Source organism: Brassica napus, chromosome C4, assembly GCF_020379485.1.
Source record: "Brassica napus cultivar Da-Ae chromosome C4, Da-Ae, whole genome shotgun sequence".
NCBI lineage: Eukaryota > Viridiplantae > Streptophyta > Magnoliopsida > Brassicales > Brassicaceae > Brassica > Brassica napus.
The window spans coordinates 15,146,888-15,208,520 of NC_063447.1; the positions used below are offsets into that span (position 1 = coordinate 15,146,888).

The following is a 61,633-nucleotide window of genomic DNA, read 5'->3' on the forward strand; positions in this document are numbered from 1 at the left end:
AATCTCGTGGCCTGCGCTTCTTAAACTGGCTTCTACACACAAGTATCTTCCCATTGCTCCACACAATGGATCAAGTCTTCCTCTTGTCTTGGATAGGTGGTGAGCAAAGAACACTTCTTGTGAATCTGAAACACCACTCAAACTCGAGCAAAGATAAGACACAAGAGTATTGGGATCAATCCTTGATTAATCATCAAGTTGGATTCCCAATCTCACAAGCATTGCAACAGATTAAACAAGTTATTTTCAAGTTTTATCTTTGCAAGCAACCTCTCTAAGCACAAGCACTTTCTTTTCCAGATTTATGCAAGCTACTTAGGCAATTTTAAAGCTTCTTTACTCAGCAATTTAGACATGAATCTAATGCTTCAATGTAAGACAACCACAAGACTATATGCAACAACTTTCAATTCGGTTTCAATCCATGTATGCAAGCAGACTCAATCAATCACAAAAAGCATCATTATGAACCGGAGCTAAGCATATTAACAAATATAGTAATCCTAGTAATACTGATAAGTTACTAGACATTTTTTAAAAATGCTTACACTGCTGCTAGTAAGCCTAGTATAACTAGTAAGATTTTAGGATTACTAGGAAACCTGATGAACCATCAAGGACTGAGATTACTAGAAGCAAAGCTCTTTAAGCATCCTAGGACAGATTCTAAATTCATTTTATTTCATTCAGCAATCTTTTAAACAATCCTCAGTTTTTCAATCACATCACAACATCACAACCAGTCAACAACACAAGCTCATTATCAAGATGGTTTATAGAATCGCTTACAACAAGGAACCAGGTTGATTCCTTTTGCATTTTGTGAAACCAGCCCTGACTGTTGTTGGAACTGAGAGTCTGGATCATCACCCACCTCCTTCTCCTTCAGTTCATGGCCACCATCTTGTTTCTCATACTCAAAGGTCCCTCCTTGTTTCATGTCTTCTAGGCGCCCTCTTCTTGGACCCCATTTGGAGACCGGATGAGAGAACACTTCTTGAACAAGGCGATTTGAAGCAGGATTGCCACGCCTCTCCATACACCTTTGCTTCCAAGGAGAATCACCATCAGGAACGGACAGTAGAGACATAGAGACAAGGAGAACACTTCACGGCTTCACACTTCTTCTTCTTGAAGAATCTGAGCTCGGATGAACATGTCTTCTAGGCTTTGGTTTGAGCTGAGATGGGAGAAAGTGCTTTGCGGAAGCTACAGCTCAGGTTCTGACGAACCTGGCTCTGATACCATATGAGATTTGTAGAGTTCTCTTCTCTGGTTGTATGTGTGTGGGTATAAACTCCGATGGAGAAAGATGGGAGCTTGCTCTAGGTGATTTAGAAAGAGAGATTGATGAGAGTGTTTATGAGAGAATAAGAGACTTAGGAACATAGATTAAGAGACTGAGAGATTAGGAGAATAAGAGATTAGAGATTAGGGGTTCAGATTCAAGAACAAGTTTATTATTCATGAAGTGGAGAGGGGAACTCCCCCTTACTCCCTTAGGTGTTACAAAATGCCATCTAAGGCTTATATATGCCTTTACATGTCCTATGGACATAAATGCAAGATAGATTGGATGGCTAGGATGAGAGAAGGATGGTCTTTGATGTTCTGGTGCTAGCTGTAAAGGAGAGGCGTGTATGGACTTGATGGATGGCTGAGATGCTTCAGTTTGAATGAGCGGCCAAGATGGATCCGTGTGGGGATAAGGTTGTAAAGGTAAAGCACCTTTTCCTTTCCAGCATGTCTCTTGGACCACATTGATCCTAAGGTATATTCCTTTGCTTCCATCTCACTCCAACGGTCACATGATTTGAATCATGTCGCGCCCATTCTTCCTCTTTTGGCTAACCGGATGAATGGTCGATCTTCTGATGATGTACGGTCGATGTATGGCCAGGCTTGTTCGTACAGTCGCCCTAAGTGTGCACATCACCCATTCTTCTTCCTGAGTCGATCCATTCCTCTTCTTGGTTCTCCCTATCTTTGCACCTGAGGCCATCTTCTCTCTAACTCCTCCAAACACTTCACATGATCAGTCCAAGTCTCTCTTAGACTTGACTTCACAAGATAGATACTTCAGAACACTTCTGAAGCTTGATTGAACTCTTCTGGACATCTTCTAGAGCTTTCCCTATTAATGTACAAGCTCTATCTCCTCTTCAGTTCAACAAGAAGGAGCTAGGCATGTCTTACCTGATGGAGATGGCAAGAAGCCACAGGAGAAGGGAAGACTAAGGCCGGTCCAAAAGGAGAGATCCAAGAAGAGTTGGTGTTTCCATGTGGATGGTGCAATAGCCTAGTATGAGGGATTCAAGTGACAAACCAATCCAGTCACTCCTCACCAAAGAAAAAGGGAAGTTTTCCTAAATTCAATTCAATTCATCATTTTCAACATATCTAGTAATCTATCAGGAATACTAGTTTTACTAAAGACAGTCTATAAGCATCATCTGAATTTATTAGGAATACTAGTGTTACTAGACGGCAACATATCTAGTAATCTATCAGGAATACTAGTTTTACTAAAGACGGTCTATAAGCATCATTTGAATTTGAATTGATTGAGTTATGTTACTTGATAAGTACTGATGCACCTTTGGGATAATGTGTTAGGTACCTTTGCTTGAGCCTCACTGAAGATGTTACTGGTCATTTCCTAGCTTCTCTAAGGTGGCTATGAAGTCTATTGAGAGGGGGAGATCCAAACCAATTCTATGAAGAGGGCAAGCATAGTTTGAAGTCTTACTCAGCCTCACGGGTGTTTTGAAGATGATCCGGTCGCATCCTTGCCTTTCTAAGAAGGCTATGAAGATTGTTGAGAGGGGGAGTCCCAAACCGGTTCCATGAAGAGGTGAAGCTGAGGTGTTGTTGGGGTCAAAATCGGTTACGACGAAGTTAACATTCAAAACGTCCGAAGAAGAAAATGAGAAATTTCTTTGAAAAATACTTTTTCGAAATATATTCTTTCTTACGAAAAGCTTTGCGGAGGAAACACAAGACATCGGACAAGAGCTCGAAAAAGGTCGCTACGCAACGACCGAACGCGTATTCCGCTCGGTCGCTACGTAGCGACAGAGCTCAAGACAAGTTCGGTCGCTACGTAGCGATCGAGCGTCCATTCCGCTCGGTCGCTACGTAGCGACCGAGCGTCCGTCCCGCTCGGTCGCCACGTAGCGTCCGTCCCGCTCGGTCGCTACGTAGCTACCGAGCTCTTCCGAAACGTCGATACGACATTAGTCCATGCAATCTCGTCTACCCTTCGATGCTATCTCCCGAAGACCGTAGCAACCGAGCATGCACATAGCTCGGTCGCGACGTAGTGATCGAGCTCCAGCCAAGCTCGGTCGCTATGAGCACGCACACAGCTCGGTCGCTACGTAGCGACCAAGCTCAAGCCAACTCTCCACTCGCTACATTGCGACCTGTAAGGCCTAAAAAGGGTCCTCCTTTGCGTTCTCTTTTAAATCCTCGTTGTAACGCCTTTCGTTTCGTCTCAATCGGAGTTTCCGTTGAGATTTTACGACGAAAACAAGTAGGACTCTTCTTGGCTTGCTTCCACTCGCTACGTAGCGACCTGTCAGGCCTAAAAAGGGTCATCCTTTACGTTCTCTTTTGAATCCTCATCGTAACGCTTTTCGTTTCGTCTCAATCAGAGTTTCCGTTGAGATTTTACGACGAAAACAAGTAGGACTCTTCTTGGCTTGCTTCCACTCGCTACGTAGCGATCTGTCAGACCTTCACTCACTACATAGCGACTTTTCAGGCCTCAGAAAAGTCCTTCTTTGCGTTCTCTTTTGAATCCTCATCGAAACTTTTCGTTTCGTCTCAATCGGAGTTTCCGTTGAGATTTTAAGTCGAAAACAAGTAGGACTCTTCTTGGCTTACTTCTACTCGCTACATAGCGACCTGTCAGACCTCCAGGTCGCTACATAGCGACCTGTCAGGCCTAAAAAAGCTCCTCCTTTGTGTTCTTTTTTGAATCCCGATCGAAACGCTTTTCGTTTCATCTCAATCGGAGTTTCCGTTGAGATTTTACGACGAAAACAAGTAAGACTCGTCTAAACTTCTTTGCTTGCTCCTACTCGTCCTTACCTCCATCTTTGTGTTCTCCTTCAAAATCGATCAAAACGTCTCTTGTTTCGTCTCGATTGGAGTTACCATTGAAACTTTACGACAAAAAAAAAAACCCGCAAAGACTTGTTTTCTCGCATAGATTCAAAGTAATCGTATAAAACGGCAACGGTCAACTTAACACCTTAGCTGCCTCAAGTATACGATTACGTTGAACCTTTTTATAAAAATTGATGCCGAATCGAAGGAGAAGATAACAGTCAAGTTCAGAAGATAAATGTCAAGTTTCAAAGGATAAACACCAATATCAAAAATGGCGAACAAACACGAGAAGAGGAAGGGGAACTAAGCAAGCAAAACTGAGAAGAGACAAAACTGCATCTTCGAGAGAACTAAGGTATTTCCGACTTGAAATTTTTGAAATCAGACTTGGAATTTTCGTAGGAAATTACTAAGAAATAAAAACGCCTTTGAGACTGCCATAGAACTTTAGGAAACGTAAAACCTAGGTGGATAGTCTAGCGAACTAAGTCGTAGGCGATTTTTCCTGTCTCGATATATCGTTCCATAACTGTTCAGCCAGGTCTGGGAAGCCGATCTAAACTTTCCAAAAATCGAGAAACGATCGCCACGCATATCAAGCTCGCTTCCTAAAGAGATAAAAAAACTAGAGACATGAACGTCGTCTTAAAACCGATTTATTTCCAGCGATTTTCTCAAAACCGACATATCCCAAGTCGTCAACCTGGAAACAACCAAATCATAGTCCCAGCGCCGTCTTTAAATCGACCCGGATTGTCGATCATTCTAAACCTCGGAAGAAGAAACGTACACAACCCTTCAAAGTATCGGTTCAAACGTTTTCTTTCGTAAACAAGGGGGGGAGTAGGTACATATACTATACTCGTATACTCCCAAACTTCAAAAACTTTTGCCTTGTCATCAAGAAAACGCTTTCATCAAAGCAAACTCTCGCAACAATAGGCAGAAAAACATTTAGGCAATACGATGCCTCCATAAAATCGTCCCAAAAAGGCAAACGACAATTTAAAATTCGTCTAAACGTTAGCAACAGATCCAGACGATCATGAACATAATCTCGAAAACTATACAACATTTCTTGTCACAATCATGCGTATAGAAAACTTGTACCAATATCAAATTGAAACTCGACGATTAGGCAAAGTCTTGAAGCCCTTTCCGGCTTTATAAAGCCAGTTTCGTATATAAATTTCTACGGGAAATCTTCAAGCATCAAGGCATTTCAGTCAATTTCCGTTGAACCAAGTGAGTGACGGAAAACATCGAAAACATTTGCGACGAAGAAAACTCGAGAATAAATGTAGCATCTACCACATTAAAGGGAACACTTTCTTCCTGATTGTTGGCTAGATCTACCTCTTATCAATTCGTTCCAGAAACGAATGTGTCATGAGAATTCTCTCAAAAAGCCTATGAAAAACGTTCTGCAACTAGATTGTAGTGAAATAAACTTCGGTAACACTCCATGAGTAACTCCAAGCAACTTTCACCTAAAATCGAAATCACAGCATAAACATTTCTCATAAAACCCGCGGAAACAATGCTACTTTGACATGTGTATACATATCACCGATTTACAATCTTCGTAAAACCGGTCCCCATTACTTACACGAAAATCCTTCGTACAATTAGACCATGTCTTACGAAGAAACTTTTGAAAGTAAACATAACTGGTTTTACGAAGTAGTATATTTTGTATAGCAAACACAAAGCTGTAAAATCTGACTGACCAATCTAAAGAGAGAGATCTTTACATTACGATTTAACATATCTCGTATTTTAGCCATGCGGCTCACTGGCTTCTGCGTTTCGTTCCCCTCGGTCACATCCGAGCAGGCAATCGTCCCGCAACTGACTCCACACTGGTTATGTATCAAACCTCTTAGGCTACGTCTTCCTCAGACAAAAACTAATCAATTCTCATAAGACTATAGGTAACATTATACGAAACATTCATCGTATAACTGAAACCTAAAGCATAGAATCGTTTTCTACGACTATCGGCCATATTAGCACGGATAACTCTGGCAAACTTGGCCTATCAGTCTCGACAAGCGCTCTTTAGCCATCGGTCAATTACGCCTTCCAGTAAAGGTCCAAGCCAGAATTTCCCATCCCCATTAAGGACGATCGTAAACTAACATAACCATGGTCTAATCATCGACCTACAACATCCTTGGCTATCTGAGTAAACACATCCTTCACGCCAAGCCAAACTATTTGAGAAACCATCGCTCCATCACTTAACGACTAAACGACAATCTACGATTTGTCTAAAACATCGTGAGACTTTTAAGAGAATAATTATCGTACAACCCACGGTCGGAAATCATATGATAAATTCTTCGTAACGAAACTCAGTCCTAACAACCAAACGGTTAACGGAAAACCAAAACTTGTCGACAATCGACCAAGTTCGATACATTCTACAATTCACTTTAAGCCCGTAATGTTTTACCCATAATATGCGGCATTTAAGGAAAAATTCATAACAAAACTTCTGGAGCTATACGAAATATCCTCAAAAATGCACGAAATAGATCTCGGAAGGACAACACTTTACAAAGCACTATGAAGGAAAACGCTTCTTCCCATTGAAAAATTTACGCGACACCTCAGTCCTAATTCCTCGATCGCAAATCAAATTATTAGCATCCAAACAGGAACAACAATTTTGGCTGCGAACATCCGTAGTCAAACCAGAATGTTTCTCAAACGCAGGGCTAAGACTAAACCCTTGCAACATCGCGAAAAATCTTCAAGCCCGCGAACATTTCAAGCACGAAACGCGGCATACGAAAGAATAACAAATCTTCAGCATCGCGAGACGTCGCAGATGCCTGAAGATTCGTTCTTCGACGAAATTTCCTTCCTCGATAAAAACACTTTCTTGGAAGACCAGACAGTCATACGCACTAACATCTTCTCAAAACATATCCTTCGCGAAGACTCGAAACGGTAATTTTAACCATTAAGTTTGTTGCTGATCACAACAAACTCTTAACGTCCTAAACAGACTTAGCCATCTCGTAGAGATGACTCTCGTACATCCGACACAAGGATAATAGCGCTATAAAAGAAACCCAAAATTTTTGGTCAGCACTTCCAGGAGGCTTAAAAATTGTCCTTGGAGAGATGCTTGGTTCCAACCATATAAGCCGTATAAGCCGAGAACCTATCGCGGACTTTAAATCGGTATGGAATCAGGATGAAACTGAAACGGGATACGTAAGTCGAATTAGTCATCGCACCCTCTAAAACAAGGAGTAAACCTAGGTCTTGCCCTAAACCCAGCGCACTGGTCTCTAACATCTCTAGGCATAGTATCAAAAACCTTGATACGAGATCCCAAAATTTGTCTCTTTGCCAATATTCGAGCGTCTTCAGAAATCCCACAAGTTTACACACTGCGGAAAACTCTCGAAACAGATCACGGATATAGCAGTTCACACAGAGTTAGATTACGAGATGACAACTCGTAGTCTTCCTTCTGCACCCATATAAAATGCCATCGGCAGCAACACGCCTGATAACCTCTACATAAAAACTAGACCGTAAAGGTCTCGCTGAAAAACTAGTCATACGAACCTTAACTCCAAGACAAACTACGAAAGGCTTGATCCCTTCAACAAGGGTACGTAGGCAGCCGTCATAAGGCGCAGCCCCAATCTTATCGCGTTCTACTTTTAGAAGAGTGAGAAGACCACTTACCACGGACCTCTTCGACCATTAATTCCGCCTAACTCACCTAACTTGCCAAGCCACTCGCTGAAACCTCACGCTAGAAGCTCATGGTTCTAACGAGCTGGGGGGCTAACTGTTGGGGTCAAAATCGGTTACGACGAAGTTAACATTCAAAACCTCCGAAGAAGAAAATGAGAAATTTCTTCGACAAATACTTTTTCGAAATAGATTCTTTCTTACGAAAAGCTTTGCGGAGGAAACACGAGACATCGGACAAGAGCTCAAAAAAGGTCGCTACGCAACGACCAAACGCGTGTTCCGCTCGGTCGCAACGTAGCGACCGAGCTCGAGCAAAGCTCGGTCGCTACGTAGCGACCGAGCGTCCGTTCCGCTCGGTCGCTATGTAGCGACCGAGCTCTTCCGAAATGTCGATACGACATTAGTCCATGCATTCTCGTCTACCCTTCGATGCTATCTCCCGAAGACCGTAGTGAACCCATTTCATGTTTCCCGTCATTCTAAGTCATCGATCAAACTTTACGGTAAAAGCTGCGGAAAGTTTGTTCTTTATCGAAAGAAGCCGTAATAAACGCTTCGAGTCAGAAGACGGCCCAAAGGGACCTAAGACATGACTCGAGGCCCAACTTATGATTTCTTAGCCAACAGCCCGTAAGCCGCATGACGGTTTACGCTTGGTTCGCAAGGAACGATAAATTTCAAGTTTTCGCGGATAAATACGAAATTTTGAAGATAATTACGAAGATCGAAAAAATGGAATATCTCCACTTTTATGCTATGACGGCTTAAGGGCAGAAGAGGAAAAGCGTAAACCGACCTAGGAGCCAGTATATACGGAGTCCTAGGCGAGAGGCATGGGGATGGGCTTTTTTCGGAGCAAACTTAGCACTTAGAGCGATTTAGGCATATTTTCGTTTTTGTTATTTCGAGCTACGACTCAATTAGGTTTAGCCGTCTTAGGGTTGCTAGGACTAGGAATCTCGCCGACAGCTCTCGATCCCAGGCTTATACCTTGTTGTAACGCTCAAACACGGATTCGGAATAAGATCTATTTTGCTCTCTTTTTACGATTTTTGTACTTTGTCGTTGATATCTCGTGTTCTGACTGCTTAGCGTGTGGTATTAACGAATTTCGGTTCCCACAGGTGTGAAGTGTGTGCAAGCCTTGAAGTGTTGCTGCACCTGTTTAGGCCGTGATCCAGAGCTTCTTGTGTCCAACCACACTGGTTCTAAGGCACAAGAGCTCACTGGCCAATCCCTAGGCTTTGGAGATCTCTACTCTTTTTCCCTTGCAAGGTTTTGTCCCAATGGGTTTTCCTTGTAAGGTTTTTATTGAGGGAGACTCTTCAGAGTTCCAAGCTTGACTTAGGATCTCCTAAAGTCAAGCTTGAGGGGGAGCGTTGAACTGAAGAGGAGATAGAGCTTGTACATTAATAAGGCAAGCTCTAGAAGATGTCCAGAAGAGTTCAATCAAGCTTCAAAAGTGTTCTGAAGTATCTATCTTGTGAGGTCAAGTCTAGGAGAGACTTAGACTGATCATGTGAAGTGTTTGGAGGAGTTAGAGAGAATATGGCCTCAGGTGCAAAGATAGGGCGAACCAAGAAGAGGAATGGATCAACCAAAGAGGAAGGATAAGTGTTGTGCGTAGTTAGGGCGAGTGTACGGACCAGACAGGCCGTACATCGACCGTACAAGACCCGAGCCTCATCCATTCATCCGATTAGCCAAAAGAAGAAGAATGCAAGGTGTGGGCGCGGCAGGATTCAAATCATGTGACCGTTGGAATGAGATGGAAGCAAAGGAAGATACCTTAAGGATAAGAGTGGTCCAAGGGAGGCTGGAAAGGGAAAGGTGCTTTACCTTTACAGCCTTATCTTCACAAAGACCCATCCTGGCCGTTTAATTCAAACTGAGCCAATCTCCACCTTCCAATCAGTCCACACACACCAGCTTGCACCAGAACATCAAAGACCAGATTTCTCTCATCCTAGCCATCCATTATATCTTTTATTTACAGCCTTAGGATCTAGGTTTTTGATTAGCATCTTGTAAGAGCATATATAAGCCATGTAATGGCGATTTGTATATGCTAAGGGAGTAAGGGGGAGTTCCCCTCTCCACTTCATGAATGATAAACTTGTTCTTGAATCTGAAACCCTAATCTCTAATCTCTTATTCTCCTAATCTCTCAGTCTCTTAATCTCGGTTCCTAAGTCTCTTATTCTCTCATAAACACTCTCATCAATCTCTCTTTCTAAATCACCTAGAGCAAGCTCTCATCTTTCTCCATTGGAGTTTATACACACACACACACCCAGAGAAGAGAACTCTACAAATCTCACACTTCGTACCTTTCAGAAGTTTCCTGTCACAATGCGATCTCTTTGACATACAACACACTGGTAACTTTCTGTCTTGGAGAGGGAAACGTGGAACACATGTAGTCCATTGTAGATTGGATAGATCGATTGCAAACAGTGAATGGTCAGACATGTTCCCTCACAGCCGCAGCCACTACCTCCGCTATGAGATTTCGGATCATAGGCCCCTTCTCACCATCTTTGATCCTACGAAGAAAAAAGCAAGGAAAATTTTTAGATATGATCGAAGGTTACGCTCCAACCAGCAAGTCAAAGAGATTGTGGAAAAGGCTTGGAGTGAACACACTGGCTCTCAAGTTACCTCCGTACCCAGCACCATAACAGAAGGAAGATGATTGAGCACCTCCAAGACGCTCTAGACAAAGCTCCCTCGGCCCCCATTGCAGACGATGCAAACATATATGCCATAAATCTCTCTCTCCTCCAAGCATACAGATCAGAAGAGGAGTTCTGGAAACAGAGGAGCAGGCAGCTATGGCTCTCCCTCGGAGATAAGAACACGGGCTATTTTCACGCTGCAACAAAAGGGAGGAAAGCAAGAAACCGCTTATCAGTTATAGAAGATCAAAACGGTGATGTTCTCTATGAGGAGGAGCAGATTGTGGAATGTATAGGAAAGTATTTTACAGAAATCTTTACCTCCTCAAACAGAGACTGTACTTCTACTGTCAATCAAGCACTGACGCAAAAGATCACACCAGAGATGAATGAGCAGCTGATCAAACTCCCCACGGCCGCTGAGATAAAAGCGGAAATGTTCTCTATACATCCGGATAAAGCTCATGGCCCAGACGGTTTTTCTGCTAGCTTCTTCCAATCCAACTGGGAAACTATTGGACCTGCAATCACACATGAGATATAACACTTCTTCAGTACTGGTAATCTACCATCTACAATAAACTCGACATTCATAAGGCTTATACCAAAAATCAAAGCCCCAAAGCTAGTCTCGGATTACAGACCAATAGCTCTCTGTAATGTCTACTATAAGGTAATCTCAAAAATTATTTCTTTGAGATTGAAGCCAATTCTACAAGCAGTAATATCAGAGAATCAGTCCGCGTTTATACCTGGACGTGCTATCTCGGATAACGTGTTGATCACGCACGAAACACTCCACTATCTCAAGACCTCTGATGCAAAGAAACATTTCTCCATGGCAATGAAGACTGACATGAGCAAAGCATACGATAGGTTAGAGTGGAATTTCATCAGGACAGTGTTAATAAGATTGGGGTTTCACGAAAAATGGATCACATGGGTCATGGAGTTCATCTCATCAGTCTCCTACTCCTTCTTGATAAATGATTCAGCCCTCGGGAAGGTTGCCCCTCAACGCGGCATCAGACAGGGGGATCCTCTTTCCTCCTATATCTTCATTCTCTGCAGTGAGGTTTTATCAGGACTATGCAAAAAGGCTCAACAAGATGGAGTTTTAACAGGAGTCAAAGTAGCAACTAACTGCCCTAGAATCAACCATTTACTTTTCGCTGATGACACAATGTTCTTCATACGATCAGATGAGAGAAGCTGCTCCACCCTGCTCAAGATTCTAAACCTGAACGAAGAAGCATCTGGCCAAAGAATAAATTCAGATAAGTCATCAATTACTTTTGCCAAGAAAACCAAATTAGCTTCAAAGAACAGAGCAAAGCAGATCCTCAACATTACTAAAGAGGGTGGAGTAGGCAAGTACCTAGGTTTACCTTAACATTTTGGACGACGCAAGAAGGACCTCTTTGCCTCCATTGTTGATAAAATCCAGCAGCGTGCGATCTCCTGGTCGTCGAGGTACTTATCTACAGCAGGCAAGATGACCCTCCTTCAAGCAGTCCTCTCAGCAATACCCACCTTTCCTATGTCATGCTTTCAGTTACCAGTTAGTATATGCAAGAAAATACAATCAGTATTGACTCGTTTCTGGTGGAACTCAAATGATGAAAAGAAGAAGATGTGTTGGGTTTCTTGGGAAAAACTAACTAACCCTAAATGTATGGGAGGACTCGGGTTTAAAGATATCCAACGTTTCAACACAGCCTTGATAGCTAAAATACCCTGGAGAATGCTCAACAATCCTAACTGTCTACTATCTAGAGTATTGGTGGGCCAGTATTGTCAAAATGATAGTCTACTGAAGGTTAGCCTAACGAAAACAGCATCACATGGATGGAGAGGAATCCTAGCAGGAAGAGACTTACTTGTCGAGCACCTTGGGAAGGTCATTGGAGATGGATCAACCACCAAGATTTGGGGGGAACCATGGATATCACCATCCTCTGCCACACTCCCCTTTGGTCCTACAAAAGAAGATGAGAGTGATCTTTATGTCTCTGACTTGATCCTAAGAGGGAGCGGATCTTGGAATATCACAAGACTACAAGAGCTCTTACCTGAGCTTACTAAGGAGATCATGTCTCTCAGACCAAGTGTAACTGGCGCACAAGATTCTTATGTATGGTACCCTGTAGCATCGGGGTCTTATTCAGCAAAATCAGGATATGCAGCAGCATCAGCGAGCCTCTTCCCTACAATGAATCAACCGGTGGTCCCAACTACTTTCAATTGGCACACATCAGTGTGGAACGTGGAAAGCCCTCCAAAACTGAAACTCTTAATCTGGAAAATCCTCCATGAAGCGCTTCCAACTGGTTTAAATCTGCAAAAATGAGGAGTACTAAGTGATACAATGTGTATTCAAAGTGGGCAGGTTGAAACTATGGATCACCTATTCCTACATTGTACCTTTGCCTCCGAGGTTTGGAGTCTCGTCCCTTTGAGATCACCCTTCTGCTCCTCTGCGTGCCCATCAGTTATAAACGCAATTGAAGACTCTGGACGATGGGCTCGTCTTCCTCCAACAGGTGTCTCGACGAATATCCTCTTCTGGATCATGTGGGCTCTATGGACAACATGCAATCAGCTAGTGTTCGAATCGAGACACCAATCACCCTTAGCGGTAGTGTCGCGAGCAATTGCCGGTGCACAAGAATGGAAGCTAGCCCAATTTACTTCTGATCCTCCTAGAACCATACAAAAGGGAATAGCTCTCGCGCTGACACCAACGGTACCGCAAGGTACAATCCTCTGTAATAGTGATGCAGCTTGGAATCAGAACTCTGAATCGACGGGACTTGGATAGATCTTCACACCTCCAGGATCCCCAACTCTCCAGGGTTCACAATACCAGACTCATGTGCAATCGGCTCTCCTGGCTGAAGCCCTAGCGATCCGATCTGCTCTTCAACACGCCATCCAACTTGGCTACACTCAAATCTGGCTCCGATCAGACTCTCTTGTGCTCGTTCGAGCCATCACTTCGATCGCAAAACCAAAGATCCTCCACGGAGTTCTCTCGGATATCGAAACTCTATCATCTACGTTTTCTTTCTGCGTTTTTTCCTTTACCCCAAGAGAGCTTAATGGGCCAGCGGACCATTTAGCAAAAGCTACTCTTTGTAATGTGAACTCTTCTAGGGCCTAGCCCATTTAATTTTAAATGAAACTTGGTTGCTCGAAAAAAAAAAAAAGCTGTTTTCAGTGGAATCCACGTAACGTCATGTGGTTGATGTCTGTTACATTCTTCTTGCACCATTTTTCAGATTTTCAAAAAGTTGATCCAGATCGTTACTAAGTTGTAAACGAAGGATTGTTAGGAGAACCAAAACAATTACAAAGAGTATGGTCCAACGCAGCCTCAAGTGCATCACTTAACTGTTTGTGTGTGTGTTCAAGTGTGGGTTAGACCTTCTCCAATGTATTCTCCTATTTCTATCTATAAAATAAGATTACTCTGAAATAAAAATGTATTTTTCTTTAATGTATTCCTCTATTTTTATTCATTTTTAATTTTACAATAATTACTTTTTATTTATGAAAGTTGAAAATCAATCCTATTTAGTTTTAATTATTATAAGATTTTCATACAATTATAACTTTGTTTAAATTAAAGTTTTATTATAAGATTGTTAGGTAAGTAAAAAGTGTGATATTATGTTTATAAAATGTGTTTCCCTACAAAAATAATTTTTTTTGTTATAATTATAAAAGTTTAAAAGTTGAAGGACTGTTTTAAAAACAAAAAAAAGTATGCCTCTATAATAGAGGAATGCAAAAAAAATTTCTCTATAAATAGAGAAAAAATAGTAATCTCTATTTTAAAGATGGATATAGCAATGGATTGGAAAATTATTTTTTTTATTATAGCATTTGGAAATAAATATAGCAATGAGTTGAAGATGCTCTTAGTTTGGACTCGAAAAAGAAGTGGAGAGACCTCATAGCAGAGCCGGGCTTGGGCAAAGTCTCGCAATGTTATCCGTGTAGGGCCCCCACCTAATGGGGCCCCCATTTCATATTTTTCCTTTTGTAGACATGTAATGTTAATATATTAATTATATGTGCAAAGTCAAACTAAAAAATGAAGTTTTGGTTTGCACTGTACAAAATAAAAAATATAAGTTATTAACATTGGCGCAAGTAACTTACAATAAGTTATTCGACTTTCTGTACTTTATTTTTATTTAAATAATCGTAAATATTATAATAAATTTAAATAAGTAAAAAAACATCATTTTTAACTCACTAGAGGAAACTTACGAGAGATAATCTTTTCAACTTCTCCTCTTCTCTTTACTCTGTAAAAGCAAGCAAGTTCCTAAGAAAATGAGAGATTTTTTCTTGTTCTATAGTTTTTTCGATGTTGCTTTTTATTATCAAAGTTACGATAAGTTCATCTTTATTTCGAATAGGGCCCCGAAAATCTTAGGTCCGGCTCTGCCTCAGAGGTAAGTTTCTTTGGAGAACTTGGTATTCCTAATGTTATATATTAGTAACTTGCAAATACAAACATAATCTGAAAGTTACAACTTGTACAACATATTATCCCAAATTCAAATTTTAATAAACAATTTAACTGTATTATATCTAAATAATTTGAAAAGTTTTGAAAAAATAGAAAAGTTGGTTGTCTTATAATATAAAGAAATTTTGTATAACCTAATACTTGACAAAGATCAAAATTGATTTACTTATTTTCTTTCATTTCTATGTATTTTAAACTTTAGAGTTGTTTAAACTATCAGTGCATTTTTGTTAAATGTTTCAAGTTTCAACAAACTTTATACAGCTTGACTGAACAATTTTGTTTTACAAAGAAAATCAGTAAGTCAAAGTGTTTATCTTCGATTTCATATTTTTGTAATCTCTTAATTGACCAGTATTTAAAATAAAAAAAATAAGACAAAATTAAAATAATTCTTTTTTATATTTTTTGTACGCGTATAATATACTACTCTTTTTTTTATAATATTTGACGGTTTGAAAAACAAATTGTTTCAAATTCCATATAATGAAAAATTTATTAATTTTTTTATGTTAGACTTTATGTATTTTGCAACTGGTTTTTCTATTAGTCATATGATTTTAGAGAATAGAGTAGGTATTGAGAGATTAAAGGTAGATTAGAGAAGATTAATGGGAGATTTGTAGAGAGATTAGGTAGTAATTATGTTTAAGAGTATTTAAGAATCAAACAAGAGAGAGAGTCTAGAGAGATAATCTCAAACTTCTTAATTATTAATCTGATCAGAGTTTACAATATATATGAGGAGGCAACACTAGGATGAAGGTTTCATAAAGAGGCACTATTACAACAGATACGATTTGCTTTAATTCAAACCATCCAATGAGCTTCTTCCTTGTGCATAAAGCTCATTTTGCTTTATCCAGCTCTTCTCCAGCCTGTCACACACGCATCCTCTTCCCTTGCAACGGTCTGATGCCTTAGCAAAGGGAATAGGGCTTCTCTTCTTCATCCAAAGTTACCCGGGTAACTAGTATAACTAGTATACTAGGATAACTAGGGTAACTTTGGTTTAACCTTTGGAAGTTACTCGGGTAACTAGTATTACTACGCAATGTACGGCATCTTCATCATACTCAACTCCTCATGTCTTTCTCTTCCCATATATTGATCTCATCTCAACACTCCCCCTCAAGCTTAGCTTTGTGAAAGTCTAAGCTTGGATAGCCATGAGATCTTCCTCATTAAAAACCTCACCAAAGAAAACCCATTGGGACAAAACTTTGATGAGGGAAAAAGAGTAAAGACCTCATGACTTAGGGGATCAGCTCCTTCTCTTCCCAAGATCTATGAGTCCCAATCTGATGTGAATGGACTCCATAGTCTTTTGTCTTGCTGCCTTGGTGAACACATCTGCCAACTGATCTTCACTTCTTGTATAACATGGCAAGATCACTCCCAAGACTATCATCTGCCTCACCTTGTGGCAGTCTACTTCAATGTGCTTTGTCCTCTCATGAAACACTGAGTTTGTACCAATGTGAATAGCCGTCTGATTGTCATAATGCATAGTCATTGGTGTTGCTTGCTCAATCTCCAAGTGCCTAAGAATCCCTTTTATCCATACCAACTCGTTGGTAAGCTTTAACATAGCTCTATACTCAGCTTCAGCACTAGAGCATGATACAACCTTCTGCTTCTTACTCTTCCAAGTAACCATGTTTCCACCAATGAAAGTGCAATAGCCTGTTGTAGACCTTCTATCTGCTCTATCTCCAGCCCAATCAGCATCATAATAACCCACAACTTCAGTGCTCTTATTGACTCTCATCCATATACCAAGCCCTTGAGTTCCATTCAGGTACATGAGAACTCTCTCCACCATGCGCCAGTGATGCTCTCGTGGAGCTTGCATATGCTAGCTTACTTGGTTAACAGCAAAGCATATGTCTGGCCTGGTGATAGTCAAGTATATCAGCTTCCCCACAAGCTTCATATACAGCTTTGGATCATAGAACAGCTTGATGTCTTCAATCTCCCCCTCACGTGGAACCTTGTACCCATCTTCCATGGGCATCTTGGTTGTTCTTCCTCCATACGCACCAGCATCCTTCAAGAGATCCAATGCATACTTCCTTTGAGAAATGAATAACCCTTCCTTGGATCTGCACAGCTAAATCCCAAGAAAGTATTTCATCTCTCCCAAATCCTTTATATCAAATACTGATTTCAGAAACTCCTTGGTGGCTCGGATTCTTTCCTTATCACTGCCTGTTATGATGATGTCATCCACATACACAAGCAAAACAATGATGCCTGAGGGAGTATTGAGGGTAAAGAGGGTGTGATCAAGCTCAGACTTCCTGAAGCCTCTACCATTCAGTGTTGTGCTTAGCTTATTGTATCATGCTCTAGGTGATTGTTTCAATCCATAGATGGCTTTCTTCAGTCTAAAAACATTTCTTGGCTTCACCATTCCTTCAAGACCCGAAGGAGGTGGTAGCATATAGATTTCATCTTCTAGCTCTCCTTGGAGGAAAGCATTCTTCACATCCATTTACCAAAGATCCCACCCAAGGTTGGTTGCAACTGATAGGACAATCCTAATGGTATGGAGCTTTGCAATAGGTGAAAAAGTATCAATATAATTCTCTCCATAGGTTTGTGTGAAACCTCTTGCTACCAGCCTTGTCTTACGCCTATCAATCTTCCCATTAGGTAAATACTTGATGGTGAAGATCCACTTGCATGACACAGCTTTCTTCCCTTTAGGCAACTCACTCTCATACCATGTGATAGACCATGGATTTTACCCACTTTCAGCCATGGTCTATAAGTGTTTTAATATATGTTTACTACTATATAGAGTCTATTTAGAGTATTTACAGGTTCAGGTACGTTTTGGAGAAATATGGTGATTTTGGAGCCTTTTGAGGTGCAGAACTGTACAAACGCGTCAGATGTCTAGCTATGGATGGAGACCTTTCAACCGTTAGATTGATCTCATCGTTTGACACAGGATATAGATTTGAATTAGCTTTCCAATGCCACCGGTTTTAGGTCAATCAGCATCCAGTAGTAGAAGTTATTCCCATTCTACTGAGGAGTGGTCAGTCTGCCTCGTTAGAGGAAGCTGTCGAGAACAGGAACGTATGTCAATCGATGCAACACTCTTGACATCGATCGATATGGATGCCAGAACGTGGGCCGAGCATATTTTATGACTGACTGAAGCCCAGAAGAAACCCCAAGTTACCAGAATACCCTTGGACGACCAGAAACTCTATTTGTGTGTTTTCTAAGCCATTGTTGACGGCTACGCATTATTTTTATTCTTTGTTCTTAGTTAGGAGAGAAGAGAGGAATTCCTTGAGAGTCCTCTTAGAACTCCATTGGTTTTATCGTTGATTTCTATTATATTATTATTCAGACTATGATTTCTATTATTGCTTCCATGTCTGAGTAATTCTCTTGTTAGGTTTAGGGATTTCACGAGCTTAATGTCAAACTGATAATCAATTAGGATTGCAAGGTTATATATAGACCTCTACACCAGGGTGATTTGTAATACTAGGATCTGGAGTAGTTAGAAAAGCACGACAATGTGGCTAATTGCTTGAACCTAGAATCATAAGACAATTGAGAGGCACGAAAGTACCATCAATTAACGGAACCCGAGCTCTGCTGGATTAGATACCTAGGCGCATACGATAGTTGGTCTAGGAATCTAGTTGAACCTAATCGATTAGGTCGTTAATGCTTGTCTGAGGTAGTATCGATCAACGCTCAGACCATAGCATCGATCGATGCTCACTCCTTGTTCGCGTGCGACAGACGGGACAAAGACTTAGGCATCTGATTAGTAATTGCATGTGAAGGCTGGATTACTTGCTTATTAAAACCGAGTTCTATAATTGAATCTATAGACCTTTAGCATCCTTGAATTGTACTTTTGAATCTCTTGATTGATAAATCCCTAGATCTAGCTATTTCTCATTACTGTTAACAACTCTCTGCTAAGCGGAACAATTGTCTTGTTCATCTTGTTTATTGCTTTATTTACTTATTTATTTACTGCTTATTAGACTGTTTGCCTAGCTTAACCTTGATTTCTATAATCTAATTGGTTCCCTAGCTCCTTGTGGATTCAATCCGTAAGTACTACGATTGAACCTCTTATTTGAGAGAGTAAAGTCACTCTTTGGGGTAATTTGAGTGATATCACCATGTATCATTTCTAATCATGGCATCAGCCTCATCACTGACTGAATCCCTCCACTCTTGAATCAGCATTGCTTCTTCCTAGCTTCTTGGCACATAGCTTTCATCTAAGCTTACCATAAAGGAGTAGTGCTCTTCCGGAAACTCAGCAAATGAACACACAGCTTGGGAAGGATGCTCCATAGCCTGGGCATTGTAGTACATTCTCGTGTTTACCCAATTTCTCGTGTTTGCCCACTCGAAATCATCCCTTCTTACCCGTGTGCTTCTTCTCAAAGGAACTTCTACTTTTTCCTCAACAGCTTCTTCTTGTATCTGGATTTCTTCTCCAGCTTCTTGACCTTCATTCTGAACTTCTCTTACTGATTCATCTCCACTTTGGACAGGAGAATCTGAGCCTTGATCTTCTAGACCTCCAGCTTCTTCTGAGCCTTGATCTTTTAACCCTTCAGCTTCAGATTCACTTTCTCCCTCATGTTCAAAGTGGGATGGCTCTTCAGCGGCCACTTGAGTAGGCTCTTCACGCCTGCTCTGATCCTGGGACACGCCAATACCGAGTTCTTCTAGTATGTTTCTCAAACTAGCAGCTCTATCTGATGGTTGAGAAAGCTCTTCAAGCTCCTCCCAATTCTTCTCTTCATAATACCCTTTATCTTCCATGAACTTCACATCCCTAGACACCAAGACTCTTCTAGCAGTGGGATCAAAGCACTTGTATCCCTTTTGAGATGCGGAATATCCAATAAGCATAGCCTTGGTGCTCTTTGCTTCGAGTTTGTTTCTCATCTCTCCTGGCACCAGTACATAGCACACACACCCAAATGTCCTCAAGTGATCCAGAACTGGTCGACTCTTGTTGAGTACCTCAAATGGAGACTGATCCTCTAGGATTCTGGTTGGTATCCTGTTGATCAGATAGCAAGCAGTCATCACAGCATCACTCCAAAATCTCTTAGGGACACTCTTGTGGAACATCATTGAACGGGCCACTTCCATGAGGTGTATGTTCTTCCTTTCAGCAACTTCATTCTGTTGTGGAGTGTAAGGACAGCTAGTCTGATGTAGAATCCCATGTTGAGCTAGGTGATCTTTGAATGTGTGGCATATGTATTCCCCACCATTATCTGACCTGAAAATCTTAATCTTGACATGATAATGGTTAGTAACATAGCTTTGAAAAATTTTAAATGCATCAAGAACCCTATCTTTTGTTTTAATGAGTGTTAACCAGGTGTATTTGGATTTTTCATCATGAATGTAACATAATACTTATAATCATCCCTAGATAAACAAGGTGCAGTCCAAACATCAGAGTGAATCAAATCAAAGCAATTCTCATAAATAGTAGATGATCTTTGAAACACAGTCCTCCAATGTTTGCCCAAAATACATGCTTCACAATCATTATTTTTAAACATGACATCTGGTAACATAATGCTTAAAGCCCTAACATGTGGATGTCCAAGTCTAGCATGCCACAATGCATCTTTATTTAAGGAAGAAACAGAACTAAATGAGAACAAGAACTAGAGATGGGACTAAGATCTTCAAGCATATAAAGGTCTCCTTTGGTTGCTCCTTTCCCAATCAAATTACTGCTCTTAATATCCTCAAACTTAACATCATCAGGACTAAAGATAGCATTGCATTGAAGATCAGTGGTGCATCTTTTGACAGATAAAAGATTAGAAGTAAACTCAGGCATGAAAAATGCTTTAGAGTCCTTATTAAACAGTTTCAGTTTACCAATTCCTCTAATAGGAATTCTATCTCCATTAGCAATCATAACATGTCCATGAGCCGGTTCTATGTCTTTAATCAGGTTATTATCACTAATCATATGATGAGATGCACCAGAATCAATGATCAAAGGTTTATGCATGTTTCTAGTAATCTCAGTCCTTGATGGTTCATTTTGTTTTATCAGGTTTCCTAGTAATCCTAACATCTTACTAGTTATACTCGGCTCACTAGTAGTAGTGTAAGCGCTTTTAAACATGTCTAATAACTTATCAGTATTACTAGGATTACTAGCCGCAGTGTAAGAGCTTTTAAAAATGTCTAGTAACTTATCAGTAGTACTAGGCAATGTATGAGCAGCATATGAGTATCCAAGGGTGTTTCCGAGAGTGTTACCAGACTCCTTAAGAGCTTTGAAGAAGGCTTCAAGGTCAGCTCTCTTGAATACCTCCTGATCCATACCCTTTCCAATTAGTTGATGAGATGCCAAGGCTCTACCTTCACTTTCACCCACCTTAGCGCATGAGCTAGCTCCGGATGAACCAGCACCATTTGCTTCAGCAGAAAGATGAGCCTTTGCTTCCCTATCCCTGTTGAACCCGCGTGGCTTGAGGTGAGGATGTAGGATCCAACACTCACTCTTCTTGTGACCTGTCCTTTTGCAATGCTCACAGCTTCCCTCATACTTTTCATACTTCCTTCCTGAGCCTCTGTATGCAGCCTTGTTTGGTTGCATTCCTTCAGCTTGATGAGCCATAGTGAGCTCACCCTTGCCTCCAAACAGGCCAAGAGATCCCTCCTCCTTCTGAAGTTGCGCGCATACTTCCTCCATGGATGGTAGGTTAGGCGATCTCAAGATGAGTTTGATGACATCCTTGTAGCAAGGATCCAATGTCATCAACAACCCAAACACTTGATCTTGTTCTCTTCTTTCCATAAGAGCTGCTTGATCAGTGGTGTTAGGTCTTAGACTTTCAAGTTCAGACCATAATGATCCAAACTTTCCCATGTGTTTGGTGAGCTCTCCTCCATCTTGCTTCATGGAGTTAATGGCTCTCTTCAGCTCAAACACACGGCTGATGTTGGAGACGTTTCCAAACCTCTTTAAGAGGGTCTCCCACAAGTGTTTGGGAGTCTCACAATAGCTGTAAGCTTCAAGAAGAGGGACATCAAGAGATCTTTGCAGCACGGAGAGCACCATCAAGTCTTCTTGCACCCACTTCTTTGCTTCAGCTTTGGTGAGGGTCTTTTCCTCTTCACCTTCTTCAGTTTCTTTGGCCACTGGCTTCGGACCATCATCGGTGATGTGGCTCCACAGCCCTAGCCTTCCAATAGCAGTCTTCACCAATCGAGACCACAAGAGGTAGTTTGAACCACCTTTCAACGCAACCGGGACAGTAACTAGCTTGCTGAAGTTGTTTCCCTCCATCTTCTCTTGCTTGAACCAGAAATGACCAGAAAGCTTCAAACTTGCAACTCAGCTGAAGAACACACAGTACCAGACTTCAAGAACACACGAACTCAAAGCACAACACCACAGGACTCAACTTTATCACACAACTTCACGGAACACTTAAGAACACAAGAGCAAGAACACAAGAACACAAGAGCTAGAGAAAGAAAGAAATGGAACGAGGTTTCTCAATACCAAAGCCAACCTGGCTCTGATACCATGTGATTTTAGAGAATAGAGTAGGTATTTATAGATTAAAGGTAGATTAGAGAAGATTAATGGGAGATTTGTAGAGAGATTAGGTAGCAATCATGTTTAAGAGTATTTAAGAATCATCATGAACAAGAGAGAGAGTCTAGAGAGATAATCACAAACTTCTTAATTATTAATCTGATTAGAGTTTACAATATATACGAGGAGGCAACACTAGGATGAGAGTTTCATAAAGAGACACTATTACAAGAGATAAGGTTTGCTTTAATTCAAACCATCCAATGAGCTTTTTCTTTGTGCATAAAGCTCCTTTTGCTTTATCCAGCTCTTCTCCAGCCTATCACACGCGCCTCTTCTTCCCTTTGCTAAGGCATCCTCTTCCCTTGCAACGGTCTGATGCCTTAGCAAAGGGAATAGGGCATCGCTTCTTCATCCAAAGTTACCCGGGTAACTAGTATAACTAGTATACTAGGATAACTAGGGTAACTTTGGTTTAACCTTTGAAAGTTACTCGGGTAACTAGTTTTACTACGCCATGTACGGCCTCTTCATCATACTCAATTCCTCATATCTTTCCTTTCCCATATATTGATCTCATCTCAACAAGTCAGACTATTGTTAAGTATAATTATTATTGATATTTTTATTTAGAAAATTTACATATTAAAAATTGTTTTAGACTGTATATACAATCCTAAAAAGTCATCTAATAAAAACGAAAAGAATAATTCGCAAAACATGTGTGTGACAAAATTAGATTTAATAAATGTATAAATTAAATGAAAAATTATTAAATTAAGATAAAATAATTAATAAATATATATTTTTATTTAGCAAATCATTTAAATTTGGCTTTAAAAAATTAATTGGCGGCGCGAATGAGGGGGTTTGTTTCCTAGTATATATAAAAACAAAAAAAGAAAGCATTTGATTTGCTGATATGTGGATCTCCTGAAATCTGAGAAGAAATTCTGGATCTTCTTCACCGTATCTTGTTGAAACCAGAACACATAGACTGAAACTATTTTAAACATCTGGTGCCAATTATAAGAAAGAACCTGTGTGGAGACTACTCAATGCCAAGAAACGGCCCAGTTGTGAGGGGGTGACGTTTATCTCCGCTGAATGTGGTCATGTGTTTCCGATTTGAAACCATATTCTGACCTCTAAAACCTCCACCGTGTACCGAACGGAGAGAATGACGAATCTGTTCATCATTGGTCGCGAACCTCCGTGTTCACTGGATGTAGATGAGCTGGACGGACTCGAGAGTAAAATTATTATCTATGGACGTGGAGGAAACCACAGTACAGTTCTCGGCTAAAGAGGGATTCGATGGAATATCAACATTGTGTCTTCTAGAAGGTCGAGCGAGGGAATCAGACAATCACTTTACTGATCAAAAGATGAATCGTCGAAGAAGGAGAAAGCATATGCATTAGTGGAAAACAATTATAAAGCTGGTCTTATGAGCAACCATAAATGAGGTTGATCAAATGGGTTTTGGATGGGCTTGGAATGATTCTGAAAGCACAAACCCATTTTGTTTAAAAACTTCAAACAAATAAGAGTGTGACAAATATCATAAAATGCCCTATGGAGAGAGTGAACTCAACTTTTTATATATAGATGTTTCTAAGTTTGTTGAATGTTAGTTTGAAGTCAGAAGAAAGGGGTTTCATTTATCTGTCGCTATCGTCTAGAGATGGATTAAAACTCGTATCAGGATGAAGCCACATGCAAAAATATTGGGAGTTCCAGATAACACTGGTGATTTCGGCGGTTTATGGTGAGGCGTTGTTCTTTTGTTGAAGCTCCGTCCTGAAGTTGGTGGGATTATAATTGGGATTCTATGTTCAGTTTTAATATATGGTTTTAGTTTAATTGTCTCCCGGATCGCGGTCTATGTCTCTCCATTCTTGGGGCTTTGTCTCCGGAGATTTGTAATCTGCCGGTTTAGTGTTTTGAATCCGAGTATGATGCTTTGTTTTCTTAATGAAAGTTCAGTATTAAAAAAAAAATATTTTAAAACTATAGAATCACAATAATAAGAAGTCCTTCTCTTATTCAATCACAAAGTTCTCAATCACAAATCTTAATCACACATTATGCATCACACACTGCATCCATATATATAGGACTTAAATAAATCCTAAATCACTTAGCATTATCATATCTCCTAATCCTAAAGATAATCATAACTTCAAATAGGAAAAGGAAACTTTATCTCAAGCTTATCCAACAACATTTTCCCCCTTAAGCTTGAACTTGTCTTCACACACATTTTGAACTTCAATAAGATCTCTCATCTCCTTGAATCTAATTCTTCCAAGTGACTTAGTAAGAATATCCGCTTTCTGTTTGCTTCCTGGGATATGATCGACCTCAACCAACTCGTTTTCAACACACTCACGTATAAAGTGAAATCTCCGGTGAATATGCTTGCTTCGGCCATGGAACACGGGGTTTTTGCTAAGTGCTATGGCAGATTTTTTGTCCACTTTGATCACCACCCTTTTGCTTTCTTTTCCGACGGCTTCACTAAGAAGCTCTTGCAGCCATATCGCCTGTTTCGCCACTTCTGTCGCAGCCATGAACTCAGCTTCACACGATAATAACGCCACTATTTCTTGCTTAGTTGAGCACCACGTTATGGGACACTCACCCAAGTAAAATATGTGCCGGTCGTACTCTTACCATCATCAACATCAACATTATGAGAACTGTCGCTATAGCCCATCAGTTCAGTCCCTTTGTCGTGCGGGTAGTACAGCCCGAGAGAACAAGTTCCACGAAGATATCTTAGTACTTGCTTCAGAGCAGCACCATGGGACGTCCTAGGATCCTGCATATACTTGCTGAGAACACCAACTCTAAAAGATAGGTCTGGTCGCGTGTGTAATAAGTAACGGAGACATCCAATGGCGCGACGATACTCGCTTTCATCAATCTTTTCTTCATCAGACGACTTGGAGAAGGCTGCGTTCAACTCCATAGGTACATGAGTAGGTTTACAAGAACCCATCTTAGCTTCTTCTAGGATTCTCTGTGCGTATCTATCTTGCTTGAGCACGATCCCACAATTACCTTGCATAACTTCAATTTCCAAATAGTATGTTAACAGACCGAGATCGCTCATCTCAAACTTTGCTGCCATCTCTTGCTTAAACTCTAGTATAGAAGCCAACGAGGAACCAGTAACTAAAAGATCGTCTACATAGACCACAACAATAAGCAGCTCTTGGTTCCTTTCTTTGCGATAAAGTGACGGCTCCTTTGAACATCGCTTGAAGTTTAAGCCACGAAGTATCTGGTTAAGCTTTATATTCCAAGCTCTAGGAGCTTGTCGTAATCCATAGAGAGCCTTCCTCAACTTATACACCTTGTGTTCTTCCCTACCGACGACAAAACCTTCTGGTTGAGTGACAAACACGTCTTCCTTTAGCTCTCCGTGAAGGAACGCGGTCTTAACGTCAAGATGGTGTATCTCCCAACCATGTGATCCTGCCAAGGCGATAATCAATCTTATTGTCTCAATACGTGCCACTGGAGTGAACACTTCATCATAGTCCACGCCATGTCGCTGAACGTACCCTTTAGCTACTAGACGGGCTTTGTACTTGTTGATCGATCCATCAACATTGCGCTTAACCTTAAACACCCATTTCAAGCCAATTGGTTTAGCACCTCAAGGTAGCTCAACAAGATCCCACGTATTATTCTTTTCGATTGAAAAGATCTCATCTTTACACGCATCAATCCAAACCTTCAGCTTCTTAGCTTCATTGTAGTCTCAAGGTTCCTCATTAACTATCATTAGAAAACGTTCACCCTCTACTTCTGCCATAAGAACATAATCGTCAAGATATACAGGTCTTGTAGATGTTCTTGTTGATCGTCGTAGTGGAATAACATCATCGCTATCCTCATCTTCACCAACATCTTGTTCCCCACTTTCATCATCATCTTCATTCACATCATCATTGCCTTCGGCGTTTGTGGCGACATCACTCCAAGGCTTTTGGACGATGGTGAACTCACCAACTTCCTTGTCGACTGCTTCCTCTGTCCAGCACCATTGCTTGCCTTCATCAAACACAACGTCACGGCTCACAATGATGTGTTTGGTTTGAGGATCGAGAAGACGGTAAGCTTTAGATCCCGGTTCTGTTCCTAAGTGGACAAGAACTCTGGACCTGTCATCTAGTTTCTTCCTACCAGCCTTCTCTGTTCTTGAGTAGCAAACACACCCAAACACCTTTAAGTGTGACAAGTTTGGTTTCCGACTTCTAAATGCTTCGTATGGAGTCAGTCCTTCAAGTGATCTCGTTGCAACCCTACTGATCAAGTAAGTGGCATGTCTTATTGCTTCTCCCCAAAGATGGTTTGGCATGCTCATATGCTTTAAGATGCTTCTTGTCATCTCCAATAACGTCTGGTTCCGTCGCTCTACTACTCCGTTTTGTTGAGGAGAATAAGTTGCAGTCAAGTGACGACTGATCCCAAACTTGTCGCAGTAAGACTGAAACTCATGAGACACGAATTCACCTCCTCTATCTGTCTGTAGCGTCTTTAACTCTGTTTTTGTTTCTTGCTCAGCACGCAGCTTGAAGACTTTAAACTTCTCGAATGCTTCACTCTTTTCTTTGATCAGAATTGTCCACATGTATCGTGAGTAATCGTCGATAAGAACAAGAATGTATCTCTTGTGAGCTGGTGTTGGTGGTGTGATAGGTCCACAGAGGTCTGCGTGAATCAGTTCGAGAGGCTTTGATGCTCGAAAAGTAGTTGCTTGTGGGAAAGGCTTCCTGGTTTGTTTTCCCTTCAGACATGAAATGCAAGCTTCAGTATTGCTCTCGACTTCAGGCACGCCTGTTACAAGTTCTTTCTTAACCATTGACCTCATGGTCTCTTTGTTGATGTGACCCAACCGTGTGTGCCACAAAGTAGACTCCGCATACATCGTTACCTGCAAACACTCAATATGATCTGCTTGGAGTGTGGCCTTGTATAAGCGATTCTGAGCCCTTGTTGTTTTAACCATTAATAGTCCATGCTTGTCGACTAGCTTGAGCGTGTTATCCTTCATGTTTACCTCACAGCCTGCCTCTGTGGCTTGTCCTAAACTAATGATGTTGCTCCGTAACGCCGGTATATAGTAGACATCTTTCAAAATTTTCTTCCCTCCATTGACAATGAAACGAATTGAGCCTTTCCCCAATATATCGATCCGTGAATCATCTCCAAAACGTACCTTCCCAGTAACGGTATCGTCAAGTTCGAAGAAGAACATACGGTTTCCACTCATATGGTTGATGGCGCCATTATCTAAATACCATACATCCTTGGTATCTGATTCGGTATCAAAGGTTTTAGGGTTCACATTCTTCTCATTCAAGTAAACGACCTCGTTCATCATCAGAGCATCATCTTCTTGAGTGTCTTTGTCCTTCTTCTCATTCCCTTCGACGGTCTCTTGCAGTTTCAACATCTTGTCTGGACAGTCAGTAGCGTAATGTCCAAGTTTGTCACAATTGAAACACGTGATATGCGAAGCATCTCCTCCGCCTCGTCCTTGCCTATAGGCATCTCTTTGTTGTTGAAAGGATCCACGGCCACGACCTCGTCCTCTCCAATTCGATCTGCCACCGTGTCCTCGTCCACGGCTGTTGTAGTTCTCGTGATTTGAACCTGCATTGGCATACATCAGCTTCCATGTTTCATCATTGGTATCCTCTTCTTCTTCTTCGGTTATTCTTTCTTTGTACGCCTTTAATCTACAAACTATATCTTCATAGCTTGTGGTATTAAGATCCAGAACTTGCTCAAGGGAAAGCAACTATATGAATGTACTTCTTTCTTGGTAAGCTCTTCAAGAATTTTTTCACAAGCTTAGGTTCTTCTGGTGAAAGACCTGAGTATCGCGATAGAGAAGCTTCATAATTTTTAGATAGATATTTCTTTTCGGAAAAGCGAGCTTGAGATTAGTAAAGCTGCAAAGAAGAATCTTCACAACTTACAACATGCGCTTGAGTCAGGCTCAAAATGATGGTGATACTCATAGAAACAAGCTCAGTGCAAAGAAGAAAAAAGCCTTGAAGTTGCTTGAGAGACTAACAATGGTGGAAACTAATTTAAAAGACAGAGGTAACCAGATAAGGTCACTGAAAATAGAGGTTTTTCGCTGAAAAAAATATATTCCCAGAAGAAAGAAAATATCAAGGGAGAAATAGAAAAGCTTGTTTAAGAACGAAAGGCAACTTGGAGAACAACTTAGAGAGTTGGAATCACATATAAGGCTGGTCGATCACGGAAGAGAGAGAGCTGAAATAGAGGAGAACCAAGATGCTAAGAGTGGTGAGAGCTTAGAGCGATGTGCTAAAAGAAGAGAAGATGAAGGAAATGGAAAAGCATATGAAGGAGCTTCATATGGAGCTAGTGAAGCTAGGAAGACGGCTGAGTGAGCTTGGAGAAGAGGTGGAGAGGACGAGAGTAGCTGCACTGAAAGTGGCTGAGCAGAAAAGAGAGGCGACAAGACAGCTATGTGTATCTCTTGACTACTACAAAGATGGTAGGAGAGGCTTTGGAAGGTTGTTGCAGGACATAAGATAGGAATGATCTTAGCATCGTGAAGTTTGGTTATTTAAAAGCAGTTTAAGGACTATGCCTGGGCAAAATAACCGAAACCGAAGAACCGAACCGGAACCGAACCGAAATACCCGAAACCGGAACCGGACCAATACCCTCAAATATCCGAGTGGTTTTTATATTTTTATATCCAAAATAACCGAACCGAACCGGAAAAGAACCGAGAACCGAACGGGTACCCGAATATATAAAAATATTACTTATATACATATAACATAACTAAATATATATATTTTTAATTTAAATTTTTTTAAAAAATATCAGAAAATAGTTGAGGACAACTAAATTATTATAAAGTATCCGAAATACCCGGAAGTATCTGAAATTATCCGGATAGTTTTATCCGAAATATCCAAAGTAATCCGAAATATCCAAAAAATTTATCTAAATTATCCTAATTATTTGATATTTTACCCTAAATAACCGATATTTTATCCAAATTATCCGAACTACCCAAACTATCCGAGCCCGAACCGGATCCAAATGAAAACCAATTTTTTCTGGGTATTTTCCGGTTCCTACATTTACTATCCAAACCGAACCCGAAACTATCTGAACCGAACCGAACCAAAAATAGGTCAAGTAATAAATGGATCCTCTAGTCCCCTATCCAAACTACCCGAAATACCCGAACCGAACCGATACCCAAAATGCCCAGGCCTATTAAGGACATTGGCTATATGTTTTTCCTTTAATCCCACTAATGTGTTGTGTTCTCTTGGAATTTAAATGTTGTTTCAAAGTCTGTTAGCTGTTGTTGAACATAAACTGAAGATGAATAATGTATGTTTATAGAGGTAAATATAAATGTTAACTTTATCTCACATCTCAAAGTCATATTAGATGTAAATTGATTGATCAGGACAAATTTCTTTAACTACAATCAAACAAACATGGTGTGTGTACTATCCAACAATTGTGTTGTGGTTGTACAATTTTTCATTTTCATTTAATTCATCTAGCTCGAAAAATGATCTTATTCATTTTATTATTCAGCATCGGCTACACTTTCTTTTTGGTTCTCTCCTCTATCCTTAATTTTTGTTTCTGTCAATGATGACATTACGTGTTCATTATGTGAGATTTGATAGAATTATCTTATCTAATCTATTAAAATAGGAGTAAAAAATAAAAATACTCTTTAATTTTACAATTTATTTACACTATATTGCCACTGATATATTTAATGAATCTATCTTTATGTCAATTAACTTCACCAACTGGAAAATTATAATGTAAAATAAAAAATTGTTTATAAATACTATAATATGTATTTTACGCATATTTACATTATTGATTCTACTAGAAAAAAAAATATAACAAGACAAATATATATATATATATAATTGGCTAATATTATTGCTGCTGAAAACACAATAAAATTATTGTCGATCTCTCTTATCAAATTGTATGTATAAAAAGTACATATTAAAAAGTTATTTAATATTGGTAATTTTACTTTTTCAGCATTGGTAAGTTTTTAATATATATATATTATATTTAGGGCCTGACTGGTTCAACCGCAGCGGTTGCGGTTGCGGCTGCGGGAGTTTGCGGATGCGGGTGGTTGCGGTTTCTAGCGGTTTTAAGAGATTTATACGACTGGTTCTGCGGTTAAAAATTGGTGCGTTTGCGGGATACTTATGACTGGTTAACTACCAAACGCAACAGCGGTTAAATAATAAATTAACAATATTTACATTTATATCATTATAAAATATCAAAAATAATAATATTATAATAAATATAATATATATATTTAGAAATTTATAGTTTAAACTTTTTAAAAATTATAGAAAATATTTTCATTTTAAAGTTTTATAATATTAATTAAAATATAATAGATATATTTTAGTATTTTTATAATTCTAATTTAAATTTTTTATTGGATATTTTTATTTTTGTATTTAAATTGTTTTAGAAAAAGAAAAAAAAAAATTTGTCCTCCCGCAACCGCCTGCAACCGCAAACGCTAGCTGGAACCAGCTTTTGAATTTATGAGGTTTAGAGCGATTTGGAGCGGTTTGGAGCGGTTTGAGCGATTGTTGCAAAACGCCAACAACCGCTACCAACCGCAAAAGCTGCGTTTGCGGGTGGTAGCGGGAAAACCAGTCATACCCTTAATCTTATAAAATAAATTTTGGACAATATAAAAGCTGGAGGATTGTTTGCGGATGAAGTATAGTCTGGATTTATTCGCACTGGCAGCTTCTGGGGGTTTGAGGCTCACAACGTCGTCCCTGACATAGTAACATGGCAAAGGTAGAGTTGACTATGCTTCTGCAATCCTGCAAGAAGCAACATAAACTGATTTGTCTCCTTTTTTTTTAATTATATGTAAACAGAAAAGGAAAATTGCTAAAAATATCATTTTCAAAATACAACTTTTCATGTTTACATTAACCATTTTTATCATCATCTTTAACGAATGGTAAAAGACATTTATAAGCCTTTGATTAACTTTGACATAAAAAAACATATGGTTAACTAATCTAAACTTAAAACATCAACTCTAAACCCTAAACCATGAAACATCAACTCTAAACCCTAAACCCCGAATCATCAACTCTAAACCATAAACCTTCAAATCTAAACCCTAAAACATCAACTCTAAACCCTAAACATAAACCCTAATCTATAAATCTAAATTTAAAACATCAGCTTTAAACCCTAAATCATCAACTCTAAACCCTAAACCATGAAACATCAACTCTAAACCCTAAATCCCAAAAAATCAACTTAAAACCCTAAACCCTAAACCATCAAATCTAAACCCTAAAACATCAACCCTAAACCCTAATTATAAACCCTAAACCCTATATTTTTCAGAAAATCGAACCCTAAAACCCAAAACCTTCATATCTAAACCCTAAAACATCAACTCTAAACCCTAAACGTAAACTCTAAAATCCTAAACCTTCAAATTTAAACCCTAAAACATTCACTCTAGGGTTTTAGGGTTTAGGATTTAAGGTTTAGTGTTTAGAGTTGAAGGTTTCGGGTTTAGGGTTTAGAGTTGATGTTTTAGAGTTAATTTTTTAGGGTTTAGAATTTAAAGTTTACTTTTTAGGGTTTAGTGTTGATAGTTTAGGATTTAGTGTCTACCTACTGATAGGAATGGTAACCCGATGGATCTTAATGCTCGGCCCTTTGTGATGAACGTACAGAAAAACCTTCTTTGGGCCCTTTACATGTAAGACCGATTGCTCATGCTATTTGGGATCCTCATTTTGGTCGGCGGGTCTCCGAGATCCTTTCGACGACCTATGTTGTGTTGTGTTGAAGGGATATCTAGAGGTTTAGGGTTTAGGGTTTAGGGTTTAGAGTTGATATTTTAGGGTTTAAAGTTGAAGGTTTAGGGTTTAGAGTTGATGTTTCGGGGTTTAGGGTTTAGAGTTGATGTTTCAAGGTTTAGGGTTCGTATTTCGAAAAAATAGGTTTTAGGATTGATGGTTTAGGGTTTAGGGTTCGTATTTTAAAAAAATAGGGTTAGGATTGATGATTTAGGGTTTAGGGTTGAGTTTTAGGGTTTAGAGTTTGAATTTCGAAATAGTATAATTCGAAAAAAAATTAAAAAATTATTTTTTATTTTTTTAGATTTTTATATATTTAAATATTTATTTATTATATATATAAAGAATAAGAACATAAGAATCTTTTGCCGCTTAATGAAAAATATATTTTTAAAAATACCCATTTAGTGGTGCTAAAAATGAAAAGTGCTAGCATGAAAGTGGTAAAAATGTAATTTTTCCAACAGAGAATTGGGAATGGATTTCCTTTGGGAGCTGTTGTGACAACTCCGGAGATAGCAGGAGTATTGACTCGCCAATGCTACTTCAACGCATTTTGTGGGAAAGCTGTGTCTACTACAGCAGGTCTAGCTGTTCTGAATGTGATTGAGAAAGAGAAGCTTCAGGAGAATGCATCCATGGTCGGATCTTACCTCAAAGGAAAACTCAATCATCTGAAATAGAAACACGAAAATTTGTATAAAATCTTAACAAACCAAGTATATTACACTCTAAAATATTTTAAATTATTGTGGAATATTTTATCGTAAAATATTTTATAAATTAAAAATAGTTTAAATTAATATGAAATATTTTGTCTTAAAATAGCATCTAATACCTAACTATTTATTCCTAAGAATTAAAAATGTTTAAAACACATGTAAATAATCAATTAACTTCACCAACTGGAAAATTGTTATGTAAAATAAAAATTGTTTATAAATAATATGTATTTTACGCATATTTACATTATTGATTCTATTGGAAAAAAAATATAACAAGACAAATATATATATATATATATATATATATATATATATATATATAATTGGCTAATAGTATTGCTGTTGAAAACACAATAAAATTATTATCGATCTCTCTTATCAAATTGTGTGTTTAAAAAGTTCATATTAAATAATTATTTAATATTGGTAAGTTTTTAATATAGGTAAATTTTTAATATATATATATATATATATATATTATATTCAATCTTATAAAATAAATTTTAGACAATATAAAATTAAAGAAAATACCTGAACGGGGGTGCGGGTCAAAATCTAGTGAGAGTTTAAATGAAGAACATGAAGAACTTGCAAGAACAGAAGAAAGAAACGAAAGATTTCAGTAGAGAAAAAAAGTGAATGAGGGAAAATGATTCCTTAATCTTTACAATGGTGTCTACAAGATTATTAGTAGGTTATCTTTCTAGGGCAACCAAAATAATCAAAGTTAGTGTTCAAAAAGTTACTATTTACAGAGTTACTATTCACAGAGTTTTTTTTTGTCACACACTGTTCACCAGTTAACTTTTGTTATTTATCGCTTCATGTCAACACATCATTAAGACATGTTTGTATAGATCATAAAGGAAACACTTACCAGAACTAGGGGTGGGCACAGATCGGATAGTACCATATTTTTCAGTATTTGTGATTTGCTTCATATTTTACGGATATCTGATTTTCTGATTTGATTTGCTTTGGAAAAATACGGATATTCGGTTTTCTGGATATCCGAAAAAATTTATAGATATTTGCGAATATTCACGGATATTTACGGATACTATATTTACTTAATACAATACAAGTAAATCTACAAAACACTATAAAAAAAATTTCTCTTAAAATAAACTTTACATAATATAAAAGATAAAATAAAAATTAATGAAACAACGTGTATTATGAATTTTTAAAAATTAATAAATATTTCTTATAAAACAAATATTTTTAGAAAATTGTAGTTTTCGTTAAAGATTTTTATTTATTTTTAATTTATATTTTATAAGTAATTTTATATATAAAATTACATGTTAGAATAATAATTTTATAAGATTATACATTTAAAATTATATATTTAGTCATAGATATACGTACATCTATTTGTATATAAGTCGGAGCGGATCGGATATCGACCTTTAAATTTTTAATATTTGTGATTTGCTTCGCTTTGAACAAATAATAATTTCTAATATTTGCTTTGCTTCTGAGATTTACGGATATCCAAATTTAAAATTTAATGGATAAAATGTCCATCCGTAACCAGAACTATTGAAACTTATGAAAACAAGCCTAGGTCTGGCTAATGGGCACATGCTCCAATGTGCCGGTGGGTCCAAGTAAAAAGCCCATTTTAAGATCGTGGTTGTGCAAACGAGGTGATGTGGAAACTTATGCTCCAGTCAACTAAATGAGAAGTAGTATATTATGGTAGACAAATTTGGGGGTAATGGTGGATTTGGTGAGAGTTAGGTAACACCATTTCTCCATGTCGCTGTCTTTCGTGGTAGGCTTATCTCTTTCCTTATATTTTAATTTTCTCACAAACAAATTACGTGACGACCGTATGTGATAGGCTATCATTTATTTTTGAAGTCAATACGGTGGTTGTTGCCAAATTGACATTGACATTGACATTGAACAATTTCACATGGATGTGTATGCGCCAAATGCTTGAGCCTGCACTGTGCTTCGCGTTTATTTTAACAACCACGACTTTGGGAGAAACCAATATAATGTGTCTTCTTAACGGCGTCATCTCTGACGGCGTCTCAAGCTGTTCAAATTGAACCTACGCTCAGTCACTGTTTCACACCGTTTCTTTTTTTCTTTTTTTCCTCGCCGTGACTGGATTTAATTTCCTCATGTGTTCATTTCTGTGTTCTTCGACTTTTTCTTCTTGTTTTTGTTGAAACTCGGTTTTAACGAAATGGTTTTAGACCATTTTCGGTAAATTTCTGGATGAAGACGTTCGTCGGAATAACCGTAAACACTATAAAATAGTGTAACCAAATGTCAAAAGTAGAATTCGTTTGAATGAGAAATGAAGTTCTAAAATGTGTGACTTAAATGTACACATTGGATATTGGGTTTGAATTTGGATTTAAATATGTTAGATAGACTTATGTCTAATAACTTAGATTTAAACCATATTCATGGTTATCTTTTATATTTGGCTAAATATAAAAATGTATACCTATAGCAAAATAAATATTAGCATTGATTTGGTCAAAGACACTAATATTATTTTTGTAAGTTACGGTCAATAGTCGAAAGAATCATTCTTCATTATGATTATTGATGACACTTAATACTCCATTCATGCATATACGTTTTTTGGTTTTGAAAAGAAAAAACCTAAACGTTATGTTTTGTGGTACTCATCTTTTCTATATAAAATGTAGAATATATACGAACATGAACATGAAACAACAAAATATTCTCCCACTCAGATTAGTTATGCTAGTATTTTTTATTTTATTTTGAGTCTGAGAGTACATCACAGAAATAGGATCGATAGATTCTGTTTTTCGGTGATGGTAAACAGAAACAATGCTGCGGTTGTATCCTGAGAATCTGAGCGCCATGAAACCGTCACACAACGGGACGTTTAAAGATTTAAGAAAAAAGATTAACTATTTCGACTCTGCAATTCTTCTTTATTTTTATATTTCGGTATTGAAATTTTAATTTATGTTCTTATTATTCTTTACAAATATCAGTTATCCTATGATAGTAAAATAAAGTTCATACACTCTTAAATCTTTAAACATTGTTTATGCTTTTGCACTAACAATACTGATATTTGTTAAAAGTTTTGTTTTTAAGAACATGTTAAAAGATGCTCGAGTCCGATCAGCTAGATTATTTTAAAATATTTTTTCTGCCACTTGAGACAATCGGTTATTAGTATTAATCGTGTTCAGTCAATTGTAGTGATCGATCTTGTTTTCAGCACTAATGATACTAACATTGGTTTAAGTTTTATGAAACTAGTCAACAGGTGCTGATCCTGGGTTCTAGCAATCGAACAGGAAAGTAAATAGCAGGTTGTGGAGTTTGATTATTGATTATATTAAATTGCAAAATTTAATGATTTAAAAAAAAAAATTCTATCAGTTTTGATCATTTTCAATATGGTTTTTTTTAAACAAAAAGGAAAAGAAAACTGATGTTGATTTTATATCAAACCTTTACAAATTGCAAAGGAAAAGTGTTTATTGCTTTTGGTCAAAACTATATTTGTAACTATTGGTACTTTCTGAACCGGTGGTCCCATAGGCTTCTAGTCTATTATGATGTCAAAAAAAAAAAAAACTATTGGTACTTAATTAGTAAAACAATATGTTGAATAAAACGTTTTCCTGGATTAGTTATTGTGGAGTTATTGTTTAAACATTATTAGTCATATGTTTGGTATTGATAGTATATTAATATGGGTTTGGGTTTGGTTTCTCGTGAACAAACTCATATTTCAATATAGCTAAACCAAAGTGATTAATAAAATCTTAATCTTTAAGAGATCGAATGGTATATATTTGGAAATGGATTTAGTGAGTCGACGCCCCAAATTTAGTTTGGGAGAGGTCTGCCACATATAAATCATTTGCCATAGAAAATAAAATGTTTGTTGATACTGATCAAAACATTTATATTTCGTCAATGATTAAATGCAATCTGTAAAAGGATTGACCATGGAAAAAAAATTGAAAATTCTAAAACCAATATGACTGAAACTGATATGTGTTTTGTAGTTTCTAAAGTCAATATGGTTGAGAATAATCATATAAAATTGTGTGGTTTTGATGGCAAAAATAATATTTTATAATGATATGTATATTTGCTAAAAAGCAAAATATGGTTTTGGAAAAATCCAAAACATACAAGTTGGATTTATAAATCAACTTGAGAGAACTATGAAAATAGTAGTATGTAAAATGTGAATTTCTAAGAATGAAACACATTTTTCAAGAAAATTGTAATAATTTTCGAAATTGTTTTTTATTCATTTAAATCTAAAAGAGTTGTAGATTAACTTTCTAAACTCTTAAAGGATGTTAAATGTAAATATGCATGTTTTTGAGTTATCTCAAGAAATATGGGGGAAGCTTTGCTTACCATATAAAGTCGTTGGCAATAGGTCATATGAACTTAGTATAGTTATCACAATATGGTCGATTTAAAAAAAAAAAAAAACTAGTGTCATACACTGAATTTTCTGTATAATGATTAATTCTATCTTGGAAAAAGATGACAAAAATCATTAGACAATTCTCGACTCTGCAATTCTTCTTTATTTTTATATTTCGGTATTAAAATTTTAATTTATGTTCTTATTATTCTTTACAAATATCAGTTGTTCTATGGTAGTAAAATAAAGTTCCTACAGTTTTTACATGGTTTTCTGTAACTTTGCATTGGTCCCCATTGGTCCCCATTGGTCCAACCGTCCAGTGCTAATTGTTTTACTCTTTGTATGATATATTCATAATCTAAAAACGATAGTATAGTGTTACTAATATTTCCTTGTTAATACATTTTCCGAAGGATATATGAATTAATTAAAAATAATATTTAAGGTAAAAAATTGGAATGAAAAAAAGTTCCTAAACCATTGGCTAAATGGTCTACACAGTCCACGGTGCTTTTTTTTTACCTATATCCATAAAGAAAAGTAAATACTAATATGCAATCTGCGTAAGAATCAAAGCAAATCACAAATACTAATATTTTTAAGAACGGATATCCGATCCGATCCATTATATGGATATATACATATATTTTAAAATTTTAATATATAATTTATATAAAGCCAGAAAATTGAACACATTGATTCCGTTCGTTCCATGCTATCGGTCATTCACGCAATAAACAGTCTAAGCTCAAATTTCACGCGAACTGGGATCGCTCGCCAGCTAGGTCAGATTGAAGCAAAGTATATTTTATATAAATTTTACAATATTTTTATTTATTAAATTTGTTAAATTAGTTGTTAGAGAGGCCTTATCATAGCATGAACTTCTTTTTCTTTTTTAATACTTGTATTTCCCTATTCCAAATCGGTGAATAGTCAGTATTTTGTTTTGTAATAAAATATTACTATTTTCTATTATTTTAGATTTTATTTATTTTTTATTTTTATTTGTACGCGCCAAATCGAATATTTGGTTAAAAATTTCGGATATCAAGGACAATGAATATTCGGGTAGCTACGAATTATATAGATCGGTTAACTGATTATTCGAACGAAACGAATCAGATCCAAATACTTCCAAAACAGATATTTGATCCTTTCTCACCCTTATCTTCAAGAATGTATCAAGTATGTAGAACATAAGTTAATAGTATTTTTTACATAAAGAGGAATCATGGTACATGGTAATCAGACAACAAAACGATACACGTTTGTTGTGAGAAAAAAAAAATCGATTAAATCCAGTAATTATTCTAGAAAAAAAATCTCAATAATAAAAAGACATATGAGAGCCTAAAACTAAAAGTAACGAATGAGAGTAAGTGCTATACGAAGCCATTCGAGGGCCTAGGGAGATTACTAAAAAAACATTAGATTTTTGTATTACTGATTTACTGTATAAATTTGAGTATGGAGCAAATTTTATGACATTTTTTTCAAAATATAATAAAATACAAAGTGCTATAATTTATTGTGAATTTCAAAAGGATGAGAACCATTGGAGATATGCGAGAACTTTGTGAGTGCCATTGCACAATTCTAGTGGAGTTCAAACCCCCCAAAAAAAGAAATTTACTGAGCTAAATGGGAAAATATCTGTCTACCGAGAGAGGAGGGCGGAATTGGTTTCCTTATGATTCATGAGTTCAACCTGGCTCTATTAGCAAAACAACTTTAGAGACTCGTTCAATACTCAGATTCGTTAGTGGCCCGAGTCTTGAAAGGGAGATACTATAGACTGAGTACGCCTTTGCGAGTAAACTTTGTAAGCAGCTCATCCTATGTGTGGACTAGCATTTCAGCGGCACGAAAGCTACTGCTATTGGGAATTAGACAGGAAATACATCCTGGATATGAAGTCAAGGTATGGGAGGTTCAGTGGATTCCTACAACACCTGCTAGGCCGACTATCCCTCTAATTCTTGTATTGTACCCAAACATGAGAGTCAGTGATCTTATTAATCCAATATCGAAGAGTGGGACTTGAGTTTACTGGAGAATTATGTTAGCCCTGATGACATATCTTTCATAAGGAGTTTGGTCATAAGCTCAACTCATCGTCGTGATACATTCTGCTGGAATTACACCAGGAATGGCCAGTACACGGTCAAGTCTGGATATTGGGTACCTCAAAACTTATTAAAGACTGAGGAAGAAAAGGAGGTGCTGGAGCCAAGTACCACTAAGCTTCAAACCTTCGCTTGGAAGATAAAAACACCTAAAAAGATATGTCATCTTATTTGGCAATTGATAACAGCTTATGTGGCAGTTACGAGAAACTTAGTTAGCCGTAATATGAGGTGCGATAATTATTACCCAAGATGTGGAGAACCAGAAGAATCTGTTACTCATGCCATTTTCGAATGTTCCCCAGCTTTACAAGTGTGGTCTCTATCAGCGACTCCAACAAGTCCTGATATCTTGTTGAACCAGAACAAGACAGTGATCATTATCCTTAGATAATCGGGTATATTTGGAAGGCCAGAAATGACAAACTTTTCAGGGGAATAAACAGAGATCCATTGGAGTTAGTTCGTTATGCAGAGAGTGAATGCCAAGCCTGGTTTAATGCAAACGATATGGTGCCACCAACTTTGCAAGCACAGGGTATTGAGGAACCTCAAGCCATAAGCTTGGATAATATTTGTATGATAGATGGGTCATGGACTCCCACAACACAGTTCAGTGGAAGTGGATGGGTGTGGATGGATAGCCTTGGGAAGGTTCAACTTATGGGGACATGAAATTGTATTCGACGCGAATCAGCCTTGCATTAAGAAGTAGAAGCACTGCGAAGGGCGATAAAGAATATGCTTCAACACTCGCCATGCCAGAGCTTTGGGACAGATTGTAAGGAGCTGATCGCCATGATCAAGGAACCTCATGCTTGGCCAAGTTTTACAACGGAGTTAGAGAGGATAGAGACTCTGCAAATATGTTTTCCACGAGTGCAAAATCAGATTCAAGACTTCTTAGCTAAAATTGCTAGATCTTTCTAAAGAGGTATGTTTTATTGGTTGCTCTATTCTTACCCAGACCACTTCAAATTTGAGTAATAGAATGGTCTTTCGTTATCAGAAAAAGAGAACCCTACACCAAAATATCTTGAGATTTCATGGTTTTGGAATATTCACAATTAAATATTGATGCTTTGGTATACTTGTATGTATATATAAGTTCAGAATCCTACGTCCAAAACTATCTATCGAAAATGTTACAAAGCAACTTTATTTTGCAATTTTCTCGAGCCTAAGTATCCAACCGATATTTTTTTTTCCCAAACTAAAATTTATTCGTAAGTGAAATACGATGATTTAATAAATTAACTGACAAATAAGAAATATTTCTAGAAATAAGAGACTAAAGAACAGACAGATCTGGGGCAACTTTCAAACACAATCATAACAAGGGTAAAGAACTACAACACACTATGACTTAATAAACTAAAACAACTACACCAAATCATACGACAAATCAGTGCAAAAACATCCTAAATAGCGAATAACAATAATTCGGATAAATCAATGTTGCCCTTAGCACATTGTAGATCCAAAAATATACACTAAAAATTTGATAGTTATCAAGATTTTAATCAAAGGAAGACAAATGATGTAGGCAACGATATCTTTAGAACACAACGATATAATCAGTTTCCGGTAGGCAAAAATGGACTTTTATTGATGAATAAGATCGAATACAATGAGTGAACAAGATCGAACGTTACAACGAGATCGTTAAGAGAAAAGATTTAAAGATGAATGAAAACAAGATCGAAGTATGGGTGTAGCTCTCTCTAGGGTTTTCAACGTGTTTCTTACTTATGCGTCGACCTCTTCTTATAGCGAGCTGCTCTCGTGATGTTCGCAACCGTTCCGCGATCTCTGCAATCGTTCCGCGATCTCCGGATCTTCGAAGTCTCCGTTTGGAGCTCGAGTGCTCGCTGCGGGCTTTAACTCTCCGCGGCCCATTTACTTGATCGTGGCCCATTAACATATTAATCAAAGTTGGGTCCAACACACATCAATCGATATAAAGAAAATTATATTTAGTTGGGTGAATCTTGATATATATAAAAAAGAGTGAATTGGTTTAAAACCCAAAAAGAATGATGAAATTAGCAAACTATTATGATAGGACAAATTTTGTGTCTATCAACGAAGGTACCATGGTGGGATTTAAAGTATTGACTTAATTAGGGAAAAAGTTGTGTATACAGGATGTCATTTCACAAAAAAAATACATGGGTTTTTTAAATGTTGAGGTAGTTTCTCAAAATATTTTATAATCATCGTTATAATAACAATTATATTTAGTTAGGTGAATCTTGATATATAAAAAAATTATATGGGTTTTTCAAATGTTGAGATAGTTTCTCAAAATATTAATAATTAATATCTCATTTGAAATATTTATAGGAATATTTTTTTTGATCAAATATTTATAGGAGAATATATCAACATTAGAGACCTAAAGACCCATATATTAAAATACAATTGTTTTAAGTGACATTTTTGAGATACTTAAGATTTACAACCTTTTCAATAAAATTGCTTTTAGGAGGGGGCTTGAACTACGACCAATATGTTTAAATTTTAGTTTTAAGTGTTTAGCTCCAAACTTTGATTTTTATTTAATTAATTGAAACTTCATCAAAAATGCTTTTGACTAACTCAAAGTTTATGATAATACCCTGCTAATAGTACTTTTTGATCTACCTTTTGTTGAGCTGAAGGCCACTCGGTCGAACAAGTACGAAACACTGGAATGTTGCTACCTAAATTCTTTTGTTAATGGCATGTGGTTGGAAAGAGTATGATACAAGCTATATATGACGTTAAATCACAAATTCAATTTCAAATAGTAGAAAATAGCGATAAGTGATCCATCCCAATCATAAGTGACAGTTTTAGTCCAAACATATTGACAAATGTGTGTTTTACTAAACAAAGTGAAGTAGGTTATTAGCTGCTGATCCAATTATTGCCAAGTTAATGCATACAAATTTCATGATATAGATTGTGAAATTTACTATAAATTTCATGTTTCTGCGTGGGAGAGAGATGTGAACAAAACACAAGTTAGGTTAATCGAGCAACAAGAACATAATATAGTGATATGTTGTTGAATAGCTTGGAACACAACAAAGGTATGTATTATATGGAATGGACAGATAAATCCGACATATAACTTAAGTTGCCATAAGATCGCATTTAGGAATATATGTTTGCATTTACCTCCACGTGGAAGATATCATATAATTATGCTTATTAAAATGATATATATAAATATATATATATGATTCATAATCATACGATTAAAAACCTCTTAGCATCTTTATAATCAAGTAATTCATCTACATAAATCATACTTACGGAGAGGACAACTTACTAAAGTCTATATTGTACTATGAATAATGTATAATTTTGCTATAACTTTCAACCTTTTTGCAATATATTGATTTTGTTTTATCAAACTTCACTGAAAACTTTTGTTAAAAATGATTATATTATATTTATATTTTTTAAAAATGATTATAACATTCAGATAGAAGGACAAAGGAAACTTTTTAGTTCTCAATACACCTTCACCAAACCATCTTCGCTACTTTACCGTCCTTTCCTTACCTACCCCCATCAACCCACTCAGACACACAGCCGTCCCGTTAAAACTAACGCCGTTTATCATTTCATGCGTTTCACCAACTCCCACGTACCTAACGCCGTTGTCTTTTTGCCGTTGGTCTCACATCTCAAACCAACCAACCTCTTATAAAGTCGTCTCTCTCCCCACCATCTCTTCCTCAGCAGCTCCTTCTGCTTTCTCTCACATTTGCCTGAAAATCAATCAATCACTGTAACAACAAAGAAAATCGAAACCGAGAGTGAAGTGTAAGCAATGGATCTTCTCTTGTTGGAGAAGTCTCTAATCGCCGTCTTCGCGGCGGTGGTTCTCGCCACCGTCATCTCCAAGCTCCGCGGCAAGAAGCTGAAGCTCCCTCCAGGTCCTATGCCGATTCCAATATTCGGAAACTGGCTCCAAGTCGGAGACGATCTAAACCACCGCAACCTCGTCGACTACGCTAAAAAATTCGGCGACCTCTTCCTCCTCAGGATGGGCCAGCGAAACCTAGTCGTCGTCTCCTCCCCGAACCTCACCAAAGAAGTCCTCCACACGCAGGGAGTCGAGTTCGGATCTCGAACGAGAAACGTCGTCTTCGACATCTTCACGGGCAAAGGGCAGGACATGGTGTTCACCGTCTACGGAGAGCACTGGCGCAAGATGAGGAGGATCATGACGGTTCCGTTCTTCACCAACAAGGTGGTTCAGCAGAACAGAGAAGGATGGGAGTTCGAAGCCGCGAGCGTGGTGGAGGATGTGAAGAAGAATCCTGACTCCGCCACGAAAGGGATCGTGTTGAGGAAACGCTTGCAGTTGATGATGTACAACAACATGTTCCGTATCATGTTCGATAGGAGGTTTGATAGTGAGGATGATCCGCTGTTTATAAGGCTTAAGGCCTTGAACGGAGAGAGGAGCAGGTTGGCTCAGAGCTTTGAGTATAACTACGGAGACTTCATCCCTATCCTTAGGCCGTTCCTTAGAGGCTACTTGAAGATCTGTCAAGATGTGAAAGATCGAAGACTCGCGCTATTCAAGAAGTACTTTGTTGATGAGAGGAAGTGAGTTTGTTCGTCTCTTTTGGTTTTGTATCATTCTTGTTTCTTGAAACTGATATTGAGAAATCTAACAGGCAAATCGCGAGTTCGAAGCCTACAGGAAGCGAAGGATTGAAATGCGCCATCGATCACATCCTTGAAGCTCAACAGAAGGGAGAGATCAACGAGGACAACGTTCTTTACATCGTTGAGAACATCAATGTCGCTGGTAACTTCCGTACCCTTTAGGCCTTTTCTCTGTGTACTATTTTTGTTCCTTGTAGGATACGTAACCAGTCCCTCTAGACGTTTCTTGCTTGGGTGAGAAAAGGACAACAGAATCCTATAAATTTGGGACACTAACTAGAACAGTTTATTAGGCTCATCTGGCAAACACTTTTCTGGTCGGAAAATATTGAGATTTTTATGCTTACGTGTCTCACCTAAAGGTGGTAGATTGTACTTGTGTAATGGCTTTTTAGTTTGATTTCTTTTGGGTGAATCCTATAAATTTGGAACACTAACTAAAAACAGTATATTAGATGGTCGGAAAATATTCAGATTTTTAATGTGTCTCACCTAATGGAGCTGGATTGTACTTGTAATGGCTATTAAATTTGTTTAATGCTGATTTCTTGTTTATTTCTAATGAAAACAGCTATTGAGACAACATTGTGGTCCATCGAATGGGGAATTGCGGAGCTAGTGAACCATCCTGAGATCCAAAGCAAGCTAAGGAACGAAATCGACACGGTTCTTGGACCAGGAGTTGAAGTCACGGAGCCTGAGCTTCACAAGCTTCCATACCTCCAAGCCGTGATCAAGGAAACACTTCGTCTAAGAATGGCTATTCCTCTCCTCGTCCCTCACATGAACCTCAACGACGCTAAGCTCGCTGGCTACGACATCCCCGCGGAAAGCAAGATCCTGGTCAATGCCTGGTGGCTAGCGAACAACCCTGAGAGCTGGAAGAAGCCTGAAGAGTTTAGGCCCGAGAGGTTCTTTGAAGAAGAGGCACACGTGGAAGCGAACGGTAATGACTTTAAGTATGTGCCGTTTGGTGTTGGACGTAGAAGCTGTCCGGGGATTATATTGGCGTTGCCTATTCTGGGAATCACGATTGGTAGGTTGGTGCAGAACTTCGAGCTTCTTCCTCCTCCGGGACAGTCTAAAGTGGATACTTCTGAGAAAGGTGGACAGTTCAGCTTGCACATCCTTCAACATTCCACCATCGTAATGAAGCCAAGGTCCTTTTAAAATGACTTCTGTTTACACTATAGTGATGTTTGTTGAATATTCCACGTTTTTGTTTCGTATTTTGTAAGGTGTTTGTGTAAAATGGTTTCGTTCCAATATTGCAATAACTATTGGTTCCCACTGTTTTGAAATTGGATACTCTCAAATTACTAATGGGCTTTTAAGGCCCATTTATTAATAATAGCCCATAGCAGCGGGAGTGTAAGCACCAAATGCTTTAATCACAAACTAGAGATTCTAAGTGCGGATATATTTTTTGTTTGAATTTTCTTAAATATTTTTTTGTATTATTTTTTGTAATCATATTTATATTTAATATTAATTTAATTTAATATAATTTTTGGTAACCATATTAAATATGTCAAATTACATAACTATACATTTGTGTCATATGTATTTTAGAAATTATTTTTAAACTTTATTCCTAAAGTTTGCAACATATTATATTTTTTAGTACTTACCTAACATAATTAGTCAAAAATATTCGTGCCTAAAAAACCCGACTCGGAATCGATCCAAAAATCAAAGTTTCATACTTTATTAGACATGGCTTATATATTCGAACAGTTCTTAAAGTATTATACCCGAAAACCAATATGAAATCCAATCCGCACCGAAAACAGAACAATTTTCTAAAAAATCTTTGAAAAAATAATTTTAGTATATTCTGTTTAATATATATATGTATTTAATAGAATGGATATTACTTAATTTAAGCTTCTTATAAAACAGTTCTCGTTATATATTATTTAGCTTAATTGATTTTTATTTTATTGGTGTAAAATTTGATTTAATTTTGAAAATTAGATATTATTAAATTATATTTTTTATATTGATTTTTACTCATGGGCTGTTGGGTAACTGTATATCACGATAATAACAAATATTAATTATAACTATATATTATTAAGTTAACAAATACCATTGAAAGTGAGTTTATATTTATTTTAGGTTAGGCTTTATTAATGTAGCAATTGTACTCTCTTTTTTATAATGGATCCATTTAGGTCAAGCAAACAAATATACAATTGGCCAACAATCGATGTAAACATATTGTCTTTGATCATATGATGATCGTTCAAGATTGATTGAAACAGAAAATAAATTAAAGCACGAAAGAACCTTCTTTTATGTTTGGGAGTTATGGGTCCCGACTCCCAAAAATATAGGAACTAATTAATGGAGGTGGTTATAGAAATATATAAGATTAACAGCAGTTAGTGTTTAAATAATAAAGAGAATAATAAAAAAAAATTTAAATAGAAGGAATAATAGTTGGACACAGCCTTTATCAACTGGTCATACCGCTGTTTTAATAGAATAGACTAGAGAGTGACCCGCCCTCAGAGAGCGGGTATATTATTTGTTTTGTATATATTATTTAAAATTAAATTTATATATTTGTTTCTTTCCTTGTAATATATATGTATTTTTTGTAATCATACTTGTGTTTTTATCAACAAACGTATTTGCGTAATTTTTAAAAAATGATTAGTAAAGTATTTGTTTAATTGTATTGAATTTATCTATTCTATTAAAACAGTAGTGTGACCAATTGATAAAAGTAGGGTCTAATTTTTTTTATAATTATATCTAAATAATTATCTAAATATCATATAACCGCCTTCTAAATGTAACTGCCTCTATATAATTTTAGTTTTGGACTAATTACCCATTATGTGGGCCATATGATATTTAGATAATTATTTAGATATAATTATAAAAAAAATTAGACCCTACTTTTATGAATTACTTTTATCAATTGGTCACACTACTTTAATAGAATTTATCTATTCTATTAAAACAGTAGTGTGACCAATTGATAAAAGTAAAATCTAATTTTTTTTATAATTATATCTAAATAATTATCTAAATATCATATAACCGCCTTCTAAATGTCACTGCCTCTACATAATTTTAGTTTTGGACTAATTACCCATTATGTGAGCCATATGATATTTAGATAATTATTTAGATATAATTATAAAAAAAATTTGATCCTACTTTTATCGATTGGTCACACTACTGTTTTAATAGAATAGATTATTCTATTAAAACAGTAGTGTGACCAATCGATAAAAGTAGGATCTAATTTTTTTTATAATTATATCTAAATAATTATCTAAATATCATATAAGCGCCATCTAAATGTAACTGACTCTACGTAATTTTAGTTTTGGACTAATTACCTAGGCTATATGATATTTAGATAATTATTTAGATATAATTATAAAAAAAATTAGATCCTATTTTTATCAATTACTTTTATTAATACATTATTGTTTTAATAGAATAGATTTCGAAATTTTTGAGAAGACCGTTTGCTCCCTACTCGCTCGCTCGCTGCATCGTCGTCCTCGATTTCTCTTTCTGCGAATTTGATCAATCGCGCAGCAAAGATCCATCGCCGTCGTCGCTGTTCCGTAGTAGAGATCATCAGTTTTCCATAACCGTTTCGATGCTCCAATCGCCGTTTTCGAGACCCGGTTAAGATACTGTCGAAGCCTCTCGAAATTTTCTAAGTATCTCTCTATCCGCTCTCTTCGATTTTCTAGTTTACTTCGTAGAAAATTAACCTAAATTCGATTGGGAATCAAAGTTAGATATGAATGTTAAGGAAACGCAAATCTAGTTACGGAATCGTCGCGTAGTTGCGATTGAAAATCTGATTTCTAGATCCGTGTGCAGTCGTACAGCTGAGAACCGGCGTTGTTAAAGAATGCTTCAATGGATGGGAGGATCGAGGCGGAAAGTAGCCGCTGTAAGTGGCTTTTGCTTCTTCCTTCTAGTGATAACTCAGAATCAGAGAGATTCATATTATAGCTTGGGTGAAAATAACCTGAGGTTTTAGATGATCTAATTCTGACTTGTTATTTGTTATCTTGCATCTTTTTGGGGCATTCAGTCGCATACATCGGTGAAGAAGAGGTGTGTAAGCTCTTATTCCTCTGTTTACGATGTGTTTTTCTTCAGCAGCATATGATTCACACTGATGATGTTGTAGACATTTAGTGCTTACTCACTTTAATTCTTCTTTGTTTTGAACCTTTAAGGCAAAAACAATACTTTGAGCAGAGGAGACGGCAACAGCATCAGTTCACGGCTGGGTCTGGGAGCTGTAGTAATGATAGAAACAGTAGTAATCAACACCAATCTTTGGATATTCTCAATTTCATCAACTTGTCAACTCCTGCTACTCCTGAATGCAAACCTTCTCGTCCAGAAGATGGTAACTATATGCTTGTTCAAGCTATCATTCTGAGTGTGGACCATTGAATTAATGCTCCGAACCTGATTTATAACTCCATTTTGCTCTCTCCCTGTTTGTGTCATTTGTTAGTGAAAGAAGTAGTGGAAGATCGGGATGCTAGTTTCTACAGTCTGAAGGACAACATTACAGGAGTAGGTAAGGTCTCCAAACTCATGATCAAATATAATATGGTCCTCTTCGGCTCATTTAGTATGTGTGATGTTACAGGAAGTTCATTTAACAATAAAGCAGAAACTAGTTCCTCAAAGAGGCAAGTCAGTTTTTCTTTGTCTTGCTTTTGTGTAATGTGACTGTCTTAGTTTTGATTTTTCTTAATTTTTTTGCTAGTGGAACTACGGCTGATAGAAATTATATGCTTCACTGTCTTATAGGATTTCGCTTAGTCTCCCTGACAACCAGACAAATGATTTTAAGAAAGCGAACACAACAGCGGATCTGATGGGCGGCACAGAGCGGAGTAAGTATTCAGTATAACATAGCATCTAGAAATTAGAAAGGTTTACTGTTTTCTCGTTCTTGTACATAGAGTAGATAGTCATGTTTCATTCTAGTCTGACTTCCCAATCACTTTTCACTCTGTGCTCATCCGAATCTGAGCCATGGACATTGTACCTTTTTCAGAGTTATCCGTCTTTGATTTGGTTGGTGATGATCACACAACAACCAATCGGAAAGAATGTTCTCCATCTGAGCCTCACATGGCATTTTCAGTTGAAGGTATGGGAAATTTTATCTTTCCATGTGTACCTAAATAATGATTAGTTTTTAAGACGAGATTTTTATACTGTGCCTTCCTCTTGTTACTCTTACTTTCTCCATCCAGGTTTAGGTAAAATAAACACGGAAACTCCGCCTAATTCTCCACAACCATCAAGCAGGTGAGTAGCATTCACGACTTTGTTTGTACTGACACCTATTTTCATTATGTTTGTTTCCCCTTTTGTCTAGTTGTACTGTTTTCTCTTACATGAGAAGCTAATATGTACTGTCTAGGATATAAATCAGTGATTGTATTTAATTTTTGGTGTGAAAGAAACTTTTCGTACGGGTGCTCCTCTCCATGGAATGATTCCGGTCAACCGACATCAAACGTCAGGGAAAGGCTCAGCGACTTTGAGAAGGAAAGGGTAACAAAGTCTCATTATCTTATCTTTTAGCTGTCTTGTTTCAGTTCTGAGTGTTCTCGAGACCCAATTTTTCAATCTTCCTATTACAGGACATCATTGAAAGTAGCAAAATGTTCCAAGATGACAAACATTATAGGTCTCCCATCGACATACAAGCTACATATGGGGGCAGAAGTCAAAAACTGCGCACTTCCACTGATCACTTGCACAAACCATATATCAGCGACTCAAGAGGCTACTTATGTGACACTGCAGATTTCAACAAAAGCAGGGTATTTGATGAAAACGAGTGGAATGGTAATTCTTATGCAAATGGTTTTTTTTTTTTAAATATATTTTCTCGCACAACTCGCCATCTATGCAACTCTAATTATCTCACTTATTTTCTCTTAGTTACTCACGACCATCCACCTTCTGTAATCTACAGAAAATGGCTTGATCAAAGTAGCATGTCAGTTCGTAGTAAATATAGTATAACATGTAATGAACACAGTTTCATGTAGTGTAACGTGAACACCACATGTAACATAAAAAATTCTGGTCCAAGATCATATATGCATCTTGTTTCTTTCTTTCCTAGTGAGATCAAATACCAAAATGTATGAATTGTTTTCTTCTTCTTACCTCATCAGCTAAACCCACCTTTCTAGATGACGGGGTGGGCAGATTTTACTGGAAGGACCAACAGCCACGTCAAGAGAACCGTAATTTCAACAATTATGGAAGGCATTACACTGGGAGCCGCTCTTCTGCAGAACACCATGCTACAAAGAAGAGGTAGTTTTCAAATTCTCTCACTTCGTCCCTCTACGCATAGTGGTTCTGTAACTTTTGACATTTACACTCTTTCGTCTCTAGGGATTACCTGGAAACGACCTGGAGGTCCAACATCGAAGGTGGGTTTAGTTCTACTAAATTAAGAATAATAGCTGCCTTCATATATGCTTTTTATCAAGGAACTTTTATTTGACTATGTAAGTTGTCTTCATAGAATAAATAGTCTAAGCGTATGCCGTTTTAAAATTGCATTGCTTTACATCATTCTTTGGAAATTCTTAATACCATCCATTTGTTTTACTTCACTTTCGTTTTGTATCTGCTAGCTTACATATCTACATATTTATTGGATTTATAGGGTGTTGGTCTATTTATTTGGTATATCCTTTGTTCTTCCTTCTTTCAGGTTCACCAGTTCGAAGACCACAGCGTCTAGAAAGGGCCATCGATCATCCGAGTTTTGAAAAGGAAACGTAAGTCAGATCCTTAAAATGCGTCTAGTCATATCTGAACTAATGACTGAAACTTTTTGTAAATAACATCGAGTTATTTTCAGAACCCTCGACTTTAACTTTGACAAAGTATTTGACCCACCGGTTTGGTCATCCGTTGTACTTGAGGAAGACAAAGACAGCCATAGCTTGCGTAGGTAAGCAACTACAATGTCCATCTTTCTAATTGTGTTTCATATGCTTGAGATATACTGACACCTCTCACTATTTCTAACAGTGAAGAATCTTGCTCGTCTAGTGCAGGTATGAACCCTTTTCTAGAATTCTTATGAATCATATGTTTTGATGTCGCAAAGATTTGTTTTTCCCCTATTTATTGAACCGTCACTGTCCCTGATCTTTTCAGTTTGGGCCAATGAAACCTCCATTTCACATGAGACCAATACAAGACAGAGGAAAGGGGAAACTGATTCTTTTTGCAACCTGGGAAACAAGAAGTATTTGAATAATGGCCTTTCCTATGAATCTTGGGAAGACTGGGATGTGGATGATCAACAACTGAAGAGAAAAGTTGGGTCTGGAAAGCAGGTCAGACTATCAAACCCAGGAATGTTGAGATCTACCAGTCAGAGAGACTCCTCTTCCCGTGGTGGTCTCGACGCCCCTTACAATTGGTTTGCAGAAGGATTTACAGCTGCAGGCATAAGCTCAGGTTTGTCTATCACTTATTTACCCTCAAACATCTTCACTGGCGGACTGGCCTAAAACATAATCATTATCTTGGCGATTTCTCACATGAAAGTTCCTGTTTTTGACCTCCGTCACAGATATTACAACCGAGAGAGACAAACCATATCCTTTCCTAAACCCCGTTGTTGGTAGCTCGCACCGGCGTCAATCTCGAGCCCCTGATTCTATTCCGGAAACATGGGTCCCTAAGTATTCAGCAGAAGGCAGTGGATATGGTGATGATGAACACAACTACATGAACTGTGTATCAGCAAACCATAAATCTAAACTAGCAGGAGACGTATGCAGTTTTGGGAGTGATACGTTATCAGAGAACGATAATGAACAAAGCAAAGAAGTGAATGATCCAAAAAATCAGGGAGATGAGACCTCATCATCCGTTGCAAAGAGCCTCTCAGACGAAAATGAGTATGTACGGTAATCACTTCTTCTCTATTAATTCAGACAATATGTTCTCCCATAATCCAATGCTTCTGACACATGGAGAAATTTTCATTGTTGTTAGATGTAACCCGAACAAGGAGGTTGTGAAAGCTCGGCATCAAGGAAACAGAGGTAAATTGAATTTCGTTTCCAAAGAACTCCATTTTTCTATTATTAGTAGGATTACAGTAAGCTAACACAAGAATCTTGGATATGATCAGGTGGAGAAAAGACAAGTAGAGACTCGCACCAACAAATGATAATGCTGGAAAGACGCACGCTTCAATTCGTTTGTTTAAACAAGACATTGCTCCTTGACTCTTTAAAAACTTAGGTAAGAATTTCATACTAGTATTCTTGTGTCTTTTATTTCAAGTTATCTCGAAAACTGAAATACGTAAATAAAAGTTCATGTTGCTTGGGGATAAGGGAATGTGCAAATTTGGTATATTTTTAGTTGAGGGGTTACACAGATGTAAAAATCAACAATATGTTGCCTGTACAGGCGTTTAGTGTTTGCGTTTGCACCTACTCTTGCATGCAACTGTATTTGTTAGTCACATTACTCGCGTTCTGTCTATACTATTTTAAGATGCTTTTGCTGTGGTCCTGTGGATAAGCGCGAATACCATCACATAAAACATGTTTTGACCAAATTTAGTTAGGGATGATTTTGCAGTGTGCGTGATATGAAAGTTTTAATCTTTTGTACTTTTACAAGGTTCCAAATAAGTTACTATAGATCTATAGTAAGATATTAAGACAGCCTATAGGGCTTAATTATGACATCTTTGTTCTCATAATGGATATTGGTGTTAATAAAGTTAGTACCTTTTCTTTAAAAATGTTGCATACTTTAATTATATGGTGGATAATGAGATTCCTTGATGTTAGTATTATAGATAAACCGTATACTTTAAATAACAAGAGAAAAATTAATGTCTATTTGCAAGCTGGGAACGTGAGCCCCAGTTACAGCTTTATGTTGTGCATCAGGCATTTTTGGAGCTTCTATCACTTGATTTTATTTCTTACATGCCGTCCTAAAATGTCATTGGATGTTACTTACATTAACAATACCCTAATAATATTTGATTATACATAAATATTAACAACGAACAAAAATATTGTGGCTGTTTGTTTCTCATGTGCAAACATGTCTGGTATGAGATTAATATTTGCTACGTTAGTCAAGATTAGCGTGATGACAACTATGTCAAGAAGAGCTCTCACATGGCTAACACATAAAAATTAGCCTAATCATATCAAACTTGAGAATTTAGTACTTTGATCCTAATATCCAGTGTTTTTAAAACCGGACCGGAAGCTGAACCGGATAATTTTTGGGTCACGGTTCAATATGGTTCGACCGGGTCAAACCTGGTTCAATAATCTGGTTTAATATATTTTTAATGTATAAATTTAAAAGTAATGTTAGTAAATATGATACATAATTAAAATACAAATGAATTTAAAACACAAAATATTATAAATATAAATTAGTTTTATGTTTATATAGATGGTTCGTAAATTTTTAATAGTTTTAATGGTTTTTAGCAGTTTAATAACTTAGAAATCTAATCTGGTTACGTGACCGGTTCATGGTCGAACTAATTATTAGACCCAACCCGGCTATATAATCGGTTCATGGTCGAACCTGGTTCAACCATCGGGTCGATCCGGTTTTAAAAACACTACTAATATCATATCATATATATATATAATTTAAACTAAATTATCTTTGGATTCACATGTTAATTTTCATAGGCTTTGCTGGTTTATTTATTACGAATATAGGTTATCCGGGTGCTTCCTGTAATTTTAACAACTTGATTAAGTGTTAAGTTTCGAGATTCGAGATCATTATCAGTTGTAAAAATACTATGGCAAGACACAGAAGTTAATAAAATATTTTGATCTTTATAGTTGTTTCAATTTTATAATCAAATTGTACTTGTGTGATGTCCATATAATCTAATGTAGTGGTTAGGAGTTCGGACTATACAAGTCCGTTTCAAGAATTAGTTGTGATGAAAAGAATTTAATACAAGGATAAGGGGAAAGTGTAAAAGTGGCCCTGGGATGATTATCTATCTCTTCTGCATGCTAAAATCAAGAAGAATTCCATATATTATTTATATAAGAAAAAATCCATATATAAACATAGAAAATGGCAAAAGAGTACATATTTTGCTGTCACAAAAAAATCCCATATACAATTAACAAGAACAAGAAAATAAAATATACTTGTTGCGGACACAGCCACTTGTTTCATCCGAATTAATATTACTCGTTCTGTCGTTCAACAGGAGTCGTGACTCGTGAATTGGTGCTACTACGAGGTAGAATGGGGTGAAAACTGAAAATAAACGTCGTAGCATAAATAGCTAGTGGAAAGCAGAAGCAACAAAGATTCAAACAAAAGAAGAACGCGTGATTAAAAAAATATGGTGTCAGTTTAGTGAGATTTAGATTTGTTTTTTATTTATCAATAATTAAAAAACATTTTACTCTATTTTTCATGGTAGACAACGTATACAGATACATGTACATGAATACCCAAAAAGGTGTGTATTCTATAAAAAAAAACCAGTTATATGCAAAATACTAATTTCATCTTCTGATGATGGTTTATTTAGGATAATGTGTTAAAATACATAGTCGATCGGAAAAAGGAATACAAATCTATAGATTTTTAGAGTATTAGTCAATACAAAAAGGTTCACAAGGGAAAACAAGAAGACGTTCAAAGTCTTCAATGTGTGTGTTCCATGCATGGCATATTGATTGGCATTCTAAAATTTATGATTGACCAAAAAGGTTAAAAAGCGTAAACAACTAATTAGAAATTTATCCCAATTTGGAAGAGAAAATACCTAAAATCATATAGATGAATATATAATGAGAATATAAAATTACATCATGATATACAATATATATTTGATGATAAATAGTAGGGGAAACATATATATCTTATTTTCCAAAAAGTTGAATCCAACCAACTGTAAATTAAAAAAAAAGTCAAACAAAAGTCTTTCATCTAGTGTATGTTAGTTTGGTCATAAAGCGGCGTGTGCTCTCTCTCTCAACTCGAGTGTCGTGCATGCATCTCTCTATCTCTCTCCTCTTTCTCTTTTGCATGCTCTAATCCTTTCCTTCTCTCTCTATCTCACCCATAGTTTTAATTTCACATCGAAAAATTAAAAGGAAAAAAAAAAACAAAATTCACCCAAGAAAAACCTCGCTGCCTCCTTCTCTTCGCCGTCACAAGTCCTCTCTCTCTTCTTCTCGCCGTGATTTTCACTCAACCTCCTCCTCCTCTCTCTGATCTTTAACGCGACTTGGATTGACCACGTCGATATGCATGTTCATGACTAGTCTCTCCTCCAATTCACGTCGATTCCACCTCCGATTCGCCTTTCCCTTCCTCTTAGGGTTTTGAGATTTTCGATTTGGATTTGGAAAAATCTTGAGCTGAGAGGATGTTTGAAGTCAAAATGGGGTCAAAGATGTGCATGAACGCGTCTTGCGGCTCGACCTCTAGTGTCGAATGGAAGAAAGGCTGGCCTCTTCGATCTGGTGCCCTCGCTGACCTCTGCTTTCGCTGCGGGTACCTCTTCCCTCTTTAATTTTACTACGTAGATGCTTTCTTAAATTCGTAATTAACGCAAAATTAATACATGATTAACTTTTGATTTTGTAATGATTGTGGTTGTAGATCGGCTTACGAGACGTCTCGGTTCTGCGAAACATTCCATATGGAGCAATCTGGTTGGAGGGAATGCTATTTGTGCAACAAGGTGTGTTTGGTTCTTTTAAAAAAAAAAAACAAAAATTCTCCCTTTTTCAATTTTTCTCTGCAATGTTGGTTTGATTGAGATTCTGTTAATGACAGAGACTTCACTGTGGGTGCATTGCCTCTAAGCTCATGGTCGAGTTTATGGACTACGGTGGTGTTGGTTGTACTTCCTGTACTAACTCCCATGTGAGTTTTTGAATATACTACAACCTGTTGCTGTTGTTCTGTGTTCTGCGTCTTAACGATTCCCTTTTCTTTCAAGAGTAAGAGAGGTGAGAATCCAGGTGTATTTAGCAGATTGCCAATGAATATGCAACAAACAAATGGGGAAAGAAGCGAAGCTAATCTCTTTTCTCAGCCACTAGTCTCTGGGGATGACAAAAGAGAAGAGTTCACGCCTCACCGTGGCTTTGGTAATCTCATGAAACCAGATAACAATGTCACCACCACTGTGTATACGCATGACTCATCATCATCATCCCCTGCACAGCCATCTCTGAATATGGCTTTGGCAACACTTCCTTACAGCCCATCTTTTGCAACCCCTGTCGTAGACGGGAATAAACCCATGGCTGCTGGTGGTGGTGCTTCTTCTCAGTCTCACCTTTTCCAATGCTCTCCGTCTAGTATACTCCAAAAGCCTTCAAAAACTGTTCTTGGAACTCCTCCTCCAGGGACTAGCAAATCCGCTCAGGCCCGGATCGGTAGGCCTCCTGTTGAAGGGCGTGGGAAAGGCCATTTACTTCCTCGGTATTGGCCTAAATACACTGATAAAGAGCTTCAGCAAATCTCCGGAAAGTATCCTTTTTCTGCTTATTTTCCTTGCCAAACATTTTATTTTAGAGACTTCATGTTTTTCCTTGACAGTTTTTTTTTTAGTTTAAATTTAAACATTGTTCCTCTCTTTGAGAAAACTCTTAGTGCTAGTGACGCCGGTCGCATTGGTCGTCTAGTTCTTCCAAAAGCCTGTGCAGAGGTAACTCTTCTCATCATTATCTGTGGCCCTTCCTTGAGATATCTTCTAAGACTGAAGTGGGGGCTGTGTATATATCATAGGCATACTTTCCTCCCATTAGTCAATCAGAAGGCATACCTCTAAAAGTCCAAGACGTGAGGGGGAAGGAGTGGACCTTCCAGTTCAGATTCTGGCCCAATAACAACAGTAGAATGTATGTCTTGGAAGGTGTCACTCCCTGCATACAGTCCATGAGGCTACAGGCTGGTGATACAGGTTACTGTTTTTCACCTTCATATGCTTCGGTGAAATTAATTTTGTTGCTTATATAAATATTTTGTTTTATATTGTAACAGTAACTTTCAGTAGGGTTGATCCTGGTGGGAAGCTAATCATGGGCGCCAGGAAGGCAACTTATACTGTAGACATGCAGGGGTGTGGTTTCGCCAACGGTGCCTCAAACGAGGACACGTCATCGTCTGGCGTTACTGAGAACCTTACCTCCATAAATGCTCCCTCTTGTCCGTCGCAAATACTTGAAGGTCTGCCTGAGCATTTGGGGTCGCCTCACGGTGGTAACGGGTTGAAGAAGAGTGAGATTAACGGAGGCGATGATCCGTCGCGGGGTAAGGAAAAGAAGAGGACAAGAACTCTGGGGGCGAAAAACAAGAGACTGCTTTTGCATAGTGAGGAGTCTATGGAGCTGAGACTCACTTGGGAGGAAGCTCAGGAGCTGCTTCGTCCCTCTGCTAATGCAAAGCCTACCGTTGTTGTCATTGAGGAGCATGAGTTTGAGGAGTTTGACGAACCTCCTGTCTTTGGAAAGAAGACGATACTTACTTCAAGACCTTCAGGGTAAAAGTTCTGACTCTTTCTTTCACTTGTCAAGTCAGGCTTACAAGCGGTTTACTAACGAATATCTTTGTGAAGCAGTGAACAAGAACGATGGGGATCTTGCGATGACTGTTCTAAATGGAGGAGGCTACCTTTAGACGCTCTTCTCCCAGCAAAGTGGACATGTTCAGAAAATGTTTGGGACAGTAGCAGGTAAGAATCTTTAAGATCGTTTTGTTCTTCTTGAGTTCTTGTTGCTGTAATTTGATGTATACCGTTTGATAGGTGTTCGTGTTCTGCACCGGAGGAGAGTCTAAAAGAGCTTGAGAATGTTCTCAAAGCTGGAAAAGGTATAACTTTGGACTCTCATTGAGATCTCAAGAGTCATTACACTTAAGTGTCTTTGTGTATGTTTATTTTTAGAGTACAAGAAGAGAAGAATTGGGGTAAGCCAGACAGCGAGAAATGAGCAAGAACCATCGGGACTAGATGCACTAGCGAGCGCAGCAGTTTTAGGAGACGCTTTAGACGACTCCTCAGAGGTTGCGACCACGACGAGACATCCAAGGCACAGGGTTGGATGCTCGTGCATTGTGTGCATTCAGCCGCCAAGCGGGAAAGGTAGGCACAAGCCCACGTGTGGGTGTACAGTGTGCAGCACCGTGAAGAGAAGGTTCAAAACGCTGATGATGAGGAGGAAGAAGAGGCAGTTGGAGCGCGATGGAACAGCAGCAGCAGATGAGGAGAACAAGGAAGGAGTCGAGCCTGAGAAGAATGAAGGAGAGAAGGAAGGGAGAATAGACCTGAACAGTGATCCTTATAACAGAGAAGACGCTGAAGCTGTGGCGGTGGAGAAAGGAGAAGAGAGTAAAAAGAGTGAAGAAGGGGTGTGTTGGGGTGTGTCTCAAGGCGGTGGTGTTTTAGGAGAAACCGAGGTACGAGGAGGAGAGGCTGAGAAAACCACCAGTGAAGAGCAGAAAGTTGCAAGCTGATATTGAAAACGACAAAAGAGAAGAAACAAAACTCGTAGCTACTTTGTATTAGTATATGTTCTCTAAGGAAGGAGAAGAGAGAGAGAGAGAGAGAGAGAGAGAGAGAGGTACAGTTTTGTGTTTGGCTATGTCATAGTTTTAGGCTGAAATAAGCTTCTGGTCCAAAAGAACAAGAATGGCAATCGTCTGCTTTTGTGTTTTGTTTTTCTTTATGGCCTGTGGGGAGTTTGGGGGTTTAAGGTTTTAGTTTTAAATCCATTGATCTAAGGCAAGATGGAGCTTCGGTGTTTGATGATGAAACAGTTGAATTTTTGTTGTTGTTGTTTTCATCCTCGCATGGGAAGCATTAATTAGGTTCAGATTAAGATGATTCTTCTTCTTCTTCTTGATCCATTTTACGTCTACATAGTACCTGGTTTAGCTTTACAAATGTGTATTGAAAGGTCTTTTTAATGTTGCCAGCCAGCATTTAAGAGAAGTGAATTTTACTTATACTCGTTTGTATGTTTTTTACTTTCTTCTTCTTCTCTACGCAGGAACAACTATGAGCGATTTATAAAGAGTTACTAGATTTTGACTTAGCTTAGAAAGCGCGCGGGTTTGTTTTCGAAATTACGTCATTATTAATGAATTCATATATAAGATAATGTAAGTTTGGAGGACACATTTATTCGGAACTACGAACCGAACCATACCAAACTGAAAAAATCAAAATCAAAATTAAAAAGAATTTCATAAATAACTAAACATATCATATATATGTGGAACCGAAATATTGAAACCGAACTGGGAGCCTAATGGGTACCTGAATTTAAAAATATAAATTATATAATTACAAATATTAAACATATTCAATTTCTAGATAATTGAATATCCTAAAATATTATTTAAAAACCTAATTACCCAAACAAATTACAGAATATATTTTTATTCAAAATATTAAAATAATATTTGAATTATCTGATATTTTTATCCAAATAATCTTAATTATAAGATATTTAAACTGAAAGACCTAAATTATCTGATATTTTTTTATCTATAAACCTGTAGTTACCGGAAAAACCAGAATCAAAACGAAATTAAATTTAACCAATTTTTTTTTTGTTTTGCATATTTACCGGTTCACAACTATGCTACTGAAACAAAATAACCAAATTGAAACCAAACCAAATTTTTAAATAATTAAACAGTTTCTAAATTTCTAGAACCAAAACACCAAAACCAAAATCCCGAACCAAAACAGAACAAAAACCTCGAACTGAAACAGAATGCTGATAAATAATAGTGTATATACATTTAAATGGTGCGAAGAAGGCATTTTATTTTTACAAATGATTTAACTTCTTTTAGTAGAGGTACATAAATGGTTTATAAATGAGATAAGATATAAGCAATGTTTTTATATTCAATCTGGACTTGCGGTCAAACCGCAAAACTCAGTTGCCGTATATAATTATGACTGACTTATGTTCTTCATGTAGTATTCTATCAGAGATTCTACCAACTAATATGTTTCCATAAAATTTTGATTTATTGAAAACCTATTAATTAAAAATCTAATAAGACCCAAAATCTCGTTATTAACCTGTGAACCAATACTGGTTCATCCGGCAAAAACCCAGAAAATCTTATAATACTTTAAAAAAAATTATACTTCTCATATACTTTATAATAGTACATAAAATAATAAAATATTTGATTTGTTATATAAACTAAACACATTGTATTTATGTTATGCATTTCAAATTATAAGTTTTGTAATAATCAATACTATTACAATTTTAATGTAGATAAATTATTTCTTTTGTTTAGAAACATACAATGAGTTAGACCTATTGATATGAGAGATAATATCATATGTTAAATAAATACATGTTGTATACTCGTATCTTTTTTTTAAAAAAATTGATTAGTAATAAGGTTAACGTATGTATTTTGTCTTCTTTTGGTTCATACGTGTAGCTAAGGGGAGTTGTAACTTAACTATGTGTGTTTTGCTTGAGTTAAGATACATGATCGATTAGGAAATAAAACATACTAGATCCTGCTGGCGCGGATATGAAATTTCAGTTTTTAATTATTTATTTTATTAAATGATGTATTTGTAAAATTCATTCATATTATATTCATTAAGTAAATATTTATTTTTTTTTTGCATCTTAAACTATCTATTTTTTTACGAATGTGTGATATCATATAAAAAATATAAAAAAATGAGTATACATAGTTAATTAGATAATTGTAAAAACATAAATGTTTCTTTCGTTTGCGATATCATATAAATAATGATCTGCCCAGTTAACAAAAATCATGATTTTTTTATGTGTAATATTTTTTTATTTTGACTATTTCCTTAAAACTATATTAAATTTTACATATTTTAATTAGAATATGTTTAATATCTTTACCTTTTTTATTTGAAATGCAACTCAATATTTTTTAAAAAATCATAACAAAATATTTAGAAAATATTTTTAGAATTTGTTTGAAAAATATGAAAATTACATTTTAAATTAAAATTATCCTAAAATATGATAAGTTTTGATGTCAACGAAAACTCAAATTATGTCAAAAATAAT

At 37.2% G+C, this 61,633-nt stretch overlaps 5 protein-coding genes across 9 annotated transcripts; all 5 read left to right on the forward strand.

The window, feature by feature from the left end:
* Positions 1–12,012: 12,012 nt before the first annotated feature.
* Positions 12,013–12,867, forward strand: LOC125585819 (uncharacterized mitochondrial protein AtMg00310-like). Its single transcript, XM_048755515.1, has one exon. It carries the CDS (start codon positions 12,013–12,015, stop codon positions 12,865–12,867), a length of 855 nt encoding a protein of 284 aa, XP_048611472.1.
* An 18-nt stretch (positions 12,868–12,885) lies between these two features.
* Positions 12,886–13,338, forward strand: LOC125585820. The gene has a single exon (XM_048755516.1). The coding sequence runs from the start codon at positions 12,886–12,888 to the stop codon at positions 13,336–13,338; it is 453 nt and encodes a 150-aa protein (XP_048611473.1).
* Positions 13,339–43,563: 30,225 nt separating this feature from the next.
* Positions 43,564–45,805, forward strand: LOC106446415 (trans-cinnamate 4-monooxygenase-like). Its single transcript, NM_001315861.1, is given in 3 exon segments — positions 43,564–44,441; positions 44,513–44,646; positions 45,076–45,805. Coding segments are annotated over 3 exon segments (1,518 nt in total). The 5' UTR covers positions 43,564–43,656; the 3' UTR covers positions 45,675–45,805.
* Positions 45,806–47,970: 2,165 nt separating this feature from the next.
* LOC106451424 lies at positions 47,971–53,010 on the forward strand. Of its 4 annotated transcripts, none has more exons than XM_048754305.1 (20): positions 47,971–48,196; positions 48,363–48,435; positions 48,580–48,602; positions 48,728–48,903; positions 49,015–49,080; positions 49,153–49,195; positions 49,317–49,402; positions 49,567–49,662; positions 49,769–49,823; positions 49,979–50,072; positions 50,162–50,369; positions 50,705–50,849; positions 50,931–50,968; positions 51,256–51,322; positions 51,406–51,498; positions 51,579–51,604; positions 51,708–52,013; positions 52,129–52,468; positions 52,557–52,606; positions 52,696–53,010. In XM_048754305.1, the coding sequence occupies exons 2-20, from the start codon at positions 48,394–48,396 to the stop codon at positions 52,806–52,808; spliced, it is 2,067 nt and encodes a 688-aa protein (XP_048610262.1). In that variant the 5' UTR covers positions 47,971–48,196; positions 48,363–48,393; the 3' UTR covers positions 52,809–53,010. The 4 variants fall into 4 exon arrangements, with proteins under 4 accessions (XP_048610262.1, XP_048610265.1, XP_048610263.1 ...); XM_048754308.1 differs by having other exon boundaries at positions 52,129–52,463; XM_048754306.1 differs by having other exon boundaries at positions 52,129–52,459.
* Positions 53,011–55,560: 2,550 nt separating this feature from the next.
* LOC106446411 (B3 domain-containing transcription repressor VAL1) lies at positions 55,561–59,426 on the forward strand. 2 transcript variants are annotated; one of them, XM_048754311.1, is made up of 10 exons: positions 55,561–56,084; positions 56,193–56,274; positions 56,370–56,459; positions 56,542–57,071; positions 57,153–57,249; positions 57,330–57,504; positions 57,585–58,083; positions 58,162–58,275; positions 58,348–58,412; positions 58,486–59,426. In XM_048754311.1, exons 1-10 carry the CDS (start codon positions 55,957–55,959, stop codon positions 59,052–59,054), a joined length of 2,349 nt encoding a protein of 782 aa, XP_048610268.1. In that variant the 5' UTR covers positions 55,561–55,956; the 3' UTR covers positions 59,055–59,426. The 2 variants fall into 2 exon arrangements, with proteins under 2 accessions (XP_048610268.1, XP_048610267.1); XM_048754310.1 differs by having other exon boundaries at positions 55,562–56,084; positions 56,536–57,071.
* The last annotated feature ends 2,207 nt before the right edge of the window (positions 59,427–61,633 follow it).

Coding starts and splice junctions, on each gene's coding strand:
- LOC125585819 (XM_048755515.1), top strand. CDS start 12,013: ATGACCCTCCTTCAAGCAGTCCTCTCAGCAATACCCACCTTTCCTATG.
- LOC125585820 (XM_048755516.1), top strand. CDS start 12,886: ATGTGTATTCAAAGTGGGCAGGTTGAAACTATGGATCACCTATTCCTA.
- LOC106451424 (XM_048754305.1), top strand. CDS start 48,394: ATGCTTCAATGGATGGGAGGATCGAGGCGGAAAGTAGCCGCT. Junction 49,403..49,566: donor GATGGGCGGCACAGAGCGGA/GTAAGTATTCAG, acceptor TACCTTTTTCAG/AGTTATCCGTCTTTGATTTG. Junction 51,499..51,578: donor GACAGCCATAGCTTGCGTAG/GTAAGCAACTAC, acceptor TATTTCTAACAG/TGAAGAATCTTGCTCGTCTA.
- LOC106446411 (XM_048754310.1), top strand. CDS start 55,957: ATGTTTGAAGTCAAAATGGGGTCAAAGATGTGCATGAACGCGTCTTGC. Junction 56,275..56,369: donor AATGCTATTTGTGCAACAAG/GTGTGTTTGGTT, acceptor TGTTAATGACAG/AGACTTCACTGTGGGTGCAT. Junction 58,084..58,161: donor CTTACTTCAAGACCTTCAGG/GTAAAAGTTCTG, acceptor TTTGTGAAGCAG/TGAACAAGAACGATGGGGAT.